We start from the raw sequence: 72,089 nt of genomic DNA, 5'->3' as shown, positions 1-72,089 counted from the left end.
TAAGGGATACAGTAAAAATAGTAATGGGGGAATCACTAGTATTATAAGGGCCTAACATTGATACTCCCTCATCTTCCTCTTCCTTGCTGGGTAGATGAATCTGTTAAAGCAATAGGGAATGTTGTGGGAAAATATATTGACAGAAGTGAGCCAAAGGAAAACATGCATGCCTACACAAGAAAATGTGTAGAAGTATATCTGGGGAAAGGACTTCAAAAGCATTCAAGACCAAAGTGGATAACTGGGTTCACATCCAACAGCTAGACTATGAAAAAATACCTTTCAAATGTAAGGTATGCCATGAATATGGTCATTTTGCAAATAGATGTACTAAAAATCAATAAACAAAAGAAATAGAAAACCAGGAACCAAAATGGGAGTAGGTAAAAAAAAAAGTTAGCAACCAAACCCAAAACCTCTTATGTTTCCAATCTTCCTCCCTCTTTAGCTACCTTCCCCCACTCCTCGTCCCTCGCCCCCTCTCCTCCCCATCCTTCCATTCCAGGCCTATTTCATCTTAAGCACCCCCACCCCCTGTTGGCATTATGGCTAAAGTGTTGTCCTTGATGGCAACCCATTTAGGTGATAGATCACAATACTTCAAGTCAGCAGCAGAGATTGATGATCAGCTATCAAATATTGAAGAAAATAAGGGGTACACAGGTACACCTTAAAGAAGGTGCGTACACGCAGGCCGGTGTTACATAAAGTGCGTACATACCCGCAGTTATCCTGTTCAGGAGGTGCGTACCCCCAGTTCACTTACTTCAAGGCAGAGAAAAGAACACGTGGGGTTTCTTATGTTTAACCCTTGGTATTTAGCCGACAGTATTGTGTTATTATGGTTTTGGCTCGTGGTATTGATCCATGACTTGAGGAAGAGCTTGCCTATATAAAGCAAAGGAGATCATTTGGCTTATGCATGCTTTTGGGGTTGAACATCTTATGGGAGCTAGATCTGAAATACTATGATCTCTTGGGAGTAATGTCTAGATCTAAATAAGGCGAATCTACTGATGGGTTGAGATCTCTTTGGCGCATGATCAGATCTGTACATCTGACAGTTTGGGTTATTCTTGAAGTCTTGAAATTATCTATACCCGCACGTACGCAAGTGCAGTGAAAGAAAAGCGCGGAGATATGCAGGTGCAGAAGCGCTGCAGGTGCGGACGTACGTGGCGCCACAGAAGGCGCAGCTGCGGAGGTACGTGGCGCCACAGAAGGCGCAGCTGCGGAGTTACGCGGCGCCACAGAAGGCGCAGCTGCGGAGGTACGTGGCACCACAGAAGGCGCAGCTGCGGAGGTGCGCGGCACCACAGAAGGCACAGCTGCGGAGGTGCGCGGCGCCACAGAAGGCGCAGCTGCGGAGGTCCGCGACGCCACAGAAGGCACAGGTGCGGAGGTGCGCGGCGCCACAGAAGGGGCAGGTGCGGAGGTTCGCGGCGCCACAGAAGAACAATGCGTACTTATACGCAGGCATTACATGGGTGAAGCTGCGTACTTCTCTTGAAATATATTTAGCTGTCCATGTTTATCGTTGCTGTGTTCTGGGTTTTGAAGTGATGTCTGGTTTCTGATATTATGACAGTATTCTGAGAAGTGATAGAGTATGTTTCAGTTTTGATAGATGAATGGATCTGGTTCATAATGACTTATCTTCATGAGATCTGATGGACTAGATCTGGTTGATGACTCACTTGTATATGTATGGATCTAGTGCTTGGATGATTCAGAAGCTTGTTTATGTTGTTGTTGGGTCCAATATGAAAATTGGAGAAACGTGGTACCTAGAAGAGAGAAGATTGTAGGTCAGCACCTACGTACTAGTATCTAAGCTAGTACAAGAGCTAAAGGAAATCTTTGGAGCATTGTAGCAGGTAGCAGCCTGCGTACTAGTAAATGGATCGGCTAGTACAAGAGAAAAGGGGGTTGTAGCTCCCGTACTGGTATAAGACTGCACCAGTACAAACTTGTAAAAGGATTTTCTTATTAAGAAGAAGATTGAGATGACTTGCAGCAGGTGGTTTTCTCCCGCATTGGGTTTCCACCTTATATCATGGTGTTCATGTGTGTGCCTTATGTGTGATGATCTATTCCATGTTACTGCATCTGTTAACTGATAATATGATTGATAATGTTCTAATGCACTCATTGAAGATCAATTAACTTAATCATAAAAAGTTGTGAAAGTAGCATATATGAATCTGATTATGGAAATGGAAAAAGTTTTAGAAATGTGGTAATACTGATTCATCCCCCCCCCCTCAGTATTATTTCCAACAATTGGTATGAGAGTAGGTCCTTTGATAGAAGCTTGATCGCTTGAAGGAGATCCATGGGAAAATGGGAAAGAAGCTTAAGAAGAAAGCATCTAAGAAAAAGAAGTCATCTCAGAAGAACTATGACAGTGGGAGAATCGATTGGGGATTAGGCATAAGAAGCTCTTCAGATTTAGAATCAGATTCAGAATCATTATCAGGTATGAATGTGTTATCCTCTGATGTTCCAGTTATATTTCCTTGTGAAAGAGATGGAAGTGATAGTGAAACTACTGAACTTGCTCTTATGGGTGAACAAGGAAGATATCAAATAGAGGCAGAGTTTAAAAGGCTGACAGACAAAATTAGAGATCAACAAGATCTATTGAACAAAAGGGAATGTGACTTCAAAGAAGAAGCTACCAAACTAAAGGCCCAACTAGAAGAAGGAAACAAGGTAAGAAAACTACTCAAAGACAAGGAAGACCAATATCAAAAATTGCAGCATGAAGTGACATCATTAAGAAATGAAGTCAATAAAAAGGACACAACCATCAAGAAACTCAAAGATAGATCCAGCTACTATGAAAATCTTGAAGCTACAATCCTCTCACTAAAGAGAGATCTTGAAGAATCAAAGAAGCAGAATGAAGATCTACATCAAGCAATTGAAAAACAAGACAACGAAGTCATCAGCTTAAAATCCCAGCTGGAATGTGCCTTCCAAGTTCGTCAAATGCAGCAGGATCTGAATGAAGAACATGAAAAGGAGATTATCAAACTAAGGGAACAAATGGAAGAAGGAAGAAAAGCTGAAGAAGATTTGAGAAAGCAATCTCTTGAAAAGGAAGAACAGCTTCAGGTTGAGGTAAATATCTTGAAAGGTAAAATAGAAGAAAAGGATAAGCTTTTATGATTTCAAGATAGCTCTAAAGTCTTGGATGATATTCTTAGTAGTCAAAGGTCTCCTGCTATAAAGACTGGTCTTGGTTTCCATGAATCTGTTGAAGGTGAATCTAGTTCACAAGGTGAGGCAAGGAATTCTAAAGAGAAATCTAAAGTGATCAATGAAGAAATGAAAGATCAATCTCATCATCAACCAAGGAAAGAGATTCCTCAAAGAAAATCCTTTACTCCTCCTATGAATAATGTTGAATGTTATGTATGTCATAATCTTGGACATGTTGCTGCTAGATGTAGAAGAAGAAGGGTTCAAGATCATTATGTAGAAAGGTCATCTCAATCAAGGTAATTTTATGGATATTGCTTTGCTTCCAATATGTTTGGTCACAAAGCTGCTGATTGTTACAGGAGGAATATGAAACATGTAAGATGTTATGCATGTGACAAGCTTGGACATATAGCTAAGGAATGCAGGAACAAAGTGTGGGCACCATATCAAAAGGAGAAAATGTCATCATCACGCTTGAAGATATGGAGGAAAAAGGAAGTATAGTCAGAAAAAGGGGGCACAGCACAACGTACAGACAAACCAGAATCAGAGGGAGCTGAAAGTACAAAACTTCAGTGTCCTGAATCTCATATGCAAACTCCATAAAGGGAAGTCGCATATATACGTGAATTGGATACTGCACAATTGCGTATATGATTGTTTGAAGAAAGGCAGTAGGGAAAGTAAAGTTGATCTATGAAGTATGATCTCTCGAGCACAAGATTAGATCTGGGCATCCGACTAACTGTGGCACACTGGTGAACTGCCAATTCGGCCCTAATCAGAAGTACGCAGGTGATTAACGGTGAAAGTGCGTGGGTACGCAGAGGAGAAACAGGAAAGCTGCGTGGGTACGCAGAGCAGAAGGAGAAGCAGTGCGTGGGTACGCGTTGCAGCAGAAGGCTCTCTGCGGGTATACGCAGGGGAGCAGAGAGTGAAGTGCGTGGCTACGCAGGGCAGATAAAGAGAAACTGCGTACCTGTCTTAAGGCATTTATTGGCTGACTCTTCTTATTAATATGCATGATCAGATCTGACAGATGGCACCAGTTTAGGGGGAGCATATGTTCTTAATGCATTATTGGCATTATGGTCCTTGATGACGATGCTTATGATTCATCTTGCTATGGTTATGAGTTGTTCACATGGTTCTTGGATCAGATTTGTGGTTGATTCTCTAATGGTGCTTGCATGGAGTCTTTATTGTTCCTGGCACATATATGGATGAGGATTGTTGACTGGATACATGGATGATTATTCAAAGTTGCATTGTTTGAGACTTGATGATGATGAGATCTTACCTATATGATGATAGGTTGTTTCGTACATATGTTGATTGATGCAGATGCTTCCTTTTGATGGCTCTTGGTTCATGTAGATCTGGATGGTTATGAATGAGTTGATGCAGAAGTACCTTGCTGTTGACAGATACTATGAAGCAGATCATACAGTGTTGTTGCTGATGTTTATCTTAAGTGATTGGTCTTTACTCATGATGTAATAGTGGGTCTCTATTGTAGTTATCTCTTCAGGTCATGTAACGACCTATGTTTCCCCACTATGCCTGGGATGAATGATGTTATCATATGTAAACTTTTGATGTATCACCATTGTGATGAATGTATGTATTGAGTCTTTTGGTGATAGGAAGGTCATTTATGATATATAGAGTCATGTTCTTCTTGTAGAACATCTTTTTGCAGACCTTGCTTACAGTCAGGGGGAGCTTGAGCATGAACAACACTATATAGCAGAGCAGACATCTCAGCTTGTTCTCAGAAAGAGCATTATCAGATTGGAGCACCATGGCATATACAAAGGGGGAGTTCATTCAGAGACTTCAGCAGAACTGGTTTATAGTCAAGGAGAGCATGTTCTTAGGGGGAGCATAACCCTTTGCCCTTGATGTCAAAGGGGGAGAGTGATTTGGTGTTGTTGCCATCAAGTCCAAAGGGGGAGATTGTTGGCATTATGATGCATGTGTTGTACTTGATGGCAACCCTCTCATAGAAGATCATCTCACTTGTATACATTCAGATGAATCTACAGAAGAAATATCAGATGTGACAGAGTGCATGGGTTACCGGACAGCACAAAAGGGATCATATGACAGTTCACAAGTAAGCTTTGCCATCAAGTCCAAAGGGGGAGATTGTTGGCATTATGGCTAAAGTGTTGTCCTTGATGGCAACCCATTTAGGTGATAGATCACAGTACTTCAAGTCAGCAGCAGAGATTGATGATCAGCTATCAAATATTGAAGAAAATAAGGGGTACGCAGGTACACCTTAAAGAAGGTGCGTACACGCAGGCCGGTGTTACATAAAGTGCGTACATACCCGCAGTTATCCCGTTCAGGAGGTGCGTACCCCCAGTTCACTTACTTCAAGGCAGAGAAAAACACACGTGGGGTTTCTTATGTTTAACCCTTGGTATTTAGCTGACGGTATTATGTTATTATGGTTTTGGCTCGTGGTATTGATCCATGATTTGAGGAAGAGCTTGCCTATATAAAGCAAAGGAGATCATTTGGCTTATGCATGCTTTTGGGGTTGAACATCTTATGGGAGCTAGATCTGAAATACTATGATCTCTTGGGAGTAATGTCTAGATCTAAATAAGGCGAATCTACTCATGGGTTGAGATCTCTTCGGTGCATGATCAGATCTGTAGATCTGACAGTCTGGGTTATTCTTGAAGTCTTGAAATTATCTATACCCGCAGGTATGCAAGTGCAGTGAAAGAAAAGCACGGAGATACGCAGGCGCAAAAGCGCTGCAGGTGCAGACGTACGTGACGCCACAGAAGGCGCAGCTGCGGAGGTACGCGGCGCCACAGAAGGCGCAGCTGCGGAGGTATGCAGCGCCACAGAAGGCGCAGCTGTGGAGGTACGCGGCGCCACAGAAGGCACAGCTGCGGAGGTGCGTGGCGCCACAAAAGGCACAGCTCGGAGGTGCGCGGCGCCACAGAAGGCGCAGCTGTGGAGGTCCGCGGCACCACAGAAGGCACAGGTGCGGAGGTGTGCGGCGCCACAGAAGGGGCAGGTGCGGAGGTCCGCAGCGCCACAGAAGAACAGTGCGTACTTGTACGCAGGCATTACATGGGTGAAGCTACGTACTTCTCTTGAAATATATTTAGCTGTCCATGTTTATCATTGCTATGTTCTGGGTTTTGAAGTGATGTCTGGTTTCTGATAGTATGACAGTATTCTGAGAAGTGATAGAGTATGTTTCAGTTTTGATAGATGAATGGATCAGGTTCATAATGAATTATCTTCATGAGATCTGATGGACTAGATCTGGTTGATGACTCACTTGTATATGTATGGATCTAGTGCTTGGATGATTCAGAAGCTTGTTTATGTTGTTGTTGGGTCCAATATGAAAATTGGAGAAACGTGGTACCTAGAAGAGAGAAGATTGTAGGTCAGCACCTACGTACTAGTATCTAAGCTAGTACAAGAGCTAAAGGAAATCTTTGGAGCATTGTAGCAGGTAGCAGCCTGCGTACTAGTAAATGGATCGGCTAGTACAAGAGCAAAGGGGGTTGTAGCTCCCGTACTAGTATAAGAATGCACCAGTACAAACATTGTAAAAGGATTTTCTTATTAAGAAGAAGATTGAGATGACTTGCAGCAGGTGGTTTTCTCCCGCATTGGGTTTCCACCTTATATCATGGTGTTCATGTGTGTGCCTTATGTGTGATGATCTATTCCATGTTACTGCATCTGTTAACTGATAATATGATTGATAATGTTCTAATGCACTCATTGAAGATCAATTAACTTAATCATAAAAAGTTGTGGAAGTAGCATATATGAATCTGATTATGGAAATGGAAAAAGTATTATTAATGTGGTAACACTGATTCACCCCCCCCTGTCAGTATCATTTCCAACACCCCCCCCCCCCACTCTTCTTCCCTTCCCCTCTAATCCCTCCCCTACCTGGGATATCCCCTCCCAAAACCCTCACCCCTCCTCCTTTGATCGCATAATCACACACACCCTTTCCAAAGAGATCCTCTCCTCTCACGACCACCCTAAAAGAGAAGGAAAAAAAACTAACAGAGAAATTAGAGATGAAGAAGTGGCAAAAGAAATGGCTCTAGGCACCCAAAAACCTATGGACACTTTCTTGAAAAGAAATAAGGAGAAAAATTCCCACCCTAATAGAGGGAAAGGTCCCTCAACCCTTAACATCAAGTGATAATGATTATAGTCTCCTGGAATTACAGATGAATGAGAAGTATTGCAAAAATTAAGGCAATGAAAGATATCATAACTTCAAAGAAACCTGATATCTTTATGCTCCAGGAGACAAAGGAAAATGAAAATGAAATGGAAACAATGATACATGAAACCAAAAATTATCAAGGAAACTCAATCTGAGCGACCTGAGCCTTAGGAGGAATATGCACACTACGACAAACCGAAAATTGGGAGCTCATTTAGAAAAAAAAGAGTTTCATTGGGTCAAAACAGAAATGGAAAACAAAAAAACAAAAGAGAAGTATTGCATTATAAATATTTATGCCCCAAACCATTACAGGGACAAGGAAGTTTGTTGGTCCACCCTAAAAATCATCTTATGCAGGACCAAAACAGAGGCATAATCATAGGAGGAGATCTCAATTTGGTATTGAGCATAGAGGAAAAATTTGGGGGAAAATACAATGCTGACCCTTATAGGGAAATGTTAGAATCTATTATTGAAGCATGCAAATTAATGGACATGCCTCCTAGCAATGGAAATTACACATGGAGCAACAAAAGAATTTGGAAAAATAACATCAAGGAAATATTGGACAGATTCCTAATACAAGACAAAGTTTCCAATGAGTTCAGTGAGATTAAATCCAAAATCATCCACAATATAGCATCAGATCAGAAACCGGTGGCTATCACCCTTGGAAAATCAGATAATCTTTGCACAATTCCTTTTAGATTCAGCTCCACATGGAAAGAGAGAGAAGAAGTTAAAAAAATCATAACTGAAGCATGGGCAACACCAATTAATGGCTCACCTAGCTATGTTTGGGAATCTAAATTAAAAGCCCTGAGGAGAGAGCTAAAACATTGGGCAAGGATCAACAATATAGAAACACAAAAAATAAATTTAGAAGTAGCAGAAACAATAGACATAATTCAAATGGAAAAGGAGCAATAAGAGGAAATGCAGAAGCGCATAGGGAAGGAAAAACAAGCATATTGGGGGATGTATAGACAAAACAGAAAGGAAGAAGAAGAGTGGCGGATAAAATTGCGAAGTCTATGGCTCAAAGTAGGATACAAGAACACATCTTTCTTTCATAATATGACTAGGATAAGAAGAAACCAAAATCAAATAGACATCATAAAAGAGAATGAAGGAAAAGAAGTCAGAGGTCAAGAGGAAATAAAGAAGGAGGCTTACAGATACTTTAAAAATCTATTATCATCCCTAGCATCAAATAACGAGTATGAAGAATATCTTCAGCATATACCCAGGAAAATTAGTGAAGCAAGAAACAATGAACTCACAAGAACAGTTGAAGAAAAGGAAGTAGATGTTGTTTGGGATTTGCATCTGGATAAGGCTCCTGGCCCAGATGGGTTCCCTATTTCCTTCTATAAAAACAATTGGACCATTATTAAAAAATATTTGATAAGAATGATAAGAAATGTTTTTAGGAAATTCAAGGTTGGAGGATTCACAAACTCTTCCTTCCTGGCTCTTGTTCCAAAAGAGTCAAATGCTAACTCCTTTAATAGATTCAAACCTATTTCTCTGTGTAAATCCTCCTATAAAATCACAACAAAAATCATGGAAAACAAAATCAAAGTATTGCTTCCAGAAATAATATCAGAAAACCAAGGAGGATTTGTCCCTAAAAGACAAATTCTGGACAACATTCTAATAGTGCGGGAAGTTTTGCACTCTAGCCTAATGAAAAAAGAAAAATGAATGATTGTCAAGCTGGACATGGCTAATGCTTTTGATAGGGTCAACTTGGGTTTTCTCGCGGTTATCCTACAAAGATTTGGTTTCTCCAAAAAGGCAATAGGTATGATAAAAACCTATATTATGGGTCCTTTGATTGCTCCATTGGTAAATGGAAGACCAAGTGAATATTTTCAGAGTTCAAAGGGGCTACGAGAAGGTTTTCCTCTCTCTCCTTTCTTATACATTATAATGACGGACTCCCTAAGCAAAAGTATTGAGAGATGCAGACAAGAGAGGACTATCATAGGATTCTCAATCTCTCCCGAAGTCAAAAGTATAGACCACTCCCTATTTGCAGATGACACTTTGATTATGGTAGGTGTCTCCTGCATAATGGAAAGAAGAATAAAAAAGGCGCTCAAATTTTTTATGGAAACCTTTGAGTGGATTCTAAATAATTAGAAATGCATAATCTATGGATGGAACACTTCATCTCGCACTCTCCAAAAAATATTAGAAATTTTGGAAATTCCATTTCAAGAGAAGTGGAGCCACTTCCAATATCTTGGACTCCTGATCTCAAAAGAAAATTTGAAGACCGACATATGGAATAAATACACTGAGAAAATAAAACAAAAAGTGCATAATTGGGGCGTGATCAGGCTCAATATGGCAGGAAGGGTGGTATTAATAAAGGCCCTATTCACAACTCTCCCAATCTATTAGTATACCGCTATACTAGCCCCGACAAGTATACACAAACAAATTGAGCTAGTAATTAGGGGGTTCCTATGGCAAGGAGGTAAAGTGGAGACAAAGAAGCACATCCTTGTGAAATGGGATGAAGTAATTCAACCCTATGAGAAATGTGGGTTGGCAATAAGACTACCAGGAATAATGAACTTGGCTCTAGGAGAAAAAATAACATGGAGACTAATAACAGGAGAGAGCATCTGGTGGAAGCAAATCCTAGAAGCAAAATACATGAATCACAATAGAAACCTCTTATTGAGAAAAGGTTATCCAATCAGGCCCTGCTCCCAGTTATGGAATCTGGTCAAAAAAGTCATTTTACTCATTAAATAAAACTCTTCTAAGATACCTTGTAATGGTAAATCCATAAAAATATGGAAGGATATAATAATGGGAAATCAACCAATAGCCTACCAAGAAAATATTTAGGATCTAAGAAGATGGATGAAAACAAAAGGAATCACTACGATGGATGATATATCTCTTTGGTGAGATGCAGAATGGAGGGGTTGGAGGACCCCCATCCTCCCTCATGGCCTTGTCCCTTAGTGGAAGTCCCTAGTCTCATATCTTAAAGGGGTTGATCGGCTAGTGATAGATTCAAAAGATTCCCTTTGTTGGGATCCTGATGGAAGCGATTTTTAAATCAAATCAGGATATGCTACTTTACATCAGCAAGAAAATCGAGACCAAATATTCTATAGGGTGGCATGGAAAATTGAAACACTGCCAAAAATCAAAGTATTCATGTGGACGCTGCTCAAAGGTAAAATAATGACCGCTGATAATCTTAAAAAGAAAGGATATGAAGGCCCATCGTGTTGTGCTATGTGTCATGGAAGTGAAGAAAATATCCAACATATTTTTGCAGAATGCCCCTTTGCTAGGGACTATTGGAAAGGGCTTTCTAGTCCCTTGGAGGTTAGCATCCAACATTTTCTACCTTATCATGAGCTTCTATCAAAATGGAGAAAAAATTATACATATTCCTTCAAAAAACAAAGAAACAATAAAAAGATATTAGCTGAGTTTTCCCTCATTTATGTGTTGGAAAATTTGGATAACAAGAAATCAGAGGAGCTTTAAAGACCGCACTCCAAATACCAGAATAGTCTTGGCCAAAACTTGGAGCATGTAATCTAAGTTCATCAACTATAAAGGAGTTAAATAAATATATTTCCAACAACTACAACATGAGGAAAGAGTCTCGACTGAATTCACGACGAGCAAGCAACCAAAATACACATCAGAAAATCTCCTAATAATATGCAGAATTGGAAAATAAGAATGAAACAAGAGGAGTTCAAAACATGGATATAAAATTTAAGTAGGCCTTGCTTACTGTTTGATGGTGCTTCAAAGTCCAACCCAAGAAAGGCTAGAGTGAGAGGTGTTCTTTTTAACCGAGGAGGGAAAAATACTATTACTTTTGAATGGGGATTAGGAGAGCTATACAATAACAGAGCAGAAGCATATGGCCCCCTGTTGGGAACATAAATACTAAGGCAACGCAGTATGAAGAATCTGGTCATAATGGGGGACTCTTCAATAATAGTCCTTTCGATGGTGGAAAGAAGAAGCTCCAGGAACAAGGTCCTAAGACAAATAACAAAAAGGGTGGAAAAAAGCTTGTTTTTTCTAGGTGAATTAACCTTCAGGCATATTCTTAGAGAAAATAAACATACTGCAGACATGCAGGCGAATCTCGCTGTCAACCATCCTATGGGAGAATCTAGAATTGATAATGCGATTACACAGAAACTGATTCCATACGAACTCCGGCCACAATGTGCAGAGAGTAGCAATCAAAGAGGGAACATCAAGTTGGGCAATAGTCATCTCGGCTCGAATGAGTAGATTTTTGAAGATCATGAAATCAAAGGAAATCCCCTAGAATAACCGTGACAATCAGTCTATGGCTAAAAACCGTCTGGCAACTTCTCAATCTTCCCATGAAATGCATATATTCTCATCTATGTAGAGGCAAGCTGCACAACTATATATTCTGCCCCTCAGTTCATTGTATCTTAGCTATGACATCTTCGCACTCCCTTTCCTTCCCCTAAGTTTTAGTAGTAACCTTCTCTTCTCAAATAGTCGTAGATGTGCCCCTTTGGGGTCTGAGCTTCTCTTCTATGATCTCTCCTTGCCTTATTAATTTGCGCAACTCTGGTGGGTATTTTCCTATTCTATTAGCCTCCATGCTGCTTTATTCACACAACTCTTGAGGCATCTACAATATTTTTACCTTCGCACAACTTTGGTGCCCCCGCTTCTGCGCAACTCATGTTGTCCCCACCTCCAAGTAGCTCCTGTAGCCACCAACACTGTGTAGCTCCTATTGCCTGATGCAGGAGCATGAGGCTTAAAGGAAAAAGGCTTTGAAATTATTCCAAAAATACAAAAAAAATTACAAGCAAAGGAGTGGGGTCCTTTAGCTATCAATTTACAAATCTTTCTAGTTAGGATTTGAACTAGAATCTAGGATTTGGATTATCATGTAATAAATTCAAGTAGTTAGATGTAGTGGAGATTCTCGAGGAGAATATTATGCAGATTATATAGGATTAGTTAATTCGATCCTTTGATTTAGGATCTGGTTGTTAAATGAACCAATACTTCTGTAAGTTACAGATCATTGTAAGGGGATTTGGACTGATTCAGTTGGTTTTTTCATATAAGATTTAGTTGAAGGAATTATATCTCTATGTATTTCCATGTATATTTGGTCAATCTCGGAGGTGTTGCATCCCTTCGTAATATCACTGTGTATTGTTGAAATTCTAGTTTAGCCCTGAAAACTTAGAGTTATGTGTGATCACATTTAATCACTTTTTGTTGTTTATTAGTAACTGTGGGGTTTGAAAGTATACAGATTCCTTGATCGGGTTGAAGTGCCACAATCATTCCTAATCGTTGATTTCATTTTCAATGCCTTCCATCACAGTCAACAGCAGGGGTTGGCGATGGTGTTAACCCGTGTGTTAATAGAAGTCCCACGAGCTGTAGGATCTAAGGGCCTCCGTTATCTGATGGATATCAGGCTTTAACATGAACGAACATTAATCAAAATACCCGACCCGAACTTTTATACACCAAGGGTTTAAAAACTTCATCAGCTCCATGAAGGTGGATAAACTTCGTGCAGATTTCTGTGTGATGTCACAGTGACCATTGGATCACTGATGACTGCTGGCCGTTGGATTGATTAATATTGCATCACAAGGTTCAAGAGTGAGTAAACGGGCTGGAGGAATCGCGATTGTGATGTTTAAGGGACTTGTGAGGCACCTGTTGTTACGGGTAAATTAAGCAGTTCTACTAATTTAACAGAGGAGATAACTTTGGAGGTAGATGACTAATACTCCACAGGAAATCCAAGAGGAAATTTTACTTGAACTTGAAAATATCATTTTTGGTTTTGAACGATTGTCACTGTCACCTGCACCCAAGCCACCATTTGTGGTATCAAAGTAGCTTAAAGACACTGAACATGATCTAAAATATCAGACAAATAAATCCACCATGGCTTTCAGAGTTGGAAGAGGATGTGGTAGGAGAGGAAGACCTATTGCAAATGTTGAAGTGATGGAAGCTATGCAATAGATGCAAGCTAGATTAGAAGCAATGGAAACATGGAGAGATGCAAATGCTGGAGATGTGAGTGAACCTGAAGCTAAAGCTGCAGAAGAGGAGGAACCTGTAGAAGTTACTCCTGAGATGAGATTCCTTAAGTCAGTGTTGAGATCCACTTCTAGACCTAGAACTGAGGTTTCCATTTATGCACGAGGATTAAATACTGAGGAGCTAATAGACGGATTAATGGCATGGAGAAATTCTTTGATTATGAAGAAATAGACGATGAAAAGAAGGTGAAGTTTGCTATCACAAAGTTGAAAGGACATGTAGCAATTTGGTGGGATGTAGTGGAGGCAGAAAGAAGAAGACTTGGAAAACAACCAATTAAGAATTGGAACGTGATGGTGGAAAAACTGAAAAGTAAGTTTCTGCCAAGTGACTATCAATAAACATTATTTAGACAAATGCAGAATCTTAGATAGAGGTCTATGACAGTAAAGGAATAAACAGAGGAATTCTACAAAGTGAGTATAAGAGCAGGAAAAATCCAAGATACAGATGAGAAGGTTGCCAAATATGTGAATGGTCTTAGAATGGACATTCAATACGAGATAAGTGTACTGTTTCATAAAACAATAGAAGAAGCTTATCAGAAGGTATTTAAGGCTGAATAAAAACTCATGAGGAAGTAGTCTGCCAGAAGTAGAGGTACTTTCCGAGGAAGGGGGAGACAAGGTGGTAGAGGAAGATCTATAACACATGGAGATGGAGCTAGCAACAACTCAAGTCAGCGTGCACCCACAGGAGGTGATGCAAGTGGCAAAGGAAGTTTTTCCAGAGGAAGAGGAGGAAGAGGTAGAGGAAGAGAAGTTAGATGTTACAGATGTAACAAGCTGGGACACAGAGCTTATGGGTGCCCATAAAATACATGAACACCTTAGAGAAATGCAATTGTTTCTTAGACTGAAGAGGAAGAAGCAACGGTGACAGAAGAAGAAAATGTACCAGAGAGAGGCGAATCTTTGGTAGTTAACAAAGTATTGCTAAAGCCAAGAAAGGAAGTTGTTGAACCAGCACAAAGGAAGACTTTGTTTAGGACTATGTGCAAGGTTCAAGGAAAATGCTGTCAGATGATAATTGATAGTGGTAGCACTGATAATTTGGTATCTACAGAAGTGGTGGAGAAGTTGAAATTGAGGACAAAGAAACATCCAACACCTTACGAAAGGGACATCAGTAGTTAGTAAATGAACAATGTGAAGTGGATTTACAATTAGGCAAGTATAAAGATAAAATTTTGTGTGATGTGCTGCCTATGGATGAGTGTCATATATTTTTGGGTAGACCATGGCAGTATGATAGAGGAGCTATGCATGATGGAAAGAAGAAAACCTACAAATTTAGCAAAGATGGTGTCAATCATACATTGTTGCCAATAAAAGAAGAAGATACATCAAAGAAAAATGAACCAAAGACCCTTTTGCTGAGTGGAAAGGAATACTTGCAGCAGATTGAAGAGAATGAGGTGAATTTTGCATTGATTTGTAAGAACAAGGTAATAATTAATTCCACTAAAGTTTCTGATTTACAAATTGAAGTACAAGAGATGTTGGACAGTTATTGTGATATCATTGTAGATGACTTGCCTAATGAGTTACCACCCATTAGAAAAATCAGTCATCATATATATTTGATTCTAGGAGAAAATCTACCAAATAAAGTAGCTTATAGGATGACTCCCACAGAGAATGAAGAAATCAAAAAACAGGTTCAGGAACTGTTAGATAAAGGACTTATTAGAGAGACTTTGAGTCCTTGTGCAGTGCCAACAGTGTTGAGCCCAAAGAAATATGGATGCTGGAGAATGTGCAATGATTCAAGAGCAATCAATAAAATAACCATCAGGTATAGATTTCCTTTACCTAGAATTGAAGATTTGATGGATTTTTTGGGTGAAGCAAGATATTTTACAAAGCTAGATTCAAAGAGTGGGTATCATCAAATAAGGATTAGAGAAGGGGATGAATGGAAAACTACTTTTAAAACAAATGAAGGATTGTATGAATGGATGGTAATCCCTTTTGGGTTGTCAAATGCACCTAGTACGTTCATGAGGCTTATGAATGAAGTTTTGAAGGAATTTATTAGTAAATTTGTAATAGTATATCTGGACGATATATTAGTTTATAGAAAGTCTAAGGAGGAACACATGAGACACCTAAATTATGTCTTACAAAGGTTGCACCAAGAGAAGTTACTTCTAAATTTAAATAAGTGTTCATTCATGAAGGAAGAATTGGTGTATTTGGGTTTTGTTGTTTCTGTTGATGGATTAAAGATGGATCCAGAGAAGATCAAGGCAATCATAGAGTGGCCTTCGCCAAAAAGTGTTTTTGAGGTAAGAAGTTTTCATGGTCTTGCTAGTTTTTATAGAAAATTCATAAGGAAATTTAGTAAGATCAATGCTTCTATTATCGACACTATAAAGAAAGATAGACATCCATTTAAATGGACTGCTGAAGCAGAAAGGAACTTTCAACTGTTCGAAAGGAAGATCACTAAAAAACATATTTTGATTTTGCTTGATTTTAATAAACCTTTTCAAGTGAAGTGTGATTCCAGTGGAGAAGCCATTGGAGCTATTTTGAGTTAGGAGGACAGACATGTAGCTTATTTCAGTGAGAAATTGAATGAATCAAAGAAGAAATATTCTTCTTATGATAAGAAATTTTATGCAGTTGTGCAATCATTGAAGAATTGGAGACATTACCTGATGTCTAAAGAGTTTATACTTTATTCAGACAACCATGCATTGCAGTATATTATGCAATAGCCAAAGCTTAATTAGAAACACGCCAAATGGGTAGAGTATCTTCAAGGTTTTAATTTTGTCTTGAAGCATATAAATGGCCAATCAAATAAAGTAGAAGATGCCTTAAGTAGAAGAAACATACTACTTCAAGAAAGTCAAATTAAGTGTTGGGTTTTGGTTTTCTTAAGAAATTGTATGAAAAAGACTTAGATTTTAAAGAGGCATTTGAAGCTTGTACAAATCTTGTTTTGTTAGACAGAAGTAAGTGGCTTGATTATTTCTTGCAAGATGGGTTGTTGTTTAAAAGAAATCAGCTATGCATACCAAATTGTTCTATGAGGGAAAATGTAATCAAGGAGAAACATAGTGGTGGACTTGCAGGACATTTTGGTGCAGACAAGACTTATGAGTAGTTGAACATGTTTTATTTTTGGCTGAAGATGAGTACTGAAGTGGAGAAGTATGTGAAAAATTATAAAGTATGTCAATATGCAAAAGGAAGAAGCCAAAACACATGGTTGTATGTTCCATTACCTATTCCAGATAGACCTTGGGATATGGTAAGCATGGATTTTGTTTTGGGCTTACCAAAGACTCAAAGAGGAAATGATTCAATTTCTGTTATGGTTGACAGATTTTCAAAAATGGCACATTTTATTCCATGTTATAAAACCAGTGATGCTACTCACATTGCTAATATGTTTTTTAAATAGATTGTAAGATTGCATGGGTTACCTAAGAGTATTGTTTCAGAAAAAGACTCCAAATGTTTTGGACATTTTTGGAGGACATTGTGGAAGAAGCTTGGAACTAAACTGAGTTTCAGTCCTGCTTATCATCCTTAGATGGATGGATAGACTGAAGTTGTAAATAGAATCTTGGGTAATGTTCGGAGAAGTCTTATAGGTGAACATCTAAAACAATGGAATCAAGTATTGGCACAGGCTGAATATGCATATAATGACTCTCCTAACAAGAGTACAGGGCAGAGTCCATTCCATATAGTTTATGGAATGCACCCAAGAGGAGTGTTTGAATTAAGTAATTTTGAAAAAGATGAGATGAGAAGTGCTGAAGGGTAAGATTTTTCTTCAGAGATGCAAGAAATACATGAACAGGTAAAACAACAGTTACAGGACAACAACATAAAGTATAAGAGTAGAGCCGACTTGAGAAGGAGAGAAGTTAACTTTGAAGTTGAATATTTGGTTTTAGCCCATCTGAGGAAGGAAAGATTTCCAAAAAGAGAGTATAACAAGTTAAAGTTCAAGAAAATTGGACCATGCAGAGTATTGACGAAATTTTCTGCAAATACATATGAAATTAAATTACCCACTGATATTGGAATATCTCCAATTTTCAATGTTGTTGATTTGTACAGGTATGAAGGTGAAAATGCAGATGACACACTAGAAGACAAAGAGAAACAAGAAATTTATTGGGTAAAACTGTTACCTACAACAAAGGAATTGTAGCAAGAGAGGATTCTAGACAATAAATTGTTGAAAAAGGTAAGAGGACAGGAGTATTTTCAATATTTGGTCGAGTGGAAAGATCAACCAATTGCTGATGCTACCTGGGTGACAGATGACATGCTATAGAAGTTTGGCAGTTCTATAGAAGAGCTCATGGACAGGATCCCATGAAGAATTTTGTCCTTAGGAGTCTCATGCAAGAGCATGAGGCTTAAAGGAAAAAGGCTTCGAACTTATTCCAAAAATACAAAAAAAATTTACAAGCAAAGGAGTGGGATCCTTTAGCTGTCAATTTAGAAAGCTTTCTAGTTAGGATTTGAACTAGAATATAGGATTTGGATTGTCATGTAATAAATTCAAGTAGTTAGATGTAGTGGAGATTCTCGAGGAGAATATTATGCAGATTAGATAGGATTAGTTAATTTGATCCTTTGATTTAGGATCTGGTTGTTAAATGAACCAGTACTTATGTAAGTTTCAGACCATTGTAAGGGGATTTGGACTGATTCGACTGGTCTTGCCACATAAGATTTAGTTGAAGAAATTATATCGCTGTGTATTTCAGTGTATATTTGGTCAATCTCGGAGGTGTTGCATCCCTTCGTAATATCACGGTGTATTATCAAAATTCCAGTTTAGACTTGAAAACTTAGAGTTCTGTGCGATTTCATTTAATCACTTTTCATCGTTTATTAGTAATTGTGGGGTTTGAAAGTATACAGATTCCTTGATCGGGTTGAAGCGCCGCAATCATTCCTGACCGTTGATTTCATTTTCAACGCCTTGCATCATAGTCAACGTCAGGGGTTGGCTTTGGTGTTAACCCGTCTATTAATAGAAGTCCCGCGAGCTATAGGATCTAAGGCCCTCTATTATCCGTTGGATATCAGGCTTTAACATGAACCAATGTTAATCAAAATACTGGACCCAAAATTTTATATACCAAGGGTTTATATGTAGGAATTTACAGGGTAAGTTCCTCAGAAAGAATACCAAAAGGACACCGCTCACAACCAGATCTCAAATCAATACACCAGTATTTTTGACGTGGTTAAAACCCTCAGAGTGCAAGGAGGGAAACAGTCCACGGCCTGTCCCAACGTGGGTACAGACAATTTATTAATCAAAGAATGAAAATTTACATAAGCTTCTCTCATGCACGGATTACCCGAACAATGACCCTCCATGCGCTTTAAATAGAACTCATGGACCAATCGGGTGTCAAGCCACGGATCAAGTGTCGGTAATACCGAGGTGAGAGTGAACCGTCGGATCACTACATATCGTGACCGTCGGATTGTAAGTTACAAAATGTACAACGGTAAAGAAACACACTTTACCTAACTCTAACCTAACTCTATACTAGACCAAGTTGAACTTAACTATATCCTATGTGTCGGAATATCCTAACATCCCCCCTTAAGAACAACTTGGGATAGGATTGAAGGATTTACAAATATGACACAATAGGAGAAGGAAGGAGGCACTAGAGCCTATCCCCCCTTAGTGACAACTTCCTGAACTCCAAGCATATATCGAAGTTTAGTGAACTTCGCCTCTGTGAGAGCCTTTGTGAAGATGTCTGCAACCTGATCATCCGTTGGACAATATTGCACTTCAAGAACATGGTCATGAATGAGCTTTCTGATGAAGTGCATGTGTAGTTCAATGTGTTTGCTGCGCTGATGCTGGACTGGATCTTTGCATAGCTGAATGGCACTTTGATTATCACACCAAAGTGTGGTTGGATGCTGCTGCTCAAAGCCAAATTCTGATAGGATCTGACGAAGCCACAAGGCTTCCTTACTAGCTTCCACGGCACCACGATACTCTGCTTCTGCTGACGAAAGAGAAATGGCAGCCTGTTTCTTACAAGCCCATGTAATAGGTCCTGAACCAAGAGTGAAGACATAACCGGCAGTAGACTTCCGATCATCAAGGTCACCAGCCCAATCAGAATCAGTGAAACCAACTAACAGAGGAGCTGCTTTGGCACTGTAATGAATCCCAAACTGTACTGTACCTCGAACATAACGAAGTATTCTTTTAGCTGCTTTCCAATGACTTTCACGGGGGTTTTGCATAAAACGAGCAACAAGGCCAACAGCAAAGGAAAGATCAGGACGAGTATGGGTTAAATACAAGAGTTTTCCGACAAGTTGATGGTATAAGGTAGCATCAACTTCAGGAGAAGTACAAGAGACTGAAAGTTTGACTCCAGACTGAAAGGGAGAAGGGGCTGGCTTACAGTCTTCCATGTGAAAATGACGAAGAATATCACAAGCATACTTGGACTGGGAAAGGAAAATACCTTCTTGGGATTGCAAGACTTGAAGACCGAGAAAATAGTGTAAGTGTCCTAAGTCTGTCATTTCAAATTTCTTTTTAAGGCTGGACTTCACATGGTTTATAAGGTTGGGATCACTACCAGTAAGAATAAGATCATCAACATAAAGAACAAGGATGATAAGAGAGTTGCCCACTTTCTTGGTGTAGACAGTATTGTCAGAATGACACCTAGAAAAGCCAGATTCTAAAAGAAAGCTATCCATTTTGGCATACCAAGCCCGAGGAGCTTGTTTGAGGCCATAAAGGGATTTCTTAAGTCGACAAACGAGGCTGGAGTCTGTTTGTATGAAGCCAATGGGTTGTTCCATATAGATTTCTTCCTGCAAGTCCCCATGCAAGAAGGCAGATTTAACATCCATTTGATGGACTTCCCATTTTAAAGAGGCAGCAAGGGAAAGAACAAGGCGGATAGAGTTCATTTTGGCAACTGGAGAGAAGGTTTCAGTGTAGTCAATGCCTTCAACCTGTGAAAAGCCCTTAGCAACTAGACGAGCCTTATGTTTATCAACTTTCCCATCTGGTCCATACTTGGTTCTGTAAACCCATTTGCATCTAACAAGTTTGCGTCCCTTTGGTAGAGGAACAAGATCCCATGTATCATTTGTCATCAATGAATGATATTCTTCATTCATAGCTGCTTCCCAATGTGGATGGCCTGAAGCTTCTGCAAAAGTGTCAGGATCATGATTTACTGGAGCTTGAGCCAGTAAAGAAGAGGCTCTTTCAAACTGAGAACGTGTACGTCGCTGATCTGTAGGATCACCGGCAAGATCACCTGCTGCATCCCGAGTAGCACGGACCCATCTTGGAAGTTGAGGATCCTGAGAAGGTGGGGGAGGATTATCATCCTCGCTTTCATCATCAGAAGAAGAAATGTTTTCAAAGATAGAAGAGATAGGAAGAGGTGGCACATCCGCCGGACTAGGCTCGCAGGCCGATTTATTTTCATCAAATTTTACATCTCTTCTAATGATAACATTTTTGGACTTAAATGGAATAAGTCTATAACCTTTTACATCTTCAGAATATCCAACAAAAGTACATTTCTCACTCTTAGGTTCTAAAGCTTTATGCTTTTCATCTGGAATATGGGCCCATGCTTCACTTCCAAACACACGAAAGTGACTTACATCTGGTTTAATGGAACTCCAAGCTTCTTCTGGAGTGATATTCTCTAGAACCTTAGTAGGAGTGCGATTGATTATATAATTTGCACAATTAATTGCTTCGGCCCAAAAACTAAGACTGAGTCCTTTAGATTGCAGCATACAATTAGCCATTTCCTTTAAGGTGCGATTTTTCCTTTCAGCTACACCATTTTGTTGTGGAGTGTATGGAACAGTATGTTGCATTTGAATTCCATTTTCGGTGCAAAAGTTGATGAATGCATTTTTAACATATTCTCCACCATTATCAGTTCTTAGCTTAAGAATTTGATGTCCAGATTGTTTTTCAACAAATGCTTTGAAGGCCAAAAAAGTGCTAAATACTTCGCTCTTGAGTTTTAAGAAGTATACCCAAGTGCGTCTAGAGAAATCATCAATGAAAGTTAAGAAGTACTTGCAGCCAGAGAATGAAGCAACAGGAAGAGGACCACATAAATCACTGTGCACAAGCTGTAAAGGGGCTGAGGCGTGCCAAGAGGCATGTTTGTCAAAACTGTCCCGATGATGTTTTCCGAGTACACATCCGGAACAAACACCATCTTTGCAAGATACCATAGGAAGACCTGTCACCATATTTTCTTTACATAGATGCTGAAGGGAGCGATAGTTTAAGTGACCAAACCGCTCATGCCAAAGTTTGCTCACTTCATCATTATGAGCAACAAACACTGAGGGAAGATGGGATGACCCAAAGTTGTGAAACTTATACAACCTTTTGGAATCATCAGCAAGACCAGTAGCTAGAATCTGTTTAGGATCTTTTAGATCCTTGATTACAACATCATGAGGTGAAAATTCAACAATTTTACCTTCACCTGAATGAGTTATCTGATAGACAGATAGAAGGTTGCAGGATAAGTTTGGAACACATAATACATCATTGAACTGACCATTGTCTAGATGAACAGTTCCAGTCCCTACAACATTAAGAGATCTATCATCACCAACATATATATTTTTGGTGTTACAATCATTTAAAGAAGAAAACATGGCTTGGTTTTTGGCCATGTGACAAGAGGCTCCAGAATCAATGAGCCACTCATGAGAATGAGAAGAAGAAGAAGATACATTTAATGCATAACCAGACTGAGATGATTGACGATGACATGCAGAAAGTGCCGTTCCGGAAGTTGAAGTTGAAGTAGGCTCCAGATGGATGTTATGTTTCTTCATTGCGGCTTCCAAGGCTTCCATCTTCTTAAAGCATTTAGATTCTAAGTGGCCATCTTGATTACAAAAGTTACAATGTCTGTCAGTCCTCTTCCATTTGTTTTTATTGGTCTTGTCATTTTGCTGAAATGATCTTTCATCTTGAGGCTGAGTTGGTTTAGGACCATTCCTTTGAGGATAAGACTTCTTAGGATTCTTTGAATTTGGTTGCTGCTGGGCGGCTAACGCTTTCGAGGAAGAGTTTCCAAGATTAAGAAGACCAAGGTGTAAGAGTTTTTCTTGTTCTCTTATTAAGGAATCACAAAAGGAGTCAAAGGAAGGGGGTTTGTAGTCTTTGCCTTGACAAATGAAAGCTTCCCTTGTAGAATGGAAAGTGGAAACAAATACAGAGTAGGCTGGTCCCAACTTAGTAAGGATGGAATAAATAAGGTTACCATCTTCTTTCTTAACTTTAACACCTTCCAAGAGATATCTAAGGGTCTTGAATTTGGACAAGAAATCTTCAATGCAAGAAAAATTATTAGGATCCAAAGTAAGCAACTCATTCTCAAGTTGATGGGCTCTAATTTCATTTTTAATCCCAAAAACTTTAGCAAGTTTTTCTAATGCTTCATGAGGAGTTTCAATTTCTGCAATGTGGAATCTAAGATCAGGAGAAACAGACATTCCTATCAAACCACGTGCTTGATCTTGTCTATTTTCCCATTTTTCGGCCTTGTCTTCATCTTTGGGTTTCTTCTCTTGGTCTGTGGCTATTCTGAAGAGACCTTTACTTCTAAGTAAATCTCCCATGTAGGCTACCCATTGGAAGTAGTTAGTGCTGTCAAGAATGACTTGGCATGGACTTTCCATTTTTTGAAAAAAAAACTGAAGCTGAAGATGCTGAAAGTAAGTGGTCCAATGGATAGATCTCGAAAAAATAGGCGGTTTTAAAAAAAACGGCTCTGAAAAAGGCTTCCGGATGAAGAAGTTATGGCTTTTTGAAAAACAAATTGTTGACGTTGCCGGCAAAGTGCGCGAATGTGCGGGAATGAAAAAATCCGCCCCCACAAAATGGAGACTTGAACCCAAGACCTCTACTCTCTTAAAAAGTCTTTGAACCAATTGATCTATACAAAATATTTGAGAGAGAGAGAGAGAGAGAGAGAGAGAGAGAGGGGGGGGGCGGCCTCGATTTGTGTGCTTGCCTTGGGAAGGCTCTTTTCCCCTACAAAACACAAAACACAAAACCCAACACGAATATGCAAAGAAAAACGAACCTTACGGCTCAAAGTTAGCTTTAGCCAAAAAACTAGAATTTTAAAAAAAATCTCAAAGTTAGCTTTTAACCGAAAAACTAAATATTTTTCTCAATGTTTCTGATTTTCCAAGATCACACTAAGGTGCAGGGAAAAGAGCATACGCATGAGAAAAATCCTTTCTTTCTGTTTCTGATTTGCCCAGATCGCACAGAGTCGCAGGGCAAAGAGCATACGCAGAAATGAAAGGTATAGATCCGGGAAAAAAAAGGCTAAATAGACCGAAACCGAAATAAGCAGAGAGAAAATGACAGTAAACTGCAAAAAAAACACTGTATACCTCCCGATCTGAAAAATGACGCAGCTAGGGCTACCGGAAACCTTTTCGCGTGAAACGAAAGGGGTTCCTCACTGAAACAGATGCTCCGAACGCAACAGAGCAGTCCTCTCGGCCCGAAAGCAGTCAGAAACAGCAGATCTAGGAAACGACAGCCGCATGCAGTTCTACCGGCTTCAGATTTGGATCACCAACGGACGCGGCCCTCAAATACCTCTGATACCATGTAGGAATTTACAGGGTAAGTTCCTCAGAAAGAATACCAAAAGGACACCGCTCACAACCAGATCTCAAATCAATACACCAGTATTTTTGACGTGGTTAAAACCCTCAGAGTGCAAGGAGGGAAACAGTCCACGGCCTGTCCCAACGTGGGTATAGACAATTTATTAATCAAAGAATGAAAATTTACATAAGCTTCTCTCATGCACGGATTACCCGAACAATGACCCTCCATGCGCTTTAAATAGAACTCATGGACCAATCGGGTGTCAAGCCACGGATCAAGTGTCGGTAATACCGAGGTGAGAGTGAACCGTCGGATCACTACATATCGTGACCGTCGGATTGTAAGTTACAAAATGTACAACGGTAAAGAAACACACTTTACCTAACTCTAACCTAACTCTATACTAGACCAAGTTGAACTTAACTATATCCTATGTGTCGGAATATCCTAACATTATAAACTTCATCGGCTCCGTGAAGGCAGATAAAATTCGCACAGATTTACGTGCGATGTCATAGGGACCATTGGATCACTGATGTCTGCTGACCATTGGATTAATTAATATTGCATTGCAAGGTTAAAGAGTAACCGGACTGGAGGAATCGTGATTGTGATGTGCGATGTTTAAGGGACTTGTGAGGCACCTGTTGTTGTAGCTAAATTAAGCAGTTTTGCTAATTTAATAGAAGAGATAACTTTGGAGGTAGATGAGTGATACTTCGTAGGAAATCCAAGAGGGAATTTCACCTGAACTTGGAGAGATCGTTTCCGGTTTTGAACGATTGTCACTATCACCTACACCTAGGCCACCATTGCCTCCCAGTTTCTTCTGCTTTCATGCAACTCCTTCCACTTCTTTCAGTGCCCAATATCCCTTTCGGTGCTGTGGGTCTTCACGGGACTGTCTAGTGATTGCTTTCATCTCTTCTCCTTGTTTCCTATTTTCCCATGTTTGATATGTTGGATTTATCACCCTCTCCCTCTAGGAAGTATGGAACGGAATTCACTTGCTAATGTACCAAAGTGCGAAAATTGCATAGTTTGTCGAGCTAACAAATTCATGATTGAGCAGGTCAAAGAAATGGTGAAAGACTACAAATATGAAGAAAAATATGAGAATTCCTTCCTAAAGATACAAATAGAATAATAGAGGAAAGAAATGTTTGCACTAAAACACAAATGCAGGCATTTGGAGGAAACGATCAATTATCTGAAGAGATTACTTATTACTAAGATCAGAGAAAACTCCAACATTCAGAGCAACAAGAATTGGCCTCAGAAACCCCTAGTCAACCATCAATCATTTCAGTATTGTTAAGTCTTTCTACTACTAGCTCTTTATGTTTTGTAGGTGTAAATTGTTGTTGAATCAGTATGTAAGTATTTATAAGGATAGTGCAATTTGTAATCTCAGAAACAAAAGGGGAGGAGCTTGGAAGAAAAGGATTGTTGGTCCTCTGTTTCTCTTCGAGGATTCCCTCACCCATTTTGTCTTGATGTAATGGGAGCTTGTCTCCCTCCTTTTATTTTTTGGATTAGAAAACAAGTAACCGACTTTGTTAAGAAAAATAAAATAACCAACTAGACCCATAAAAGACCAAACTTCTATAAAATTATTCAGTGTTAGCCATTCCTTGATGACCTTAATATTTTATGGGTCTACAACTATCCCATACTTCAAAATAATATGGCCCCAGTATTGAATCTCCTTCTAATAAAAAGAGAGTTTACTTATCTTAGCACAAATTTGGTGTTCTCAGAGCACCCTATAGAAGCAAACTCAAACATTTCTCATGGTCCTCCTCGTATTTATAATACACCAATATGTTGTCCAAAAAAATATTACGAATTTATCCAAATATTCTTGGAAGACTCCATTCATCAAACACATAAAAAGACTTGGTGCATTGGTTAATCCAAAATGCACCATAAAAAACTCATAATGTCCATAATGAGTTTGGAAAGTTCTCTTACTGATATCTTATTCCTTAATTCACAATTGATGATATCCTGCTCCCAAATAAATATTGGAAAACACCTTAGCTCCTCAAAGTTGATCAAATAGATTGTATATCCTCAACAATGGATATTTATTCTTGATAGTCATTTTATTCAGCTACCAAAAATCAACACATAAGCACAATGCTCCATCATTTTTCTTAAAAAATAGGAAGGTGATACGATAGGTTGTATATACCCCTTCTTCAATAATTCCTCCAACTGCATCTGCAGTTCTCTAAGATCTGGAATACTCATTCTATAAGGGGTTTTAGAAATCAGAACAACTCCAAGCACCAAATCAATTGAGAAATAAATATGCCTCGTAGGTAATCCTGGGATTTTAGTAAATGCATCGACATATTCTTTCATTACTGAAAAATCCTCCGAATTATCTTATTGATCCTTATTGGGCTCCTCTAGATGAACTACCATAATTTGACATCCTTTTCTAAAATTATCTCTTAATTGTAGAGATGATATATCTCTGATAGATATCAGTCTAGGAACTTCTTGGACCTGTCTATGCTAACCTCCATCATTAATATAGGTAAAGGACTTATTATAAAAATCCAAAATTGCATAATGCTACTCCAACCAATCCAGATCGTTCAGGAAATCATATGCCCCAAATAAATTACAATAAACTCAACCTTAGTACTTATTTCGTTCAAATCAATTGGACATCCTTTCACTAATTTTGTAACTCTTCTATTTACACCTATAGCTAATTGAACCAACCAATAATTTTGGTTCCTAGTACTCTCCAAATTAGATTTCTCTATCAATTTCGAGTTAATATAACTATGACTGGCTCCAAAATCAATTAAAATAAAAATAGGTTGATTATGTAGATTACCTTTGATTTCAATCACGTGTGCCTAGTATTCAACTTGCTTGTTATCTAATGCAGCATAAATCCTAGGCATGTTTCTTCCCATCTCCTCCATTTTATCCACTACCTGCATATTGTGCATTGCCCTCTTACTTCCATGCCTAAAAGGGAAGTCTTTAAATCTATGATATCCCTAATAGCCACAACATATAATAGGTTGGACTTAGGGTTTATTTCTTGAAAATTCGTTGCCACTGGATTTGTTATCACCCTAAGAAACTCTCCTAGGTTGTATCTCGGAGATTCTCGAGAACATTACAAACTCAACAAAAATGTTGGAAATGGGTGGATGAGTGGAGGGAGTGATGCATATTCAAGCCAGATAACCACTTCTACTATGCTTAACCCCAGACATGGGTGAACAGCCCTAGATGACAAGGCTTTAGACCACCAATTACTCATTGTTTGAGGATTGAGTGAACATGGAGAATATTGACCACACCAGCAGATGCACAGGACCCTGTGATGGCTGGCTGCAACCAGTAAAGAGGTCTGCAAATCTATTTCCTAATGCACATACAGGATGACAGCTCTCTAGCATTAAAATAACAGAAACCTGCTTACACATTCAATAATACATACTAGATTCTAACACAGAGGTGGGATGATAGCCCCTCTAATTCTAAACATCAAGAGCACATTAAAAATGCATAATAGGCACAACCTGGAACAAAGAAGAAGTGGAAAGTGAGCAATTAACAACAAAAGAAGCTTGTATTAGCTGAAAATGAAGACCAGACGCTGCAGGTATCACAGTAGTTACAATCTCTAGAAGTTGAACCTTACATCAAAATAACATCCATCTGTCTCTTTCATCCATTTCATTCTTTCATACTACTCAATCTGCCAGTGTCCTTCCACATACCCCAATTATGGTAGGACAGATGGATTTTATCCAAGCTTTGATGATAGACAAGGTTTGGACACATATTCTGGTTGTAATCATCTATCTGGCGACTCCACTGGAGGAAGACCAACCTTTGGCGACCCGACATTGAAGTTCTAGCTCAGTTTCTGAGGCATACTCAAAGAAATCCTCAGAAATCACCAGCTGAACTAGTGTCTGACATTGAGAAGATTGTCAAGTTGAAGAAAACATCACAGAAAGAAGCATAAGGATCAGGTAAGCCCAAGAAATCTTATGTGTCTCTGCATGAGGAGTTTTTAGTTGAGAATACACAATTTGAATACTTAGAGCCTAGTATTGCTAGTGAATGAACACCTGTAGAGATTAATAGATCTCCTTATCCATATAGTTCCCCTTTGAATCTCAGTCCAAAGAAAGTTTCCCATACAGTCCATAACATCCCTTTATCTCTGTCATCCATTTCATCATTTCATACTACTCAATTTGCCATTGTCCTTCCACATACCACAGTTATGGTAGGACAACAAGATAGAGAGAATTGTAGCTCCCGGGTATAGACCTTTGGTCTTGCCTATTCCTTTGAATGCTATGCTTGCAGGAGAATATCAAAAATATATGCCCAAGCTCACTGGTACAGAGGGAGTAACAGTAGAAGAACTGTTGGAAATAATACTGAGAGGGGGGGTGAATCAGTATTATCAGATCAATCAAACTTTTCAATGCTCAGAAACATATACGCTACTTCAGTTAGGTGAACCAGCGTGTACACGCTACTGTGGTTAAGTAAAACAGTGTATAAGAAGAAAACTCATAATTTAGTTAGCTTATTCTTCAGTTAAGTTCATCAGGACATTATTCACCACATTAACAGTAAGCAGGTGCAGTATAACAGAACAGATCAAAAACCACACACATGAACACCAAGATATAAGGTGGAAACCCAATGTGGGTGAAAACCACCTGCTGCAAGTTGTCTCTATCTTTCTTTAATAAGAAACTTCAGTTTACAATATTTTGTACTGGTGCAGCCTTGTACCAGTACGCAGGCTACAACCTGCAGAAGGCTACAACCTTCTCTCGTTCTCCAAACTTCCTTGGAAGGGAGCTCCAACCCCCTTTGCTCTTGTACTAGCCAAGATACTAGTACGTAGGTGCTGACCTACAATCTTCCTTCTTTCAGGTATCACTTTTCATACATTTCCAGACTTGGATATTCCTGAAGCACAACATTACAATCTGAAGACCACAATTCATTCAATTTCCACAACATATCATTGAAGCATAAAACAACCAAACTTTGAATCACTGAACCACTGAACCCTGTCAATCACCAGTTACCAGAACACAGAGCAGACTACAGAACTCTGCAATAACAGTCAGACCCCACTGTAAACCCAAAATCAAGCTTCAAAAGATATACGCTACTTCAATGAGCAAAACCCGCGTATACACGCGCTTTTACCGAATCCAACCTGCGTACAGATCTAAAAATAAACTTTCTCAATTTGCAGCTGTACCAGACATTAGTTAGACCCAGAACGTAACATTGCGACAATATGCAGATCTAGAAATACACATAATCAACCATATCATGATAGTGCATTTCAAACCATTAGATCCCGATCTATCCTTAGATCTAGTCTTCCATCAACCGATGTGATCTCTCCTTAGCTCATATCAAGCAACCCGAACCCTGCATATCAGATCTCTTTCTCTCTTAGATATTCAAGCCTTGTCAAAAGATGATATTGCCTAATGATCTTCTTCTCCTTATATAGCCTTAGGCCTTGCTCAATACCAAGAGCCAAAACCATAGTAACACAATACCAGCAATTTTAAAACTAGGGATCGACACGCCTGTCGAGACATAATGGTCCGAAATCATAGGCACAACTTCCAAGGACTAACCACCATGGACCAAAGGAACCTTTCCACATACACGCGCTTTTTCTGAATCGAACTAGCGTGTACACGCGACTTGGGCTTAACGAAACGGCGTGTATGAGCTTCCTTGGCATGCTGTACTGAGATCTGTCTTCTGATTAAGTTGCCATCACCTGTACCAACCTCTGAGTGAGTTGCCATCAAGGACAACACTTAAATCATAATGCCAACAATCTCCCCCTTTGGACTTGATGGCAACCACCACACCAAGTCACTCTCCCCCTTTGACATCAAGGGCAAAGGGCTGTGCTCCCCCTGAGGACATGCTGATACCTCTGCTTGGCTGTGCTGACTCGTGCTCCCCCTGACAGTAGGCCAGATCAGCAAAAGATGTTCTTCAACAAGAACCAAGACTTATACACCATAAGGGACCGTCCTATCACCAAAAGACTCAATACATACATCCATACTCCCTACCAAGAGGGGACATATCAGAAACAACCAATTTTATTACAGCATTCATCCCAGGCATAGTGGGGAAACCAACATAGGCCGTTACATGACCTTGACACCATAAAAGAAATATGACAAGAGAGATACATGACATAGAGACAACAAATCTAGACCAAGACTTAGGAAAGGCACCAGCAGCATCTGATAAACATCTTGTTAGATCAGCAACCAGGATTTCTTTCTGAGCTCCTTCTCCTGAAACCAACGACCAAGACATCTGAATGCCAACAATGCTTTATGAGACTTTTAAGCTGCTCCCCCTGAACCTGTGCCTGCAGAATTCTGACATTCCCATTGCTGTTCAGAACTCCAGAGTTTTCCCTTGCTGTTCAGAACTCCATATACGCGATTTTTCCTGTATAGAACAGCGTATGTACGCGGATATACTTTCTGCAACAAGCGTCCAACATATACGCGACTTACCCATCATGAAACCGCATGTATACGCGCATATCCCTTCCGTAACCTGCGTATACCAACTTTTCTGTAGAACAAACAAACTTCAACAACAGGATGAAGCATCAACTACTCCCAGCTTTTGTCTGAGATATTCAAAAGTTTCCCTGGGCAGTGGTTTTGTGAGAATATCAGCAACTTGCTCCTTAGAAGGAACATACTCCAACTTGACCTTCTGCTCAAGCACTTGTTCCCGAAGAAAATGGTACTTGATTGGTATGTGCTTGGTCTTTGAGTGCATGACTGGATTCTTTGAAATGCTGATTGCACTTGTATTATCACATAAGATAGAGACAGGTGGAGTGCAAGTGATTTGAAAGTCCTGCAAGGTCTGCATCATCCAAAGAAGTTGTGTGCAACAAGATGCTGCAGCCACATATTCTGCTTCAGCTGTAGATAAGGCAATCGAACTTTGTTTCTTGCTGAACCAAGATACTAATCTGGAACCCATGAAGAAAGCACCTCCACTTGTGCTTTTCCTATCATCCACACTTCCAGCCCAATCTGCATCTGTGTAAGCATGAAGAGTGAGATCTGTATTTCTAGGATACCATAAGCCATAGTTTTGGGTCCCTTGAAGATATTTGAAGATTCTTTTGACTGCCTGAAGATGAGTTTCCTTTGGGTTGGCTTGAAATCTTCCAACCATTCCTACTGCATGTGTAATATCTGGTCGAGTACCTGTCAAATAAAGCAAACTCCCAATCATGGATCTATAAGTGGGTTGGTGAACTGCTGCTGATTCATCATTTGCACTGAGGCTACATCCTGTAACCATGGGTGTACATACTGGCTTTGACTCTTCCATGCCATACTTCTTCAAGATCTGCTTGAGGTATTTGGTTTGAGACAAGAAGATACCTCCTTCATTTTGTTGGATTTGCAATCCAAGAAAATATGTCAATTCTCCAAGAAGTGACATTTCGAATTCTTTCTGCATAACCAAGGCAAAGTTTTGACTCATGGTCTCTTCATTGCTGCCAAAAATAATATCATCTACATAAACAACAAGAATTAGCAATTTGTTATTTTCAACTTTTATATAGAGATTTCTATCTGCTGATCCTTTTGAAAAGCCTTGTTGGTGAAGATATTTGTCCAACCGATAGTACCAAGCCCTTGGAGCTTGTTTGAGTCCATAGAGAGCCTTTTTCAATCTACATACAAGGTTTGGGTCATTCCCAAGAATGAAACCATCTGGCTGCTCAATATATACTTCTTCTTCTAAGTCTCCATTCAGGAAGGCTGATTTCACGTCCATTTGAAATACCTTGAAATTTTGAAAGCTTGAGAGAGCAAGGAACATTCGGATGGCCTCTAGTCTTGCCACAGGAGCAAAGGTCTCTTCAAAATCGATTCCTTCTTGCTGTGCATACCCTTTACAAACAAGTCTGGCCTTGTTTCTAATTACTTCTCCATTTTCATTTAATTTATTCTTGAAGACCCATTTTGTTCCTATTACATTCTTATCTTTTGGTCTAGGAACTAATTCCCAAGTGTTGTTCTTTTCGATTTGCTCAAGTTCTTCATCCATTGCTTTGACCCAACATTCATCTTTGCATGCCTCTTTCACATTTTGTGGTTCAATGGAGGAGAGTAGTGCCAAGTAGCTTGAAGCTTCTGCAAGTGTCCTTCTTGTTTGTACTCCTGCTTCTTTCTGCCCCACAATCTGAGTTTCTGGATGATTCTTTTGGACATATCTGGATGGAGTCTTCTCTTCCGTTCTTGTCTGCTCCTCTGGTTCTTCTTGAGATTCTTCTTCTTCTTGAGGTTCTTCTTCTTCATTATTTCGCCTTTGAGAGTAACCTTCATTTTCTTCAATGTCTTCATGATGAACTTGCCTAGGAATATATCCCTTCTCATCAACCACTATATCAATACTGTCAACAATTCTGCCAAGTCTTTTATTGTAGCACTTGTATGCTTTGCTATGTGGAGAATAACCAAGAAGAATGCCCTCATCTGCTCTAGGTTCAAGTTTGCCAAGTTGCTCATCAGTATTCTTGATATAACATTTGCTCCCAAAGATTTTGAAGTGCTTCACGGAAGGAGTTTTACCACTCCAAAGCTCATGAGGTGTTTGAGTGCTGTTTACTCGGACATTTGTTTTGTTAAGAATAATAACAGCAGCATGTGCAGCTTCACCCCAGAAGGTTGCAGGAGTACCTGATTCATCGAGCATAGCACGAGCCATTTGTTGGATAGTTCTGTTCATTCTTTCCACAACCCCATTTTGCTGAGGAGTTCTAGCTGTAGAGAATTCTCTTCTTATCCCATGTTCATCGCAGAAATCAAAAAATTCATTTGATGTGAACTCCCCACCTCTGTCAGATCTGAGGCACTTAATTTTGTGTCCTGATTCATTTTCAGCCAATGCTTTGAAGGATTTGAATTTTTCGAATGCTTCATCTTTGTGCTTCATAAGCCCTAACCAAACAAACCTTGAGAAATCATCAATGAATAATATCAGATATTCTTCTCCTCGAGGTGTCCTTTTTCTAAATGGACCACATACATCTGTATGGACTAGCTCAAGAGGCAAGCTAGCTGATCCTTCCTTCTCTGGAAAGTTAGTTCTGGTTTGCTTTCCAAACTGACAAGATTTGCATATGGTGTTGTCTGGAATTTTGATATCTGGAAGATCGCGAACTGCCTGATATTTGCATGCTTTCCTTATTTGTGAGAAACTTAGATGTCCCAACCTTCGATGCCATAACCAGTGCTCTTCATCCTTGCTAAGATAGCATTGTTGTTGTCCTTCTTCAAATATGTATAGATTATTTGGAGTTCTTTTACCCTTGAGAACTGTTTTTCCTGTATCAAGATCACGAACAAGACATCCATTCGATCTAAAAATAACCTCGGTTTTTTGATCACACATCTGGCTGACACTTAGAAGATTATGCTTCAATCCATCAACATATAAAACATTTCCAGCCTTGACCTTTTCTTTCAAAGGAGCAATACCTTTTCCTTTTATAGTTGCAGGAGTATCATTTCCAAAAGAAACTTTCTTTCCCTTTTCTAAAGTAGAATAAGATTCAAGTTTTTCTTTATCACCTGTCATATGTTTCGAACATCCACTGTCAATGTACCATAGATTTTCCTGTCCTTCTGCATAAAATGCTATCCCACATCTTTCTGTTTGAGGTTCCTTTATTCTCCATGTTTTGGTGCTTGTGGCTTGTTCCTTTTTCTCCTGAAACCTGCTCCTGCATTCAGAGTCTTTATGACCAAAATTATTGCAAATAGAACATTCAACTTCATTTTCAAGAACCGAAAAGTTGTTATAGGTTCTTTTTGTAATCCCTGTCATACTTCTTTGTTTTTGAGCTTCCCTAGTCATGATTGTTTTATATGCAACACATTGAGCTGCTCTGTGACCAAAGTTGTGGTAAGAAAAGCATTGTCCATTGAAGAAGCTTCTGCGGTTATTGAATCTACCAGCCAACTGATTGTAATTTCTATTTTCATCTATTCTTGAGCCAAACTGAGAAGATTTTACCTGTGGTTGGTTGTAGCTTTTGTTCATCCTTGAGGAGGATTGTCCCTGATAGTTTCTGTTTGTAATTCGTCCCTGCTTTACCTGATTATCTTCATTGTTCTTCCGCTCATTTCTTCTTGCTGCATCAAGATAACTTTTTGAGGTGGATGCTTGAGAGGTTTCTCCATTATAGCCCAAACCTGTCTTGTTTAGAGGAGACCGCTGCACACTGATAATCTCATCCAAAGTTTCAGATCCTTTGACAAATTTAAGATTAATAGCTTTTGTTTTCTCAATTTCTTTTCTGAGACCAACAATTTCACCTTCTAGTTTTTCAAGATGTTTTTCCTTTTCATCAATCTGAAATTGCAAAGTATCAATGATCACATTCTTTTCTTCTATGCCTCTCTTGAGTCTAGTGATTTCATTATAGAGATTATCCACATCTACAGCATCCTCATAATCATCATCTTCAAATGCCATTAACAGCTTATATTTATTACCTTGTTCATCTTCATCACTGTTTGATAAGCCATCACTATCTTCATGGGTGTAGTAACTTTTCTTATTTGCACTTTGTTTCTTGTTCCATCTAGCAGGTTCTTTTCCTTTATCCTTATAAGGACATTTTGCAGCATAATGACCTACTCTCCCACAAGCAAAGCATTTGAAAGGTAGCTTACCTCTGAACCTTCCAGAACCCCTTTGAAGATTTCTGACAAAATTTGATTCTTCTTCCTCTTCTTCTGGAACATGGCTTGCTTCATAGTAATCTTCTTTTCCTGATGCCTTAAAAGCAGCTTCCCTTCTGTCAGATGGACCTCCCTTTCTCATTTCATAAGCGGTTAGAATTCCATGTAGCTGAGACATAGTGAGAACACGGAGATTTTCTTTTTCTTCTATTGCAGATACTTTAGATTCAAACTTGGGGGATAATGATCTTAGAATCTTTTGAACTACTATAGTTTCTCTTATTTCTTCACCCAAATTTTTCATACAATTAACAATCTCATCTACCCGAAGAAAATAATTAGCCACACTTTCATCATTATACATCTTGAGAGTCTCATATTGAATCCTGAGAGTTTGAAGTTTAGCTTGCTTTACCTGTTCATCTCCTTCATAGCTAGTGATCATTTTGTCCCATATTTCTTTTGCTGATTTGTAGTGCATGACCTTCATGAATTCTGTTTGAGATATACTTCCTAATAGAGTACTGACTGCTTTTGCATTTGTTTCATACTTCTTTTTCTCAGCTGGATCTGTAGGAGTAGCTGAAGGAAAAGCATAGCCTGTTTCTACAATGTTCCAAACTTCTGTACCAAGAGATTGAAGATATGCAGTAACTCTTACCTTCCAATAATTGAAATTTGTCCCATCAAAAATCGGTGGCCTGATTGATGCTTCTTTCTCGTAGCTGCTCATGATGAATGATCTACCTTCAAGCGATCAAGCTTCTCTGAAGGACCGGCTCTGATACCAATTGTTGGAAATAATACTGAGAGGGGGGGTGAATCAGTATTATCAGATCAATCAAACTTTTCAATGCTCAGAAACATATACGCTACTTCAGTTAGGTGAACCAGCGTGTACACGCTACTGTGGTTAAGTAAAACAGCGTATAAGAAGAAAACTCATAATTTAGTTAGCTTATTCTTCAGTTAAGTTCATCAGGACATTATTCACCACATTAACAGTAAGCAGGTGCAGTATAACAGAACAGATCAAAAACCACACACATGAACACCAAGATATAAGGTGGAAACCCAATGTGGGTGAAAACCACCTGCTGCAAGTTGTCTCTATCTTTCTTTAATAAGAAACTTCAGTTTACAATATTTTGTACTGGTGCAGCCTTGTACCAGTACGCAGGCTACAACCTGCAGAAGGCTACAACCTTCTCTCGTTCTCCAAACTTCCTTGGAAGGGAGCTCCAACCCCCTTTGCTCTTGTACTAGCCAAGATACTAGTACGTAGGTGCTGACCTACAATCTTCCTTCTTTCAGGTATCACTTTTCATACATTTCCAGACTTGGATATTCCTGAAGCACAACATTACAATCTGAAGACCACAATTCATTCAATTTCCACAACAGATCATTGAAGCATAAAACAACCAAACTTTGAATCACTGAACCACTGAACCCTGTCAATCACCAGTTACCAGAACACAGAGCAGACTACAGAACTCTGCAATAACAGTCAGACCCCACTGTAAACCCAAAATCAAGCTTCAAAAGATATACGCTACTTCAATGAGCAAAACCCGCGTATACACGCGCTTTTACCGAATCCAACCTGCGTACAGATCTAAAAATAAACTTTCTCAATTTGCAGCTGTACCAGACATTAGTTAGACCCAGAACGTAACATTGCGACAATATGCAGATCTAGAAATACCCATAATCAACCATATCATGATAGTGCATTTCAAACCATTAGATCCCGATCTATCCTTAGATCTAGTCTTCCATCAACCGATGTGATCTCTCCTTAGCTCATATCAAGCAACCCGAACCCTGCATATCAGATCTCTTTCTCTCTTAGATATTCAAGCCTTGTCAAAAGATGATATTGCCTAATGATCTTCTTCTCCTTATATAGCCTTAGGCCTTGCTCAATACCAAGAGCCAAAACCATAGTAACACAATACCAGCAATTTTAAAACTAGGGATCGACACGCCCGTCGAGACATAATGGTCCGAAATCATAGGCACAACTTCCAAGGACTAACCACCATGGACCAAAGGAACCTTTCCACATACACGCGCTTTTTCTGAATCGAACTAGCGTGTACACGCGACTTGGGCTTAACGAAACGGCGTGTATGAGCTTCCTTGGCATGCTGTACTGAGATCTGTCTTCTGATTAAGTTGCCATCACCTGTACCAACCTCTGAGTGAGTTGCCATCAAGGAAAACACTTAAATCATAATGCCAACAAGAACAACTTGAGGCTTTTTATAGTTATGTTGATAACTTAGATATAAGTGAAAATGATGTGTGGATGAGAGTTTTTGTTCAGAGCCTTGATGGTGAGGCTAGGAAATGGTTTAGAGAATTACCCCAGAGATCCATAATAGATATTGAAGCCTTAGATAATGCATTTTTAAAGCACTGGGGAGATAAAAAAAGATTTTTTGTATTATCATACTGAGTTTGGTAACCTGAAGAGGGAAAATGGGGAATCATTGCCTGATTTTAACAAAAGATTCAATCGTATGTATAGTAAGATGCCAGCTAAAGTAAAGCATACCCCAACCTCTACCAAAATGACTTATGCTAATGCTTTTGACTCTGATTTCTGCTTTTTGTTGAGAGAAAGGAGATATGCCAGTCGAGCTGATATCCAGGATGCAACACTAGAGGTGGAATCTAATATTATGGCTGCAGAAAAGCTCAAAAGTCAAGTTGATAGAAGGAGGCAGAGAAGTCAGGCTTCTACTTCCTCTGCCTCATCTTCAGAGCCTAAATTAGACAAAATGACTAAGATGATAGAGTCATTGGCTGCTGAAATATCTAAGTTGAAGGTTGAGTAGAATTCAGGTAAGACAAGGAAGCATAACGCATTTGCTCCTAGAAATCAGAATCCATTTAGAAGAGAAAATGAACAGTTGTAAATAATTCAAAGGGGAAAGGAACCAAATGAATAACAGAAAGTTAAAGCTCCCTTCCAAAATGTAGTCATGGAGGGGGAACAATTTGAAGATGAGGATGAAATTCACTGCATGGAAGATAAAGGCACTGCTGCCTTTTTGACATTGGCTGCTTATGAAGAATCGTTGCTGCAGGAATAAGATAGTCAGGAGTGGGACAGAGAGGCTGTTCTAAAAACTGAGGAGCAGCGAAGATATAATCTGAGGTCGAATGCAAAAGATGTCAAGTAGAGTCCTGCCCAAAGAGCTGCTGTCCAAACAGTGTCACAAAATATCAGGCAAAGAAAACCAGCGGCTAATCCATTCATCCTCAAAGCACCAGTTCGAGAGGTAAGAAGTTCTGATAAGTTTCCTTCCTCTTTCAGCTTTGAGTCAAAAGTTCAGAAAGTAAAAATATCTGTGCCTCTGGTAGAGTTGGTAAAGAGTGAAGTGTTTAGAAAGCCTATCCTTGAAGCTCTTGAGCTGGAAACCACACAAACCTCCACTGACTCTGTCAATTTGCAAGATGACAAGCCTGCCATTGTGCTTAGCCCCATGATTGAACCTGCTGATAATAATTCTCCATATTTTATGTCACTTTGACCATTCATGACAAAATCCTCCACAATTTCCTGCTAGACATAGGGGCCAGCCACAATCTAATGCCTAAAGCTGTCATGGAAGAGTTAGGTCTTGATATCACTAGACCATATCATGATCTATTCTCTTTTGATTCAAGGAAAGTGAAATGTCTAGGATTAATCAAAGACCTGGCCATTACCTTAACTCAGTTTCCCATGAAGAGTATGATGATGGATATTGTGGTAGCAGATGTCCCTACCAAATTTGGCATGCTGCTGTCTAGGGGATGGATTAAGAGACTAGGTGGGACATTACAGAATGATCTATCTTATGCAACTGTCCCAGTTTTTGGAGGAGAAAGTAGGAGATTATACAGAGAAGCACAGTTGGCATACATCATCAGTGATGAGAAGAATCCTACTAATCATCCCATCTATGCAGTGGACACTGATTTTGGAGCATGTATTCTCCAAATAGAAGAATCTCAGAAGGCCTCAATGCAGATCAGCAAATCAACAGTTCAGGCTGAAGAAGAGCACGAAAGTCAGGTTTGGGAGACGTTCTTTGATGGAGCATGTTCTAGGGAGACTGTAGGAGCAGGGGTGGTGCTGGTATCTCTAGAACAAAAAAGCACACAACTATCTTTTAAGCTGGCTTTTCAAGTCATAAACAATATAGCAAAGTATGAGGCTCTGCTGTTGGGCCTTAACGTAGCAAAAGATAGAGGAATCAGGAATATAAAGGTGTTTGGAGATGCTGATTTGATCATTCAGCAAGTAAATAAAACATTTCAAGCAAAGCACCCAAGGCTGAAAGCATACTGAGATGAGGTATGGAGAATCAGCTATTCTTTTGATTACTTCTGTATTTCATATATCCCTAGAGCCAAAAATCAGCTTGTTGATTCCTTTGCTATGTCTGCTAGTCTGTTTATCCCTCCCATGCCTCCTAGACTAGTTTATGGAGTCCAAACGAAGTATAGACCATCCTTGCCTGATAATGATGAAATAAATAGGTTTCTCCAAGTCATTGATGAATTCTATGAAATGCAAATTGACCAAGATAATGAAGCCTTGTTAGAAAGCCCCAAGTCCCAGGTTACGAATAGAATTGGAAAAAATAGCATTGTCCAGCTTCCCAACAATTAGATTCCTAAGGGTTTAATTCCTCTAGAAAGACTGTTTGACCAAAATGATGTGCCTTACAAGGCTGCCCAAAAATAAGATCAATCTGTAGTTTGTAAGCATGATATAGGGAGTCCAAGTCAGCCTAGATACATAATTTTGTCCACCCATCTATCCGTTGACCAAAGTTCTAAATATTGCAAATTAATGAAGCAATTTGCTGACATTTTTTCCTGGGAGTATAGTGATCTAAAAACATATGATAAGAAGATAATCTAGCATAAAATCCCTCTGGAGAAAGACACCATTCCTTTCAAACAGAAGCCGAGACCAATAAATCCTATGCTTCTTCCACTGATTGAAAAAGACATTAAAAAGTTGTTGACTACCAAAATCATAGTCCCTCTTAGATATTCCAAATGGGTAGCCAACTTGGTGGTAGTGAGGAAGAAAAGTGGAGAAGTTAGACTGTGTGTTGATTTCAGAAACTTAAACAAATGCTCTAAGAAAGACAATTATCCTCTGCCCAAGATGGAGAATTTGCTGCAAAAGGTCTCAGGAGCCAAACTAATGTCTTTCTGGGATGGTTTTTCAGGGTTTAATCAGATTGCCGTGCATCCAGATGATCAAGAGAAGACTACATTCACCACTCCTTGGGGCACTTTTATGTATGCCAAGATGCCTTTCGGGTTGATGAATGCTCTAGCAACCTTTCAGAGAGCTATGGATATAGCATTTGTGGGAGATAAAGATAAATTTGTTCTTATCTACCTTGATGATATAACAGTATACTCCAGCAGCAATCAATATCATTTACAACATTTGAAAAGGGTGTTCCTGAAGTGCAGGAGGTTTGGGATTTCAGTCAATCCCAAAAAATATCAATTTTCTTCAGAAGAAAGCAAGCTGTTAGGACATGTTGTTTCCGTTGTAGGTGTCCGAATTGACCTAGAAAGAGTAAAAGCAATACAGAATTTGTCTGTCCTGAGATCAAAGAAGGATATTCAGTCCTTTCTGAGAAAAACTAATTTTGTGAGGAGGTTTATACCAAATTTTGCAGAACTGGTGAAGCATGTTACCTCCATGTTGAAGAAAGGATTAGAGGTCAGATGGACTGATGTAGCAAGAAAATCATTTGAGTCTATTAAAAAAGCCATTATGGAAGCTCCCACTCTAAGCAGCCCAGATTATATCAAGGAGTTCCATATATTTTCATTTTCCTCTAAAAACACCATTGTAGCAGTTTTATTGCAGGCAAATGAAGAAGGTTCAGAGCATCCGGTAGCATTTTTTAGCAAAAACTTAAGGGATGCTGAACTGAGGTATGACATTATTGAAAAACAAGCATATGTTCTTATCAAATCCTTGAAAGCTTTCAGAGTTTACATTTTGCATTCCAAGATAATTGCATATGTACCTTCTGCTGCAATAAAAGATGTTTTAACGCAACCTGACGTTGATGGAAGAAGGGCTAAATGGATTGCAAAGTTAATTGAATTTAATATAGAACTAAAGCCTACCAAGCTGGTCAGAGGTCAGGATCTTGCCAAGTTATTGGCTGAAGAAAATTGCAGATCATTGGATATAGATTTCCTGTGCACAATTGTAGAAATTGGTTAGACAGATGAATAAGAGGAAGTAGCTGAACCAGAGAGAATGCAGGCAGTGGTCGAGAATCTAGCTTCTTTTGATTGGTATTCTGCAATAGTTAAATTCTTGCTGAAGCTAGAAATCCCTTCAGGCCTTACTCAAAGTCAAGCCAGAACTATTAAGATTAGAGCAGCTAAATATTGATTTAGTGAAAATCTGTTCTACTGGAGGGATCCATCTGGAGTGCTTCCGAGGTGTTTAGACAAAGAGCAGTCAGTAGAAGTTATGCAACAATTTCATTCCAGCATGTGTGGGGGGCACCATTATTGGAAGAATACAGCCCACAAAATTCTCAGAGTTGGATATTACTGGCCCTCCTTATTTTTTGATGTATTTTCATTTTTTAAATCTTGTGACAGGTACCAAAGATTTGAAGGAAAGTAGCAGTTGAAGTCCCTGCCCTTGAAACCAATACATGCAAAAGGACCTTTTCAGCAGTGGGGTTTGGATTTCATTGGAGAAATCAATCCACATTCAAGTGGCCAGCACAAATGGATATTAGTAGCTACTGATTATTTCACTAAGTGGATTGAAGTAGTCCCTACTAGGAAGGCTAATCATAATGTGGTCATAAAGTTTTTAGTTGAAAATATTTTTAATAGATTTGGTTGTCCACATAAATTAGTCACAGATAATGCAGCAGCCTTCAAGGCAAAATAATTGGTGGATATGTGTGATTCAATGGGTATTAAACTGGTTCATTCCACCTCATATTACCCTCAAGGAAATGGTTTAGCAGAGTCTTCAAATAAAAGTCTAATAAGGATAATTAAAAAGCTGCTAGAAGACAATAAAAAGAATTGGGATTCTAAGCTCAAGTATGCATTGTGGGCTGACAGAGTGACCATTAAGAAATCCACAGGCAATTCTCCATTCAGGCTGGTATATGGCACTGAAGCTGTATTCCCAATTCAGTTAACTCTCCCTGTGGCTAAATTCCTTCAAACATAATAGAATGAAGAAGAATACATGGCAAAAAGAATCACTGATTTGGCAGAGGTACATTAAATTAGAGAGCAGCTAGTGGAAAAGGCTGCAGCACATCAGAAAAAGATCAAGGTTGCTTTTGACAAGAAGACAAAAACATATAATTTTCTAGTTGGAGACTTGGTTCTGAAATGGGATACATTAAAAGAAAAGAAAGGCAACCATGGGAAGTTTGATGCTTTCTGGACATGGCCTTTTATCATTTCTCAAGTTCAAGGGAACAACACCTTCATACTGAAAAGTATGGGAGGAGAGACAGTTTTTTATGGCTCAATTAATGGGCATTTTCTGAAAATTTATGTGATTTAAGGTCTTTGGGCCTTAAAGTTGTAAATATTTTGTTTTATCAGTTTTGTGTAGACAAAGTAGACTCCATGCCCAATGGAACACTAGGAATTTGGCTAATTTTTTTTCATTTGGAAAGGCATTGATCTGCAGGTTCTTGAGACCTCACAGGGAGGATCTCATCCCCAGAAGGAGCTAGTGTTAGCTCTGCTATATTCTACAACATTCAATGGATAAAAAACAGGTCTGGCAGTACTAGTTATGTTTGTGAGAGGCTCGAAGTAGTTGGTTCCCTCTTCTCCTTCATTTTCCTTATAACTCCATAACCCCCCGCTATCCCTGTTTTACTCCAATATTTAGTATAAACCTTGATTTCTTTAGCACCCGGGCGTAAAATTTAAGTTGTCATATAACTATTGCGATTTAACCGTGTGCCTTTGCAAAAAGCGCTACCCGCCAGGTCTCTACATTTCACATTAGTTAAAGGAAACATGCGCTAGGATCCAACGGTATTCACTTCCCCCGATGCCGTAACTTAACCAAACATTATCTCATGGGGAAAGCGGTATTGACCTGGTCACATCCACCACATGTCGGGCGTTGATTGTGATTGCGCCCCCGTGTACGAATACCGCCCAACCCCGTAGGCAGTGCGATAAATATCACCCGCCGTGCAAAACCATTCCCCCGCTCATTATCTCCTGCGCAACTTCCACACTCGATCACCATCGGATCTACCTGACCGCGATCCGACAACCCTCATTTGTCCCGATCTCATGTCTCCCGATAGCCACTACAAATCATTTCCCGCCGTCGATCCACGCGATCCAAAGGTTGATCCTTATCGACCATGCTTCTGCCATGCTGTCCATGTCCATAGCCTGTCTAGTGTACCTGAAGGAGGAAGGAGGCCAGAATCCAGTACCTGGCGCATTAAATCCTCAGCAACTGCATTTAACAAGTAAGCATGCCTAAGAAGGAAAAAGGACAACTTCGAGCAGATTTGAGCATTTATCAGTTATGGAATGTCTTCCATATTGCACTCCACTCGCTCGAGAAGGACAACAAAGTACCAGAGAAGGTAAAAATTCATTCATGAAAGCAACATATTGTATTAGAGACCCATATTAGATAGTTAATGTGGTTGGTGGTCCATTATGACCCCTCCATGCATAGCATAGTAGAGATTTTTGTAAACAAACTCCATATATACCCAAAAGACAGATGTAATGAGGGTTGATGGATGTTATTTTGATGTAAGGTTCAACTTCTAGAGACTGTAACTACTATGATACCTGCAGCATCTGGTCTTCATTTTTAGCTAATACAAGCTTCTTTTGCTGTTAATTGCTCACTTTCCACTTTTTCTTTGTTCCAGGCTGTGCCTGTTATGCATTTTTAATGTGCTCTTGATGTTTAGCATTAGAGGGGTTGTCATCCCACCTCTGTGTTAGAATCTAGTATGTATTCTTGAATGTGTATGTAGGTTTCTGTTATTTTAATGGCAGAGAGCTGTCATCCTGTCTGTGCATTAGGAAATAGATTTGCAGACCTCTTTACTGGTTGCAGCCAGCCATCACAGGTCCTGTGCATTTGCTGGTGTGGTTAGTATTCTCCATGTTCACTCAATCCTCAAACTATGAGTAATTGGTGGTCTAAAGACTTGTAGTCTGGGGGTGTTCACCCATGTCTAGGGTTAAGCATAGTAGAAGTGGTTATTTGGCTTGAATATGCATCATTCCTTCCACTCGTCCACCCATTTCCAACATTTTTGTTGAGTTTGTAATGTTCCCGAGCATCTCCGAGATACAACCTAGGAGAGTTTCTTGGGGTGATAACAGGATTCACTGATATTTTGAGCTAATTATTGTTTCACTTCTGACTCATTCTTGAATGATGAGGGTTTAAACCCCATCTTTATTTTCTCTAAGAAACTCTTCTTTTTGTTGTCCCATGCTTTTTGTACAAATCATTTATTCTTGACCTGCATAAAATGAAGGCATCCCACTAACATACTATTTAGCCAATTTAATGTTCTTAAATTCTTAGCATAAATTATCAACCAAGGAAGGTATATTGATGAAGCATAAGTGCACTATATGTGCTAGAAGTTATTTTATGTCATTAAGATATATATGTTATTGTTAAGGTCTAAACTTAGAATTAGTATGGATATGGTATTACCGATTATATTAGAGTATTGTTCTTAAAGTTGTTAGTTGGTTATCCTAGAAATTAATCTCGGTTGAATGAAGTTTTGTGGATGGTTGGAGAGTGCTTCTAAACTCTACTTTGTTAAACTATTTTTTATTTTATCTTGAATTTTATGCTACAGCCAAACTAGATTACTATGTGAAAGAGAGATCTATTCTATCAAATTGAAAATGAATGATGTCTGAACTTAATTGCCAAGGAAAAGACTGTCACTCTTTAACTAATGCAACTTCACTCAAACAACAACTAAAACTGATAAAATGGAAAACAACTAGGCTGTCAACTGAGATAGTTGAATTACACTAGGTAGAAATCAAATGAGATGATCAAGCTATACCAAGTAAAAAGAAAATGACATAATAGGATTATGCTAGGTAGAAAGCAAAGGAAATTGTTGATGCAGACAACAATTTAATCACAAATTCCATTATACTGCATTTCAAAACACAAAACAGAGCATCCATAATTCAACTTTAAGAAATAAAACAAATCTATTTGCAATCAATAAAAGACTTGTACTAGACGTAGGGGCCCTCCACGAGACAGTGGACAATCTTCAATCAATGCAACATGGAAAATATGAACCAAGTCTATTACTCACAAACAAGTTCAATAGGATGTTCTTCAAAATTTACATATAGCGGGGCACACTAAAAGATAGAGCGGTCATTGTTCTTATAACATTTCTCCAAGTAATAGTATGAGATTTTTAAGCCTACATATATTTATTACGATCCCTATTAAACAAACTATATCGCTAAATGATCGATTTGCTATTTGGAAAAGAAAATCGATAAGATTTTAGAAAATTCAGACTTTGTCCCAGTGCATAATCTTGTAGTTGACTTTGAGGTTGACCGTGTTACAATGCAATCTTCTTGAAGGATTGGCTAAAGCGAATAGGAAATAATCCACCAAGGGATCATTCCTCATCCATCCATATCTTCTTTTACTTAGCTGGTGCACTTGGACCCTATCAACAATGGAGGTCGCTACAGAAATATGGATTAGCTGCAGAAACAGCCAATTCCATATTTGAATGCAAACTTTAATAAAACAATAAGGTATATAGACACCATATGAAAAAGAGGACATGTAAGTGCTTACCTTAACAAAACCTTGTGTCTATTGCATTTATTTAGTTGATAGGTATAGGAAAAAGGGATGTCAAGGTAAGGTAGTCCTTGGACTCTACATTCCCCCAAGCTGGAGGTTTTGTATGTCCTCATATAATTCATCACTGTCATTCTCTTGTGCCTTGTGGTCATCACATTCAAGATTCACTTTCTTCTGATTTCTGGCAACCACTAGCATTCTTGGTTTCTTCATGAGGATCTTATATTTTAGGTTGATGATTTCTCTTTGCATTGCCCTATTTCTTTCTTCAACTTCTTGTTCTTTTTGTACCATAAACTCAAATGAAGAATAAGGTTGTCACTCTTTTCAATTTGAATCCTGCCCTGTGCTTTCAATGTCTGATTTTCATTTTTGAGGTATCTTTTCAATGTCTCCAGCTCAAATATCTCTTGCTTTAAAACATTAGACGTTGAAGGTTCTTGTGGTTCATTGAATTGATTGCTTCCTTCTCCTGGACTTTGGATTGATTCTTTAGTTGTTGCTTTCTTCCTTTCTAATGACTCTATGTAGTCATAAATCTCTTGTTGAATAGGATCAACACCTGGACTATGCACTGGACTTCTTGGAGGTGAACTGCAGGGTGGTGATGACACCCTTGGTGACAGTTTTGGTGATCCTTATGGAGAGCCTTTAGGGTCTTCAGTCAGCTTCCTCTCCTCAAGATCGATATATTCTACAGCTCCTGAGACTTCTTGTTGCATCGTGTTCAATCTAGTACTTCTCCTTAATCCTGAGGTCGGTGATCCATGTGCTTTCCTATTTTTAACTTTTGGCTTCTTTTCCTGAGGAAGGATCTTGGTTTGTGGTAAATCCTCTATTCTTTTGCTAGCCTTCTTTCTTCTAAGATTTCATTTTTTCATTTTCTGTAAAATATCCATTATGGGTATTTCATCCTCTGATAGTTCTTGTTGAGACAGCGGTTCTTGTTCCTTTATTGTTTCCATTGTTCTCATCCTTCCTTTAAGGATTCTACTACTATTGGGCTGTTCAGGGGATTTTTCTTCAAAATGATTCCTTACCAGAAAATCTTCCCAGTTGTCCTCCATAATCTGAAGGTGAAACACAAACAAGATCTTTATCAATCCATGATGGTACATGGTATTGTCTGTTAGCGCTTGAAATTTCACCTAGGCTGAGATAGACAAATCTCAAGGCTACATCAAACCATTACACCTCGTAGCTAGCCCTACGAGGAAGGAGAAGGCTCTCTCCGTTCAGACTCAAGGTATTTTCTCAATGGGGTGAGCTGACCAATTAGGATAAAAAATATTAGGCTAGTAAACTGATGAGGAGGGTTGATTTAAAGTTTTTGGGGTTTTTGGTGGCAATTGGAGGGAGTGCAATTCAGGGTGTGGGGATTGAGCTCAGTTTTTGCAGGTGGGTCTTTGGGGCAAGGTAGGAGTTTGTGCTGATGCCTTTAGCTGAGATGGATGATCCAGGAAGAAAGAGAGGGAGCTAAAGAGGGCAAACAATGACTTTGAATCCTCTTTAGACAGTGGAAAACATAAATATTAAACAAAATTGAGAGCTGAGCATGGCATGCATGAATTCAAACTTTATCACTTCCTTTGTTTAATTAGCAGCAATAGAATAAGAGATGGAACACATAAACACACTTACAATGACAAGTAGGAAACACATCATCAACACAATAATCCACAAGAATCCACAATGATGTCTGCAAAACCCTGGCCTTCCTTTCCCTCAAATTGCAGAGATACAAGTAAAATATACAATAGAGCTTCTCCCTCAAGAGTCCAACCATCAAAATGAGGATGAGAAGGCATCATATAGCTGATCTAACTCCTTTCCCCACCTCTAGGGGTCGAGCTCAGCTTCCTAGGAGCAGTTTGAACTAATTCTAAACTAAGAACTAGATAATAGGCAGTCAAAACAACTTGCCTCTAAAACTTAGGAAACTAATCCATGCATTAAATTTTCACTATTTACATCAAAGAAAGTTCTAGAAGTGTCAAAGGAGAGTAAATGCATCCATGTGACATGAAAATTACACCAAAGTTTCTTATTTACATGCCCAAAAGTCATCCAAGAGTAAAAACAGTGTTTTGCTGGCCGAAATGGTCAAATCTGGCAATTTTCCCTGAGTGGTCGCGCCCCTGATCCTGAGTGGTCGCGCCCCTTTGCAGCTCTGGTTGAAGGCCTTCCCGATGTCCAAATCAGGTGCAAGATAGCTCGTTGGAAAGGTATGGGAGTCTACTTTCCAACACAAGTGGAATTTCTGAATTTAGAGTTGATTTGACCCCTCAAAAATCATTTCTCCCAAGGCAGCTTTCTGCAACTCAAAAAAGGGGCAGAAAGTCAAAATTTGCATGTATTTTGAGCTTTTGGAGGCCCAAATCTCCATAAAATTTGAAACCCATCCATATCCAAGTGTATTTTTTCATGAAAAATCCAAATATGTAGAGTTTTCCTCAATCTGAGCTGTCCCTATGAGTGGTCGCGCGGGTGGTGAGACCACTCAAATGACCAAAACCTGTAAAATGCCAAAAAATGCCAAAAATGCCTCAAAATCCTCAAAATTTCTTGTGTTTGCTGCTGGGAGGATACTAATGAGTATCATGGTGAGTGAGTGATGCCTCAGCCAAGATACGGAGCGGGTTGGTCTTCTTATTCCTCTTTTGGGCCTCGGACAACTTCCTTTGGAGTATCTTCATTTTTGCCTTACAAACTTGTAACCTTGCCCAATAATGGTTCTTCATGTTTCGTAGCAGCCCTTTGTCCTTGTTGGCTTTCTCCAATAGTCTCTCCAAGTGTGCATTCACACGAATAAGCATGGACTCCCTCTCCTTGGGCAGCAAGTCATCGGGCCTCCTACGGTTCAAGCCTCTATTACCGCGGATCCTCCATAGCTCATCAAGTTCTTTCTCCGCCTCTAATTGTCTGTTGCGCTGCTCCAGATAAGTGATGGTCCATTGAGCCATTTGGAGCTTCTGCTGCAACACAAGGTTCTCCGCCTCTCTCTGTCGGATGATCTCATGCAAATCTGAAGTAGGGGAGCGAGCATCAAGATCAATGAGGTCAACCTGTGTGTCACCGGCTCTCTCCTCCTCTGTCATGGGCTGATTGCCCTCCTGCACTGCCTCTGCTGATGAAGAAGGCGAGGCCCCTTCCACCTGGTGTGGAGATAACACTCGCTGATCTGTAGCTGATGATGATGGCAAGACCCCTTCCACCTGCTGTGGAGAAAGTACTCGCCGAGCTGCTGCAAACAAGGCCCTCAGGCCTTTCTGATAAGTGAGGCGAGGTGAGGAAGCCATGTGTCTCGGAACAGTGATCTCAGGCTGATGTGAAGGAACTCCCTCCTCAAAAATGACCTCTGGCTGTGACTCGGGCTGTGGCTCTGGCTGTGGCTGTGGCTATGGCTCTGTGAAGAAATCCCGAGAAATGAAGTCTGCCCATGCAATGCCCTGCTGAGTCAACTGATGGGCAACAATAAGCTGGATAAGACCGTGATGGCACAAACTCCGATACTGCTGAGCTGGAGACCGCCTCTGGAACACTAAAACCATCCTCTGAATATCATGGAAAAAGAAAACCGGGATGTTCATCATCCTCACCTGGGTGAAGTGCATCAGCAAGCAAATATGATAAGAGAAGACCCGAGAAAATCTCCCCTCGCATGTGAAGTAGTGCATGATAAGCCGCATAATAGAAGCATACTCCGCCCGGAGGAACCTGAAAGGAAAGATCCCCGACAAATGACTCATGAATGCTGGCCTGACATATGGCTCGAAATATACATAGTCCAGCATCTTGCGCTTTGACCACACCTCACCCACATTGGGTATCCCGGTAGCCTCTGAAATCATCTCAGGAGAGAACACAAAATTCACCCCTGCAAGAGTGACCTGCCCGTCATGAAGGTGCAAAACAAATAATCGGGCCAACTCCCTGTGGTGCTGAATCTGGGCCAGCCTCTCACAAAACTCAAGACATGACATGTACCGGAAAAAAGTCACTGCCAAAGGGCAAGCCTGTAACTCTGCTAGAGAAGTGGGCTCTTCTCTCTTATGATGACCACCTTTGCCACCCTTCCGAGGCCTCTGTACCTCAAACTCCGAAGAAGAAGACCGGTCATCACCTTGCTCATTAGTTTCAGTGGTTGACATGATGTTATTGAGCAAGGTGGAGAAAAAGAACACAACTGATTGCTGCCCTGCCTGCAAAATGCTGAGAAGTATGCTGTTTTCAAGGGGAAAAAATCATGAAGGAAATGTTAGGGGGGGACTTTTAATAAGGAAAGGGAAATATATAAAAACAGGGAATTTAAAGGACTGATTCACAAAATATCAAACATGTTCCTCATCTCTTATCATTTGGAAATCATTTGCAAATAAATACTTTATTAGGGAAAATATATGTAATGATCACCAAGGGAAAGGACAATATTTTTTTTTTTAACATGGGGTAAAGGACAGCATGATCATAGGGGTATGGGGTAGCATCAATCATTAGCATCAACAGGCTGCTCCTTTAATTTGTCTCTGACTGTACTTTATAAGCATACTCTGTTTTTTCAAGTTTATGTGCTTTTGATGCTAAGGGGAAACAAAGCATTAGTTTGCATTTGTTATGAGGGAAAAAGGGGCTTTAGTTACATGTTGACAAAAGGGAAGAGGGATTTCAATTGCACTGGGATTTTTAGGGAAGGAATAGAGCAATTGAACTGGGATTTTAATGAAGGGAAAAGTAGGGAAAACAGAGTTTAAAATTGGGGAGATGCAACAATTGTTCCTGTGCAAACCCTATCACAGCAAACTATCCATTTTGAGCATCATGTACAGCTGTATATTGTTGATTTTGGCATTAATGTTTACACAGCATCCTTGCCTCTGATTTTTACACAACAATATGTCTTTTTGCTCTTGTAGTGGCTAGGCTATGGCATGGTAATACTTGACTCTGTTTTTGTGGTGAACATGCACATGCATTTGCCATATATATATACTCTTTTCTTTTTCATAACATTTCTTTTTATCTTTGCTGTGTTTTTATATATCTTTTGTTTTATTAACTGCTGTGTGATAATGCTTTAGGGTTTGAGTAGGGTATATAGGCATTAGGGTTTTGGGAAGGATAGAGAGGCATTAGGGTTTTGAGGAGGGATTAGGGTTTTAGGAACTTTGGGATGGGATTTTTAGTATAGTTTGCAAATGAGATAAAAGAGAGAGACACACTGACATTTGTGAACCAAAATGGGAAACCAAGGAGGGAAAAAGGAATTATAAACCTTGAAAAACAAACATAACCCTAGCATAATGCCTACAACACAAAAAATCATTCCTATCCTTTCTCCATGCATTTTTTCTGTGATAACATACATATCAAGCCCATGAATTCATATCTCTAGCTTTCAAATGTATAAAGAGACCCTACCTCGACCGATTGAGTGAATGAGAGAGAGTTTGGGTCGATTTTGGAGGTTCCTGGGCAAATCGGCTTGAGTGGTCGCGCCCCCGTGTTGAGTGGTCGCGCCCCTGCTGAGTGGTCGCGCCCTTGTAAATTTACACAGCAAAAATTGCGCTGAGTGGTCGCGCCCCACCCAAGTGGTCGCGCACCCTGCCTGAGTGGTCGCGCACCAGGCAAATACCCAATTTTGCTGCAAATCGCCTTCTTCGACCTCTCAAGTGTGTTTGCTTGCTCTCAAATGCATAAAGAGGCTCCTTAGAGGGAAATTTGGCCTTTATATGCCCAAATTTGAAAAAATTAACTTACCAAACCCACTTTGTAATGTTTTTGCTTTGGCATTCATTTTAACACTGTTTTTGAGTTCATTTTGTCCTGATTTTGGCCTTTTGAATGTTTTAACTCCGTTCTTTTTGCAGGTTAGCCATCTGAGGGATGCTAGTGAGGAGACGAGGGTTATTGCCGGCATTTTGGAGAGTTTTGAAAATTTTCTTTATTTTTGCAAATTTCACATGACCTTGGGTTTAAAAACAGAGTTTTTTAAAACCAAGGTATAAATGAGCTGCAACTGATGAAAAATATTAATGAAACATATGTACATGCTTCCTTCTGGTTTGCTGGGCACATGAACCTTTGACTCATGACCTTGCAGTAATTTTTGACTTAAAACCCTAGACCTAAGACTTGGGATCTCAAGACCAAAATAAACAAGTATAACACAAGCTCATTAAATGACATGACCTGCTCCAGCAAAACCAAGAAGGGAACAAAAGACCAGCTCCTCCATCAGTGTTATGGCATGCCTAATGGGATGCAAGACTGACACTGATGAGGCACCTACTTATGCAAAATGAAAAGAGCTTTTGATCACCGATGGAGGGCTCAAGACCGACACTAACATTGTCTATGAATTGAATTTTCTTTTGAACATTCATGGACATTTTCTTAAGATTATGCAAGAGGAAGTAAGGAAGATTCATTTTGTGTTCCTCAAGAAAATTCATCATTATCCTAATGTGGTAGAAATACATGTATCCAAATAAACCTTCACAAGTAATAAATTTCTGAAGTACAAGGGGCAAGTTCTTCCATTTACTCTTAAGGGTTGTACTAGGAATAGCTTTTTTGAAGATGGTGGTTTCCATAATTGGATTTTTAAGGAAAAATTTCCAATCTTCCCCATTGATTCCTCTATTTTTAAACCATTTTTCTCCTCTTCTGGGTAATTCAGTAGCTTTTGCAATCAGGGAATCTGTTATGGTGAATTTGATGTCTCCTATTTCAACCTCCATCTCATCCAAAGAATGTGCAAAAGTCTTCATCACCTCCCTGTGGAAACTATTGAATTTCTCAATAAATTGTTGTAGGAATTTATAGGGTAAGTTCCTTAGACAAAACACCAAAGGAAACCGCTAACAAACAGATCACAGATCAATACACCAATATTGTTGACGTGGATAAAACCCTCAAAGAGGGAAACTGCCCACGGCCTGAGCCAATGTAGCCACTTCAGGAAATTTATTAATAAAAGAATGAAAATTTACATAAACTTTTCTCATGAACGGTTACCCTACAAATGACCCTCTGTTATCACTTAGAACCATAGTTCATGTATGTAATGTTGTCCACAAGGTTCATATAAAGGTTTTCAGTTTTGTGAATAGGTTTATATGTGTGTGTCACTTAGAAATGTGAATTTCAAAAGGTATTGATGTAAGTTCGTGTAAGAAAAAAATCGTTAGATACCCTCCATCATTGTCAGTTAAGACATGTCATGTCATTAGTACTTTGCGCAGTTTCGCAGCGCATGTTTGTTTGGTCAATTTAGCTGCGCAATGATGTTTCCGTCTTTTCGCAGCGTACTGTTTATCAGCCATTTCGTAGCACGTTTTGTTAAATTTGAACTGTCCGCGCTACGAAATCGGGGTTTCAGGGTTTTTGTAGCGCTTGTTCTTGGAATGTCAAATCCGGGAGGGGTGGGTCATAGGTCCGTTCATGTTTGTCAGTTGATGTCATCTCCCGGTCATGATAAATCATCATTCCGCCATAAGGTCCAGAGTCATGCATATGAATGTCAGCTTAAGGGATTTTACGAGGTATGGTTATGTCATAATGTGTTTTCATAATGTGTAAACATGTTTGCTGTATGAGAAGCCCAAGTTCTCATTTAAAGGGATCATTGCAAGCGAGCCTGCACTCCAAAGTCGAGATTGTTTTCACGCTGTAGCTGCCTTTAGTTCCCTGTGTCAAAATATTCGAAGCAAGATGGAAAAGAGGGAACATCGATCCGGTAGGTGCTTGAGGACAGAGCCGGAGGGGCTTGATGTTACACTTAGGGATGAAGGTGTCGCAAGAGCCTTTCGAAATGCTGGTTGCTGGAGGTTCTGCGAGAAGTTGAGAGGAGGACATGCAGAGGTAACGAAGGCTTTCGCATTGAATTTTACTGGACTGAATTCAAAGGTGTCAATGTTAGAATTTCCTGTGTCTCCTGAAACTATTTCCACTGTCACTGAGATTCCGAGGGGAGGTCAAGAATGGTTGAAAAACTTTAAATTCGACATGAGTCCCTGTAAAGAATTTTTGAAAGAACCTTATGTAAATGAGGACCTCACCAAAGCGGTGCCAAGGAGTTACATAAAGGAACATTATGCTATGCTCCTCACATGCATCCAGAGATACCTAACATGCGAGGGAAGGTACAATAAAGTTTACTCCTACCACTTCAAACTTTTGTTGCATTTCACAGGTAAGGCTTCAATAGATATACATTTCTATTTGTTCAGAAGTATTAGTAAAATGTGTGATAAAATCCAGTTAAAGAAAGATGGTTGTGAAACATCCTTGTTTCATCATGGTTTAGTAAAGTTGCTGGTGTTGGATGGTTTACAAAAGATTGGCAGAGATTGGGATTCATTTGTGTTTATGGCCGGCTTTCCAAGCAAAACAGGCCTCACTCCATTGCCTGTGAGGGAAAGGGAAGAAAGGAGTGAAGAACCCACTCTGGATGAGCTCAGAAAAGAGGTGACAGACCAAAAGAAGCCTAAAACCAAATTAAGGAAATCAGAGAAGTCTGTGGCAGCAAAAGAGACACCTAAATCATCAGCAAAGGAAACTCCTAAGCCATCATCTAAGGAGACACCTCAGTCATCAAAGCAGAAGATCCAGAAAAAGAAGGATGAAGCTAAACCAAGTGAAGTTGAAAAGATTTCAAGGGTGAAAACCAGAGGTCAACTAAACAAGGAAAAGGGTAAGTCAATTACTGTGGAAGAAAGCCCTATTTCAAAAGGCAGTTTAAATGACTTACTTGAAGCTATTGAACTTGAGCAAGATCAGCCAATACAGATTGAACCAATAGAGTTTGGGCAAGATCACCCAGTGCAGCCAATGCATATTGATCTCACTCAATCTTCACCCGAAAGTACAAAAAAACCAAGAGCTTCAAAAAGATTGAAATTTGAAGAGCCTAGTAAAGAATATGCTTTCAAGCCACGTAGACCAGTCACAAGAAGACAAATGAAAGAAGTGGAGAAAGCGCAGAAAGAGAAGGCACCTTTAGAAGTGCCTAGTACAGATGTACTTGAGGTTTTGACCAGAACAGTTCAAGCAGCCAAAAGTAAAAATAAGGGTAATAGGGTTATCATCAGTCAAGGTGGAAATGTCATTGCTATCAAGCAACAAGCAGGAACAACACAAGAAGAAATACCTCAGATTAAAAATGTTTCTAAGGAAAGGGCAGTAAGATATGCAAATTATAAAAAGGCTGTAATAAAAGGCAGAACAAGTCTAATGAGCCAAACTGACTCAGTGTCTGATGCATATTTGTGGACGGTGCCAGCTCTGAAGCAGGCAAAAATCATGAAACAAATGAACACAAGCTTAAGAGCAGAAAACAAGGCTTTAAAGGAAGAAGTTAGCAGTTTAAAGAGGAAGCTAGGCAAACTAGCTGATTAATCCAAGGGGAAATTTGCTTTTCAAGTTTTGATAAATTTTGGCTGTCATCATTTTGAAACTTTTTGGAGCCTTTACACCTGTACAAAATAGCTGAAGAGATCACGGAGTTAAGTCATCAGTGCTTTAAGATTCATATGCTTTGTTTTGATTACCTACAGCAGTTTCGTAGCGCGCTACGAAACTGCTGTAGATGACTGTTTATGTGAAAAAAATGAAATTGATGCTGAGGTCAGCAAATCTTAAAAGGGATGACTCGAGGCCAGCATGGAGATTATACAAAGCTATTCAGATATCCAAAAGGTGACAGGTGTGAGTATTTAAGGAAAAAGTGAAATTTTTGTTAAAGTCTTCCTAAAGTTACTTTATAGCCGAATTATTAGGGTTCTGGTAGGGTTACCGAAATTTTGAGTGGTACACCTGTTCAGTTCACAAAGTGTCCAGATCATAAGGCATATTGAATTATGCGTGGTTATTAGAAGAATTAAATGGCTTGGAGCATAGTCTTTTAATGCATGAAGACTAATGGGAGGCAGAGACCGTGTAAATAGGGCACAGATCCTTATCAGTTGATGAGTCATCCACATATCAAGTATCCGAAGCTGCTCATTCAGTGAATGTTCCTCCAGCATGTCTTGGCTATTACTGAAGTGATACAGGTGTCAAATTTCAAGAAAGCATCAATGCACACGAGGAGATAGACTTAGAGTTTCAATGGGAATGGGACTCTATGTTTTCACAGCGCAATACCTTTGTAATTAATTAGTTTGTTTAGATATGGATAAGGCAATTAATGATAGGATTTCGAGCTCCCTTCATGCTTGTTGAGGAGTCTCAAGTAGTTGGACTTTTGGTTTTCCTATATATAGAAATGACTCTGATGTAAAAAAGGTTGGAGATTTTATACAAAAACAGAGTTTATTTGGGCCAATGTAAAGACTTATTACAGTAATAGTAAAACAGTGGTTGTTTCTTCTCAAGATTCTCAATGGATTGTATTGTTCAAATGTGATAGTGTTTTATTTTTTTCTTAATGTTCTTTTACAGCCTTGTTATAGCACAATCACTCAGAATTCATATCTTATGCTCTGACTTCCTGTGTGTTTGGCAAGTTGTGGTTTTTGTGAAGTATGTTTGAACATTTAATGCAAAGAGCCTTGACTTCCATGAAATGACTGTGCTTTTGTTGACTAAAGGTGTGAGACTCCATAGCCCAATGAAGACTAATTTGATATGTGTCCAACCAGCTTTGTTTTCATGAATGTGTGAAGAGTTAGCCATCTGTTGTTGTGATTGATTTTTATCAAAAGTCTGTGAGAGAGCCCTCTCTGACCAAAGAGGCTAATCTTTGGTCTAAAGTCTGGTTGAAAGAGTTACATGAAATCTTGCTTGGCTGCAGCCCTTAGTACTGATTTTGTGATAACATTTTGGTGCGTCTGCCGGGAGCCTGATGATTACTTATTCCCGAAATTTGAAGATTGAATTTCTGAAGGTAGCAGGAGTTCAAATGATTTTCGAGGCTGCATTCTACCTTGGTGACTCCATTGTTTTTTAAAAGTTTAAAGGTGGCTTCGAGAGGAAGATACACAAGGAGTAATCCTGACCCAAACCCACCTAGTCCTGTGGAGAATCCTAATATCATCTCAAGGAGTAAACAAAGATTCTCTGATATACCAGGTACTTCAAGTATTTCAAAGTCCTTATTTCCTGAGTTTTCTAGAAGTCCTGAGAATAAACTTGTTGATGATAAAGTTCAAGAGGTTATATTAAGGTCTGAGAATGAAGAAGAATTAATTGGTATTATTTTGGATCTACAAAGGAGAGGTATTGATACTTCTTCTTTAGTATCACAAAAAGATAAAGAGGAGTTTTGGGAAATTGTTTCTTCTGAGTTACTATTAGAAAAAGAGTATTTGAAACAGCTCAAGGAGCTTGACCCTTTTGAAATTTTGCTTAACTCAAAGATTGGTTTGCCTCTCCCAGATTGGAGCTCTTTTGTTAGTGGTTTACAAAGCCCCAATAGTCCTTTTTGTACTCATAATTTGTCTTCTGCCTCTGCTAGTCCAAATAGCCCTCAGACAACATCTCATACTAGTTCTGGTCCTTCTAGTCATACAATACCTATTGTCACTGTTCCTCCTTTCATTATGGTTGTGCCTGCTAGGTATGCTCCTCTAGCTCTCCCTGCTGTTCTGCATGATCTCCCTAATAAATATGCTGCTAGGATTCCAACATGGGGAGGAGATGAAGACATTACAGCTGAAGAGCATGTGGATAGATTCAATGATTTTATTGATAGGTATGAAGTGGATGATGAAGATGTCAAACTGAGATTGTTTGCTCAGTCTTTCATTGGGGAAGTCAGGAAATGGTTTAAAGCCTTGGGAGCTGGTAGCATTCACAGTTGGGCTGAGTTTGAAGATAGTTTTCTGAGGAAATGGGGAAATAGAACTAATCCTGTTCAGGCCCTCACTGAATATAATAATTTAAGAAGAGCTCCAGATGAGACTGTTCAAAGTTTTTCTAAGAGGTTTAATAAAATTTATAATTCCATTCCAGCTCACTTGAAACCTCCTGGAGCTTTGGCACAGTTAAGATATGCTGAGTCCTTTGATTCTGATTTCTCTCTCTTACTCAGAGAAAGAGAGTCTGCTACACTGGCTGACATGCAAAATGATGCTATCAAAGTGGAGGTAAATATACTTGCTGCTAAAAAGTCCAAGATGGCTAAGACTAAGATAAAGGAAGAGGAGAGGCCTTCTACCTCTGCTCAAGAAGAGAAATTTGAAACCATGATGAAGACTATGGAGAAATTGATGGACCAATTAGCACTTGGGAATACTGCTGCTCCCCAAGCACAACAAGAACCTCGGTTCAGAAATCCTCAGTTTAGAAGGCCTCAAAATCAGCAAAGGCCAAGGGAAAATAGAAATCAGCAAGCTGATCCTCCTGTAAGACCTCCTTTTCAGCAAAATATGGTGGATGAAGAAGAAGAACCTGAGGAACCTGAGGAATCTATTCATTGTCTTGGTGAAGAAGATTCGGAGATTTTTCTAACAAAGGAGGAACATGATGAGTCCAGCCAACTAAAAGCCGAGGAGGAACCCTCAAATTTCTTAAAGGGTTATCATCATGCCATATTTGAAATCCAAAAGCAATACAACCTCAGAAACAGAGATGTCCCTATTACAGCAAATAAGGCTCAGCCCAAGAAGAATGTTTCAAAAGCAGTGGAAGACAAAAAAGAAAAGCCAAAACAAGCTGATGGAAAAAGTGATTCTCCTCTTGAGAAAAAGGATAATCAAACCCCTGCTCCTCCTAAGGAAATTGAAAGGTCTACTTTGTGTTCAATATAGAAAATGAGATTGCTAAAATTAAAATATCAGTCCCATTTAATGAAATTTTGAAAGTAAACAAGTATAGAAGTAAGATTGTGGAAATGCTTAATTCTCCATCAGGAGGGGCTGATATTTTGAATTTGCAAGAGGATAATCCTGTTATTTGTTTAGGTCCAAGACTTGAAGATGAGCAAAATGATGAGTTTCCTCCTTTTTATATAAGCATCAATATACATGAGATGACTCTTCATAATGCCATGTTGGATTCAGGGGCATCTCATAACCTTATGCCTAAAGTCATTATGGAAAGGTTAGGATTAGAAGTGACCAGGCCTTACAAGGATTTATTTTCTTTTGATTCAAAGAGGGTTCATTGTATTGGGTTGATAAAGGATGTGGTTGTGGCACTCACACAAATCCCAGCTAAAACCACTGTCATGGATATTGTTGTGGCAGATGTTCCACCTAAATTTGGAATGTTACTCTCAAGGTCATGGGCAGCTAAGATTAAAGGTACCATGCAGATGGATTTGACTTATGCTACTATTCCAGTATTTGGGGAGCAAAGAAGGTTATACCGTGAGACAAGGATGGCATATATGGTGAGCAGCAAGGACAAACCACAGAATTTTCCCATTTATTCTTGTGATACAGGCCTTGGATCAGCTATTCTATTTAATGAATCAGTGGGAAAAGAATCAAAGGAAGAAAAGGCAGAAAATCAGTGTGAAGAGTTGCAGCAAAGTGATGAAGAAGATGCCTCTGGTTGCTGGTCTTTGTACTTTGATGGAGCAGCAGGGAAAGATGGTGCGGGAGCTGGAATTTGGATCATGAGTCCAGCTGAGGAAAGTAAGTTTTTGTCATATAAACTTAATTTTGATTGTACAAATAACATGGCGGAATATGAGTCCCTGGTTTTAGGCTTAGAAAATTTGATTGAGTTTAAGGCAAAGAACATTGCTGTTTATGGAGATTCTGAGCTAGTCATAAAGCAAGTTCAAGGTGCTTATCAAACAAAAGATGCAAGGATGAGAGCTTATAGAAACTTGGTATTGGAATTGTTGGAGAAATTTCAGTCATATACTTTCAATATCAAAACCAGAGATCAGAATTCTATGGCAGATTCTCTTGCTGTAGCAGCTAGTCTTTTTGTCATCCCCAAACATGCTTCTGATAGCTATGAAGTGAAAGTCCGCCATAGGCCAGTTATCCCGGATAATATCCTAAATTGGCAAGTCTTTGAAGATGACCAGCAGGTGAAAAGTTTCCTAGAGTTGAAAGGAGAATTTGAACATAGTCAAATTGATCAGCAAAACATGTTAGTGGAAACAAAAGAAAAGTCTGAAGTGTTACAGCTGCAAAACAATCTGATTCCTAAAGGTCTTATTCCACTTGAGAAACTTTTTGATCAGAATGATGTGTTTAAAGCACCAAGGTTGCAAGCAGATGAAGAGGAAGTAGAGAGCTGTAATTTAGGTGATTCAGTAGCGCCTAAATTGGTTAAAATTTCAAAATTTTTATCAGCTGATCTAAAAGTTAAATATGTTGAGTTAATGAAAAAGTTCATTGATGTTTTTGCATGGAACTATGCTGATCTGAAGCAATATGATTCCTCAATTATACAACATACAATTCCAATCAAGCCAAATGAGAAACCTTTTAAGCAAAAATTAAGAAGAATTAATCCTCTGCTAATGCCATTGATTGAAAAAGAAGTGAAGAAGCTTTTTGATGCAAAGATTATTGTTCCTATCAGATTTTCAAATTGGCTTGCTAACTTGGTACCAGTTAGGAAAAAGAATGGAGAGATAAGGATCTGCATAGACTTCAGGAATTTGAACAAGGCCTCACTGAAAGACAATTATCCTCTTCCTAAAATGGATTTTATTTTGCAGAATATTGTTGGCTCTCAAAGAATGTCAATGTTAGATGGCTTCTCAGGATACAATCAGATCCTTGTTCATCCAGAGGATCAGGAGAAGACAGCCTTCACTACACCATGGGGCACATTTATGTATGCAAAGATGCCCTTTGGCCTCATGAATGCAGGGGCGACTTTCCAGAGGGCTATGGACATTGCTTTTGCAGAGGAAAAAGATAAATCAGTGGTGGTATATCTTGATGATATCACAGTCTTTTCAAAGAGAGAGGAGGATCATCTAAAGCATCTTGAAAAGATACTATTGAAGTGTAGGAGGTTTGGTATTTCTTTAAACCCAACCAAAAGTATCTTTGCTTTGACTTCTGGTAAATTGCTTGGGCATATCATTTCTGAAGAAGGAATTAGGATTGATCCTAATAGAGTCAGTGCTATTTCAAAGTTGGATTTGCCAAGGAGCAAGAAAGAGGTTCAATCTTTTCTTGGTAAAGTTAATTTCGTTAGAAGCTTCATCCCCAACTTTGCTGAAGTGGTTAAACACATCACAAAAATGCTAAAGAAAGGAGCAGACTTCAAGTGGACAGCTGAGGCAAGGAAGTCATTTGAAGAAATTAAGAAAGCACTCACTCAAGCACCAGTCCTTATCAGCCCTGATTTCACCAAGGAATTTCTAATCTTCACATATGCTTTTGAGGATACAATTGCTGGAGTCCTATTGCAAAAAGGAAATCAAGGTACTGAACAGCCTATTTCATTCTTTAGTAAGACATTGGCTAATGCTGAATTAAAGTATAACATTTTAGAGAAGCAGGCATATGCATTGGTAAAGGCAATCAAGGATTTTAGAATCTATGTGTTACATTCTCATATTGTTGCATATGTGCCAAGTGCTGTTATTAAAGACATTCTTACACAAGCAGACCCGGATGGAAAAAGAGGAAAATGGATAGCCAAATTGTTAGAATATGATATTGAAATTAGGCCAACTAAATTGGTGAAGGGTCAAGGGTTGGCAGAGTTGTTAACTCACTCAAATCTAGACAGCAGTGACATCAATTTCAATGCAGAAATATCAGAAATTTTTGAAGAAGAGGAAGAGTTGGTTCAGATCAATGAAAAATTTCTGATATCTGAATGGTATAAGGATGTGTCATTTGTTTTACAGCACAACAGAGCTCCTGATAACCTTTCCAAGTCTAAAGCTCGGTTCACCAAGCTGAAATCCCTTAGATATTTTGTTTATGAGCAGAATTTATTTTGGAAGGATGCTGGAGGAATTCTATTGAGTTGTCTGATTGAAGAAGAGGCTGATAGGGTGAGTGATGAATTTCATAAGGGAGATTGTGGAGGCCACCATTATTGGAAGGCTACTGCAAATAAAATATTGAGAGCTGGGTATTTTTGGCCCACTATGTTCAAGGACATTTACAAAAAAATAGCAGCCTGCCATGAATGTCAGATGTTTGAAGGTAAAAGGAAGCTTATGCCTATGCCATTAGTTCCTATTTATGTAGAAGCACCCTTTCAACAGTGGGGGCTAGATTTTATAGGTGAGATACATCCCTCTTCATCAGGACAACATCGGTGGATACTCACAGCCACTGATTATTTTACAAAGTGGATAGAGGCGGTACCAACTAGGCAAGCTAATGATGCAGTAATTATTTCCTTTTTAGAGAACAACATCTTATCAAGGTTTGGATGTCCACTCAAGCTTATCACAGACAATGCTCAGGCTTTTAAGTCTAAGAGAATGATAAATTTTTGCCATCAATACCATATTTCCCTTGGTCACTCCACAGCTTGTTATCCACAGGGTAATGGTCTAGCTGAAAGCTCAAACAAAAGTCTTGTGAGGATTATCAAAAAATTGCTGCAAGAGAACAAAAAGACTTGGCACTTAAAGCTGAAGTATGCCTTGTGGGCTGATCGCATCTGCACTAAAAGGTCTATTGGGACCTCACCTTATGAGCTTGTGTATGGAGCAGAGGCTATTTTTCCAACATCTCTTGGGGTACCAGTTATGAAGTTAATTCAAGGACTAGAGGAGGAGCCTAATGCCATACAGCGGAGGATTAATCAATTGATAGCATTACAAGAGAAAAGGAATGAAGTGGTTGAAGATCATCAACAAAATCAGAACAGGGTCAAGAGGGCTTTTGACAAGAAGATTAAAGATGTTACATTTCAGATTGATGACAAGGTTTTGAAGTGGGAAGCTAGGATTGAAGAAAAAGGTAAACATGGCAAATTTGAGAATTTATGGAAGGGGCCATATTTGATTTCTGCTTTCCATGGAAACAACACTTATATTCTGCAAGAAATTGATGGATCACCATATGCTGGAGGACCTGTTAATGGCAGGTTCTTAAAGCATTATTATCAGTGAAAATCTGCCAAGTAGTCCATGATCATTGTAAATAATCGTTTTCTGAATGTTTCATGTTAGAAATAAATGACAAGCTGAACAGGAAGACTTTAGCCCGAGGAGAAGGCCCACAAGGTTTGAAAGGGATGCTTGTCAGCCATATGTGAGTGAAATAAAATGGATAAAGGCACTGGTACTACGCGTTCTTAGTGTACTACAGGAGCACACTATCCCAAGTGGAGCCACTGTTATCACTTAGAACCATAGTTCATGTATGTAATGTTGTCCACAAGGTTCATATAAAGGTTTTCAGTTTTGTGAATAGGTTTATATGTGTGTGTCACTTTGAAATGTGAATTTCAAAAGGTATTGATGTAAGTTCGTGTAAGAAAAAAATCGTTAGATACCCTCCATCATTGTCAGTTAAGACATGTCATGTCATTAGTACTTTGCGCAGTTTCGCAGCGCATGTTTGTTTGGTCAATTTAGCTGCGCAATGATGTTTCCGTCTTTTCGCAGCGTACTGTTTATCAGCCATTTCGTAGCGCGTTTTGTTAAATTTGAACTGTCCGCGCTACGAAATCGGGGTTTCAGGGTTTTTGTAGCGCTTGTTCTTGGAATGTCAAATCCGGGAGGGGTGGGTCATAGGTCCGTTCATGTTTGTCAGTTGATGTCATCTCCCGGTCATGATAAATCATCATTCCGCCATAAGGTCCAGAGTCATGCATATGAATGTCAGCTTAAGGGATTTTACGAGGTATGGTTATGTCATAATGTGTTTTCATAATGTGTAAACATGTTTGCTGTATGAGAAGCCCAAGTTCTCATTTAAAGGGATCATTGCAAGCGAGCCTGCACTCCAAAGTCGAGATTGTTTTCGCGCTGTAGCTGCCTTTAGTTCCCTGTGTCAAAATATTCGAAGCAAGATGGAAAAGAGGGAACATCGATCCGGTAGGTGCTTGAGGACAGAGCCGGAGGGGCTTGATGTTACACTCAGGGATGAAGGTGTCGCAAGAGCCTTTCGAAATGCTGGTTGCTGGAGGTTCTGCGAGAAGTTGAAAGGAGGACATGCAGAGGTAACGAAGGCTTTCGCATTGAATTTTACTGGACTGAATTCAAAGGTGTCAATGTTAGAATTTCCTGTGTCTCCTGAAACTATTTCCACTGTCACTGAGATTCCGAGGGGAGGTCAAGAATGGTTCAAAAACTTTAAATTCGACATGAGTCCCTGTAAATAATTTTTGAAAGAACCTTATGTAAATGAGGACCTCACCAAAGCGGTGCCAAGGAGTTACATAAAGGAACATTATGCTATGCTCCTCACATGCATCAAGAGATACCTAACATGCGAGGGAAGGTACAATAAAGTTTACTCCTACCACTTCAAACTTTTGTTGCATTTCACAGGTAAGGCTTCAATAGATATACCTTTCTATTTGTTCATAAGTATTAGTAAAATGTGTGATAAAATCCAGTTAAAGAAAGATGGTTGTGAAACATCCTTGTTTCATCATGGTTTAGTAAAGTTGCTGGTGTTGGATGGTTTACAAAAGATTGGCAGAGATTGGGATTCATTTGTGTTTATGGCCGGCTTTCCAAGCAAAACAGGCCTCACTCCATTGCCTGTGAGGGAAAGGGAAGAAAGGAGTGAAGAACCCACTCTGGCTGAGCTCAGAAAAGAGGTGACAGACCAAAAGAAGCCTAAAACCAAATTAAGGAAATCAGAGAAGTCTGTGGCAGCAAAAGAGACACCTAAATCATCAGCAAAGGAAACTCCTAAGCCATCATCTAAGGAGACACCTCAGTCATCAAAGCAGAAGATCCAGAAAAAGAAGGATGAAGCTAAACCAAGTGAAGTTGAAAAGATTTCAAGGGTGAAAACCAGAGGTCAACTAAACAAGGAAAAGGGTAAGTCAATTACTGTGGAAGAAAGCCCTATTTCAAAAGGCAGTTTAAATGACTTACTTGAAGCTATTGAACTTGAGCAAGATCAGCCAATACAGATTGAACCAATAGAGTTTGAGCAAGATCACCCAGTGCAGCCAATGCATATTGATCTCACTCAATCTTCACCCGAAAGTACAAAAAAACCAAGAGCTTCAAAAAGATTGAAATTTGAAGAGCCTAGTAAAGAATATGCTTTCAAGCCACGTAGACCAGTCACAAGAAGACAAATGAAAGAAGTGGAGAAAGCGCAGAAAGAGAAGGCACCTTTAGAAGTGCCTAGTACAGATGTACTTGAGGTTTTGACCAGAACAGTTCAAGCAGCCAAAAGTAAAAATAAGGGTAATAGGGTTATCATCAGTCAAGGTGGAAATGTCATTGCTATCAAGCAACAAGCAGGAACAACACAAGAAGAAATACCTCAGATTAAAAATGTTTCTAAGGAAAGGGCAGTAAGATATGCAAATTATAAAAAGGCTGTAATAAAAGGCAGAACAAGTCTAATGAGCCAAACTGACTCAGTGTCTGATGCATATTTGTGGACGGTGCCAGCTCTGAAGCAGGCAAAAATCATGAAACAAATGAACACAAGCTTAAGAGCAGAAAACAAGGCTTTAAAGGAAGAAGTTAGCAGTTTAAAGAGGAAGCTAGGCAAACTAGCTGATTAATCCAAGGGGAAATTTGCTTTTCAAGTTTTGATAAATTTTGGCTGTCATCATTTTGAAACTTTTTGGAGCCTTTACACCTGTACAAAATAGCTGAAGAGATCACGGAGTTAAGTCATCAGTGCTTTAAGATTCATATGCTTTGTTTTGATTACCTACAGCAGTTTCGTAGCGCGCTACGAAACTGCTGTAGATGACTGTTTATGTGAAAAAAATGAAATTGATGCTGAGGTCAGCAAATCTTAAAAGGGATGACTCGAGGCCAGCATGGAGATTATACAAAGCTATTCAGATATCCAAAAGGTGACAGGTGTGAGTATTTAAGGAAAAAGTGAAATTTTTGTTAAAGTCTTCCTAAAGTTACTTTATAGCCGAATTATTAGGGTTCTGGTAGGGTTACCGAAATTTTGAGTGGTACACCTGTTCAGTTCACAAAGTGTCCAGATCATAAGGCATATTGAATTATGCGTGGTTATTAGAAGAATTAAATGGCTTGGAGCATAGTCTTTTAATGCATGAAGACTAATGGGAGGCAGAGACCGTGTAAATAGGGCACAGATCCTTATCAGTTGATGAGTCATCCACATATCAAGTATCCGAAGCTGCTCATTCAGTGAATGTTCCTCCAGCATGTCTTGGCTATTACTGAAGTGATACAGGTGTCAAATTTCAAGAAAGCATCAATGCACACGAGGAGATAGACTTAGAGTTTCAATGGGAATGGGACTCTATGTTTTCACAGCGCAATACCTTTGTAATTAATTAGTTTGTTTAGATATGGATAAGGCAATTAATGATAGGATTTCGAGCTCCCTTCATGCTTGTTGAGGAGTCTCAAGTAGTTGGACTTTTGGTTTTCCTATATATAGAAATGACTCTGATGTAAAAAAGGTTGGAGATTTTATACAAAAACAGAGTTTATTTGGGCCAATGTAAAGACTTATTACAGTAATAGTAAAACAGTGGTTGTTTCTTCTCAAGATTCTCAATGGATTGTATTGTTCAAATGTGATAGTGTTTTATTTTTTTCTTAATGTTCTTTTACAGCCTTGTTATAGCACAATCACTCAGAATTCATATCTTATGCTCTGACTTCCTGTGTGTTTGGCAAGCTGTGGTTTTTGTGAAGTATGTTTGAACATTTAATGCAAAGAGCCTTGACTTCCATGAAATGACTGTGCTTTTGTTGACTAAAGGTGTGAGACTCCATAGCCCAATGAAGACTAATTTGATATGTGTCCAACCAGCTTTGTTTTCATGAATGTGTGAAGAGTTAGCCATCTGTTGTTGTGATTGATTTTTATCAAAAGTCTGTGAGAGAGCCCTCTCTGACCAGAGAGGCTAATCTTTGGTCTAAAGTCTGGTTGAAAGAGTTACATGAAATCTTGCTTGGCTGCAGCCCTTAGTACTGATTTTGTGATAACACCCTCCATGCTCTTTAAATAGAGATCATGGACCAATCGGGAGTTAAGACATCGGTCAAGGGTTGGTAATATTGTGGAGAGAATGAACCGTCGGATCACTACATATCATGACCGTCATATTGTAAGTTACACAATTACATAATAAAGAAGCACACTTTAACTAACTCTACACTAGACCAAGTTATACTTAACTATTTCCTATGTGTTGGAATATCCTAACATCCCCCCTTAAGAACAACAAGGGATAGGATTGAAGGATGTACAAATATTAAACAATAGGAGAAGGAAGGAGGCATTAGAGCCTATCCCCTCTTAGTGACAACTTCCTAAACTCCAACCATAAATCGAAGTTTAGTAAACTTCGCCTTTGTGAAAGCCTTTGTAAAGATGTCTGCAACTTGATCATCTGTTGAACAATATTTCACTTCAGGAACATGGTCATGAATGAGCTTTCTAATGAAGTGCATGTGTAGTTCAATGTGTTTGCTGCGCTAATGTTGGACTGGATCTTTGCATAGTTGAATGGCACTTTGATTATCACACCAAAGTGTAATCAGATGCTGCTGCTGAAAGCCAAACTCTAACAGGATCTTATGAAGCCACAGGGCTTCCTTACTAGCTTCTATAGCACCACAATACTCTGCTTCTGCTGAAGAAAGAGAAATGGCACTTTTTTTCTTGCAAGCCCAAGTAATAGGTCTTGAACCAAGAGTGAACACATAATCTGCAGTAGACTTCCGATCATCAAGGTCACCAACCCAATCAGAATTAGTGAAACCAACCAATAGAGGAGATGCTTCTGCACTGTAATGAATCCCAAACTGAACTATACCTTGAACATAATGAAGTATTCTTTTAGCTACTTTCCAATGAATGTCATGTGGGTTGTTCATAAACCGATCAATAAGGCCAACGACAAAGGAAATGTGAGGACGAGTATAGGTCAGATACAAAATTTTTCCTACAAGTTGACGGTATAAGGTAGCATCAACTTCAAGGGAAGTACAAGTGACTGAACATTTGGCTCCAGATTGAAAGGGAGAAGGGGATGGCTTACAGTCTTCCATATCACATGCATACTTGGACTGGGAAAGGGAAATACCTTCCTTGGATTGCAAGACTTGAAGACCAAGAAAATAATTCAAGTGTCCTAAGTCTGTCATTTCAAACTTCTTTTTAAGGTTAGACTTCACATGGTTTATAAGGTTTGGATCACTACCAGTAAGGATAAGATCATCAACATAAAGAACAAGAATGATAATAGACTTGCCCACTTTCTTGGTGTATACAATATTGTCAGAATGACACCTAGAAAATCAAGTTTCTAAAAGAAAGCTATCCATTTTGGCATACCAAGCCTGAGGGGCTTGCTTGAGACCATAAAGGGATTTCTTAAGCCAACGTACAAGGCTGGAGTCTGTTTGTATAAAGCCAGTAGGTTGTTCCATATACATTTCTTTATGCAAGTCCCCATGCAAGAAGGCAGATTTAACATCCATCTAATGGAATTCCCATTTGAAACAGGTAGCAAGGGAAAGAACAGGGCGGATAGATTTCATTTTGGCAATAGGGGAGAAGGTTTTAGTATATTCAATGCCTTCAACTTGTGAAAAACCCTTAGCAACAAGATGAGCTTTACGTTTAGCAACTTTTCCATATGGTCCATACTTGGTTCTGTAAACTCATTTGCATCTAACAAGTTTTCGTCCCTTTGGAAGGGGAACAAGATCCCATGTATCATTTGCCAATAATGAACGATATTCTTCATTCATAGCTATGTCCCAATCTGGATGGACGGAAGCTTCTGTAAAGGTGTCAAGATCATAATTAGGAAGCTTGAGCTAGTAAAGAAGAGGCTCTATCGAACTGAGAACATGTACGTTGCTGATATGTAGGATCACTGGTAAGAGAACCTACTGCATCTAGAGTAGCACAAACCCATTTTGGAAGTTGAGGAGCTGAAGGAGGATCCTGAGAAGGTGGGGGAGGATTGTCATCCTGACTGTCATCATCTGAAGAAGAAATATTTTCAGAAGTAGAAGGGATAGAGAGAAGTGGCACATCTGTCGAACTAGGCTCGTAGGTCGATATATTTTTAGCAAACTTTACATCTCTTCCACTGATAACGTTTTTGGAATTAAGTGGAATAAGTCTGTATCCTTTGACATCTTCAAAATATCCAACAAAAATACATTTTTCACTCTTAGGTTCTAAAGCTTTATGTTTCTTATCTGGAATATCAGCCCATGCTTCACTTCCAAAAACATGAAAGTGACTTACATCTGGTTTAATTGAGCTCCATGCTTCTTCTGGAGTGATATTATTTAAAACCTTAGTAGGAGTGTGATTTATTATGTAATTTGCATAGTTAATTGCTTCTGCCCAAAAATTAAGACTAAGTCCATTAGATTGAATCATACAATTATCCATTTCCTTTAAGGTGTGATTCTTCCTTTCAGCTACACCATTTTGTTGTGGAGTATATGGAACATTATGTTGCATTTGAATTCCATTCTTAGTGCAAAAGTTGATGAATTTTTTGTTAACATATTCTCCGACATTATCAGATCTTAGCTTAAGAATTTGATGTCCAGATTGTTTTTCAACAAAGTCCTTAAAGGCCAAGAACATGTTAAATACTTCACTCTTGGTTTTAAGAAGTATACCCAAGTGCATCTGGAGAAATCATCAATGAAAGTTAAGAAATACTTGTAGCCAGAGAATGAAACAACTGGAAGTGGACCACATAAATCTCTATGCACAAGCTGTAAAGGGACTGAGGCATGCCAAGGGGCACGTTTTTCAAAACTATCTTGATGATGTTTTCCGAGTACACCATCCCTGCAAGATACCAGTAGAAGACTTGTCACCATATTCTATTTACAAAGATTCTGAAGGGGGTGATAGTTTAAGTGACCAAATCGCTCATGCCAAAGTTTGCTCACTTCATCATTATGAGCAACAAATACCGAGGGAAGATTTTGATGAGCCTCATAAATGGGTAATTATATGGGCTCATTTTACCTCCTAACCTAGTCAAATCAACCATTCTCTTAGCTTATTGTATGATTTTTTGACTATATTTATGCTTATAGAGTGAGTTGAGCTAGTTACTAACATGTGTTTAGTGCAAATTATTGATGAATTTCGAGGTCAAAGTCAAGGATCCAATGGTCAGATGGCAGTAATAACTCAAAGAAGACAGATGAGAGGACCTATAGGAGGGAATCCCCCTCATTTATTACTACTCACTTCGAATTCCCCTTCATTCATCTCAGAGAACAAGCAACCGAATCATGCACTAGAAGGCAACCAAGCAAGTGGAGGATGACTGATAGTTATCTTGAGTTTTGGGAGCCAATCCTCCCTGATTTTAAGGAAGCTATTGGTAGTTTCAAATATATAAGTAGAGAGGCCTAGGGTCTCACTAGGGTCGGATTTTTTTTTTGCTTATGTAAACTCTGCTCAAATTTCAAGCTTATTATTTTGTGACAGTTTCATGTAAACTTATTATTTTTTGATAATGAAGATGGAATCCTTTTTGAGCTAGCACTTAGTTACCTCAGAGAGCTGAAGCTCTTAGGTTAGGGCCCAATACAATCAGCCAAGCTTCTCTTCACTTTTATTTGTATGCCTACTTCAGTTTGTAGATTAATTTGTTGTTAGATGTATTTCTTTCATGGTTAAGAATAGGTTGTTTTTGATGATTTAGTAGTTTTCTTCCATTTGTGATTTCTAAAGTAGGTTGAGCAGCGATCATAAAAGATTAAAAAGGCTAGAAATAGTTCCTTGGCATCTCTTCCTCCCTCTGGGACCATGATTTGAGGCAAAGACCCTCTTGCTGCCCTAAAAACACAGATTTTCCTCATTCATAGGACTTCTAGTGTTTGCAGCCTTTTAATAGGTTAATAGTCCAGTTTTGCTTTGCTTCAGATTTTCGTTGTCATGTTCACTTCTTGATTTGTAATAGTCCTCTTTCATGATTTCCTTGATTGTAGCATTTCTCAGCATTTCCTTTCATAGATCATAGTCTAGACCATTTTTATGCAAAACTCTGTTTTTCCTTAATGCACTCATCTCGTTGGTTGCTTGATATTCTTGGTTAACTGTCATTTCCTTTGTAGCAGATCTCTTCCAGTAGTAGGATAGCTTAACAGTAGTCACATCCTCCATCTGATCTAGGCCCTATAGGTCTTCCCAAATCTCACCTCAATTCTGCCTTAGTTTCCTGCACTTTTCATAGAACTTCTTCCCCTATCCTTGAGCAAACCCAATCATCTTTCTCTCTCCTGGTGGTTCATGGTAGACCTTAGGTGCCCTAACACCTCACCCCAACCTTCTTCCATATTTTCCACCCACTATCACACCCTCAAAATAGCAGAAATTTCTCTCGGCCTCCTCCTGTAGGCCTCTTGTACTTTCCCTATTTTCCTCCTGTAGTTTCCCTGTGTCCTCATGTAGTTTTTCCTATAAGCTTTCTTTTGAAGGCTGATTGTGGGAAAATCCTCTAGAAGGCCACTTAAGACCTCCTAGGACCCATCTACACCATATTCCATCCTTCCAAGCTCCAAAACCACCCTTTAACGCCACCTGTTCACTGCCACACTCACACAGAGTAAATTAGATGCATGTCAAATTCACATAAAAACCCAAAAATATGTTTTCTGCTTATTTAATTCCAAAAATAGCATGGTTAGATGTTGTTTTCTTTCTTGATTACTTAATGGCATTGCTTTCAAGCTTTGCATAGTGTTTTTGGCAAAAGTAGAATTAGCTTATTAATTAGGGTTTACTAGATCTTGCTTTACATTCGAGTCTTTTACCTTTCTGCAATTAGAATAGCTTCTGTAGAGTAATCATTATTTCTTTCATCACACATAGAGCTTATTCTGAGATCTACAGAAGTTGGCTTGAGCTCCTAGTGATCTTGCGCTGACTGACCAAGTGACAACCCGCAGTAAGAGCTAGTACTTGTGCATACAACACTGATGCTTCCAAGTTTGTTACGAACTACCGGCTTGATAAAAGTAAAGTTGGCAGCCTAGGAGTTGCAGCATTTTTGCTGTAATACTGACACTCACCACTTTTTGGCACCATTGCCGGGGAAGCATCAGAGTATTCTGTGATTACTACTTTCTTCTATT

Source organism: Pinus tabuliformis, chromosome 7 (assembly GCF_031772625.1).
Source record: "Pinus tabuliformis cultivar Carrire ecotype Pingquan chromosome 7, CPIR1, whole genome shotgun sequence".
Classification (NCBI taxonomy): Eukaryota; Viridiplantae; Streptophyta; class Pinopsida; order Pinales; family Pinaceae; genus Pinus; species Pinus tabuliformis.
The sequence above is the reverse complement of the archived record's forward strand: the minus strand, read 5'-3'. Positions refer to the sequence as shown.